Genomic DNA, 72,089 nt, shown 5'->3' with positions numbered 1-72,089 from the left:
CAATTTCCGTTTTTATGTTAATTGTTCTTTGAGGTTAGTTCAATGTTTTTGCATCAAGTTTTCGATTTTTCGTTAATTATTTTTTGAGATTAATTCAATGCAGTTACATCAAATTTATAATTTCCCGTTAATTATTCATTTAGGTTAGTTCAGTGCAGTTTCATCTATTTTTCAATATTTCGTTAGTTAGTCTTTGAGATTAGTTCATTGCATTTGCATCTAGTTTCTGATTTCCCGTTAATAACTCCTTAAGGTTAGTTCAATACATCTGCATCTAGTTTCTGATTATTTATGTTTTGAGGTTAATTCGCTGCAATTACATCCGGTTTCTGATTTCTTGTTAACTATTATTTGAGGTTATTTCAATGCATTTGCATTTAGTTTCTGATTTCCCACCAATTATTCTATGATGTTAGTTCAATGCAATTGCATTCGGTTTTTTATTTTTTGTTAATTATTTTTAAGTTTAGTTCAATGCATTTGCATCCAGCTTCTAGTTTCCCATTAGTTATTATTTGAGGTTTGTTTGATGTATTTGCATACTATTTCCAATTTTTCGTTAAATATTTTTCAAGTATTTGCATCCAATTTCTAATTTTCCGTTAGTTATTTCTTGACGTTAGTTTAATGCAATTGCATCTAGTTTCCGATTTCAAGTTAATTACTTTTTGAGTTTAGTTTATTGCATTTGCATAAAGTTTTCAATTTTCCATTAATTACTCTTTGAGCTCAGTTATGTATTTGAATCTAGTTTCCGATTTTCTTTTAATTATCTAATGTGGTGTGTAATACCAATTTCTACTGATCAATCTATAGTGTCCTTGCAAACATGACATAAAAAATAAATTATACTTGATTTACTATGTGGGATCATCGAAGATTATCCAGTTCCCGATTTATTTCATGTCAATTATTCTTTAAATTATATGTATTACTTACTATGTGGAATCTTCAAAGATTATCTACGAATGGGTGTTGTTATATTACTTATTCTGAAAAATATTTGCAAATATATAGAATTATTATATATTAATATTATATTGATCACTCATCCAAATTTCTTGTAATGTGAAAATCTCACTTTCCATTAAAAAAAAACTCACCTTTGATAAAACCTTTCAATTCAATTTCATTTTGTTGTTTAATAATAGAAGTTTGATTGAAGTTCTGTGAGATTGCCTAATAAGGTGAAGTTCATATATATTAAAGCTATTTGAATAGCAAGGAGTTCTCAATCATACGGAAAGAGATAAGATAAACACGTACCATTTTAAATGCAAAACTGTACTTATCGAGACATTCCCACAACATATAACCTAACTATGTTTTGAGGTTAGTTCAATGCATTTGCATCCAGTTTCTGATTTTACGTTATTTATATTTTGAGGTTAGTTCAATGTAGTTGCATCCGATTTTTTATTCCCATTATTTATTTTTTGAGGTTAGTTCAATGCAGTTGCATCCAGTTTCCGATTTCTCGTTAATTATTCTTTGCAGTTAGCTCAATACATTTGCATCTAATTTCTAATTTCCTGTTAATTATTTATTTGAGGTCAGTTCAATGTATTTGCATCCAGTTTCTGATTTTCCGTTAATTATTATGTGAGATTAGTTTGGTGCATTTGCATCTAGTTTCCAGTTTTCGATTTCTGATTTCTGATTTATTATTTGATAAGGTTGCATTTGCAGCTAGTTTCCAATTTCCCATTAACTATTGTTTGAGGTTAGTTCAATGAATTTGCATCTAGTTTCCGATTTTCCGTTAATTATTTATTAAGATTAGTTCATTGTATTTGCATCTGGTTTATTTTTTGAGATTAGTTTCGTGCAATTGCATCAAGTTTTTGATTTTCCGTTAATTATTATTTAAGATTAGTTCCACGCATTTGCATCATGTTTCTAATTTATAATTAATTTCTCTTTGAGGTTAGTTCAATGGAGTTGCATTCAATTTCCGATTTTCCATTAATTAAATCTTTGAGGTCAGTTCAATGCATTTGCATCCAGTTTCTGATTTCCCGTTAATTATTCCATGAGATTAGTTTAATGCATTTGTATCAAGTTTTCGATTTCTCATTTATTATTTGATAAGGTTGTATTTGCATATATAGTTTTTGATTTCCCGTTAATTATTGTTTAAGGTTAGTTCAATGAATTTGCATCCAGTTTCCAATTTCCCGTTAATTATTTCTTGATGTTAGTTCAATATATTTGCAACAAGTTTATTTTTTGAGATTAGTTCAGTGCAGTTGCATTCGGTTTTCGATTTCCTGTTAATTATTCTTTAAGATTAGTTCCACGCATTTGCATAATGTTTCCAATTTATAATTAATTTTTCTTTGAGGTTAGTTTAATGTAGTTGCAACCAGTTTCCGATTTCCCGTTAATTTAATCTTTGATAGTTAGTTCAATGCATTTGCATCCAGTTTCCGATTTTTCGACAATTATTTTTGATGTTAGTTTGATGTATTTGCATTCAAGTTTTGATTCCCATTAATTATTCTTTGATGTTAGTTTAATACAGTTGTATCCATATTCCGATTTTCTATTAATTACTTTTTAAGATTAATTTAATGCTTGTATTTGCATCCAGTTTCGATTTCTCGTTAAATATTATTTGAGGTTAATTCGATGCATTTGCATCCAGTTTTCGGTTCTCTATTAATCATTCAGTATTATATATATTTTAAAATATTTGTCATTATTGCTTTTCCGGTTATTTTATTTTATTTTATTTTTTTCTATTATATATTTTATAATGTTATTTTGTTAATTTTTTTATAATTTAATTTTTTGGTATATAATTTATTTTTTAACGTGTTGGTTTATATATATATATATTATATTATATATATATATATATATATATATATATATAACGAGTTGAATTTTGTAGAGATGTTATTTATGGCTATATATATATTATTTTAAATCATTTTGTATGTGAAGTTGTGGTTATAGTTAGCCTAGAGTGCCACTTATCTCACACTTTTATCTCACACCGGCCCTAAAAGGACCTTAAATAAGGACCAAATTTAAAATAACCACAATTCACTATATATAAATTTTTTTGAAATTTGTACAAAAGATTTTTTAAATCATTTTGTATGTGAAGTTGTGGTTATAAATCAAAAGGCTAGAGTGCCACTCTTATACGCCACTCTTATCTCACACTTTTTTCTCAACCGTCCGATCTCTTCTCTGATCTAATTCACTCAAAAATTCTGAAATTTCTTCTTCTCAAAATCCAAAATAAAAAAGCAAAAAACGAGAAATTGGAGAACTCTCTCTCTCTCTTCAATCGGACGATTATCAATTGTTTAATTAAGGTAGCAAGCACTTTCATTATTTAATTTTTTTAATTTGTTTGATTTTCGTTTAATTCGTTTGGGTTTTGTTTAATTCGTTTGAACAATTTATATTTTTAATGAAACTAAATATATCAACTTTAGTTTAGCTTTAAACATAGTGATTTGTTCTCACCCCTTGCACTGGCCTCTTGCACATCTTGAAGAGGTTTAGTGGCAATTTTGGCTGATCATAAAGCTCTTCATAACTTCAACTTCTTATTTTCAAAAAGATTTATAGAGTTTTGTTAGCTTATTTAAGAGTTAGTGAAAAAATTGACTATAAGTAGACAATTTTGTAGTAGGTTATATGATTGGGATTTGCTTACGGCAGATTCAACTTTCCCAACAATCAGCCCGTTCTAAATTTCTAATGTACCTAACTTCTTGAAAAGTTGTAAAGATTCTTACAATGCAGTTTATTCATTATTGTGCTCAATTTTTCTATATGGTCATCGATGCTGAAATGGAATCATTATTTGGTAACAATAATGAGTAAACTACTGGATTATCAGTTTGGAACTAGCATATTCAATGAACTCTGTCAGAGTTTTGAACTAGCATATTTGGTGAACTCTGTCAGAGTTTTGAACTAGCATATTCGGTGAACTCTGTCGAGTTCGATGAACTAGCATATTTGGTGAACTCTGTCAGAGTTTTGAACTCAGAGTTCGATGAACTAGCATATTCGGCGAACTCCGTCAGAGTTCGGTGAACTAGCATATTCGGTGAACTCTGTCAGAGTTTTGAACTAGAATATTCGGTGAACTATTGTATATGTCGAGTCGACTCCTTTTAACATCACATGACGTTGAGTCCTTTTTAAATGAGTAAAAGAAAACTAGATATTCAGTTCAGAGATATTGAGAACGTAAAAAAGATGTATTTTTGGATAATGTTGGGAAATTTAAGTGTTCTGTTTTATATATTGTTAGGGCATAGCGTCTGCTGCAACGTTCATGGGTTCGAGCCATATTTCTACGTTAGTTGTCCTCAAGGAATGGGCCCTGATGATGTCTCTCGTTTCCATCACATTGCCCAAGCTGGAGGCATTCGCTGTAGAGTGTTGGCATTCGCTGCAGAGTGTTGGCATTGAAGCTTTCTTAGACTGAAGAGGATGTCTGCTTAAGAGTGTTGTCAAGGTTGCTCCAAATCCAGTGGACTTGGTGTTAAGCTTTCTTTCCATTAACCTCATTTTTTTTCCAATTTTTATTGTGTTATTGTTGTTGGTATTAAGAAAAGTGTATTTTATGTGTTGCAGATCCAACTCGAGTTTTATAATCCTCAAAGCTCTGGATCAGCGTCATTAGTGTCTTGTGTGGGTGGATAGTCTATGTAATTCGGCTGTTCAAACTGCTGGAGCTGGATGCAGTTAAGGGAGCTGAATTGCTGAACTTGTAGCAGTTCTGACAAATATATTTCTTTGTTCCACGTAGCTAGGTTATAAATTTTTTTTTGGAGATAATGAAAAGTTGAAGACAAATATGTATAACCAAGAAAATGGTTAAACCAAGAATAAAATGGGATTTTCAGTTTCAATTGGATCACAACTCTATGTCTGTATGATGTATCAAATTGCTTTTAAATGAATTGTGTTGATTGTTCTTTGTTCAACATGACAAAATTTAAAAATCTTCCAACAATGTGTATTTAAAAAGGTAAATGTATGCTCTTGACTACAGAGACAACGAGACATATTGTCACACAGTCAAGTCAGCACTCAAGAAAGTTTACACAAAGTCTCGAGTTGGCTACCTGCTCAGAAGTTAGAAACTGTAGAGTTAGAACTACTATTTTTTCACAACATCAGCTTAAAAAACAAAAGGATGTTGCTGCTTAATGTCAATGAACCACCAGAAAAGCACTAATGAAGACCCAAGCAGGTGGGATTTCATTGTTTTTTTTTCAGGTACCTCGTCAAAGCATATTTTACCTAACTGCAGCAGAACCAACATCCTTTTTGGTTACAGAACCAACCAACTACAGCAGAACCCGCCAAGAAATAACTTGAAAAAAAGAACTTTAAAACAATATCCTAACCACAAAATTGATCAAAATCTCATACACTACCAACTCATTGTTGTTTAAGTCTACAGGAGAAACATGTCATTGAGTTTCGTTACATAATTATTGTCACAAAAAAAGGCAAAAAGGAAAAGTCTCTATAACATTCCAGAAGAGCAGATATTATACCATCTATTTTTTAGTGTACAAAAGCTCTTGCAAAGACCGAGGTGACATCAACACGTAAACAAATAACTCGGTCTCAAACTACAATCTTCAAAGCCGCAATCTTTCGAATTGCAATCTTCAAAACTAAAATCTTCAAAGCCGTCCGGAATCATTGAATCAAGCTATGTGCCTTGTGAATGTGCAGGAAAAAAAAACAGAACTGACCTTTGTCTTGACACTATCGGCAGTCCACTCTCCCCCTACCTCCACAGATCACACAATGTGGACATATACAATAATGTGGACATATACAATAATTCACAGATCACACAATGTGGACATATACTAAATACAATAATGGATGCAAACCACAATGAATATTCTAGTTCAAAACTCTGACAGAGTTCACCGAATATGCTAATTTACCGAACTCTGACAGAGTCACCAAATATGCTAGTTCAAAACTCTGATAGAGTTCACCGAACTCTGACAGAGTTCAAAACTCCGACAGAGTTTACCAAAGTATGACAAGAGGTGTTAACTATTCTTTGTTCACCTTGAAAAAAGTTTCAACTCTTTGCAGCTTATGCTTCACATTTACAGAGACTACCTAATGCAGAACCTCGACACCACCACAATGACGATAGCTGGGATTCGGGGATTTCTTCCCATCTTAATTCTTAAATCAATTAATTCAACCTGAGTATCCTAATTAATTCAACCAACCACAGTTAGAAACTCGAGTTGGAAGTGGCTTTGAGGAGTAACCAACTACGATGGGTTGGAACTAGAACTGGCTCAAGTTCAGGAGAGTTTGGGTTGAGTGCTAAGTCAAATTGATAATCGAAAATCAAACGAATTAAACAAAACCGAAATTGATAATCGATGTTCAAACGAATTAAACAAAACCCAAACAAATTAAACAAAAATCAAACGAATTAAAAAAATTAAATAATGAAAGTGCTTGCTACCTTAATTAAACAATTGATAATCGTTTGATTGAAGAGAGAGAGAGAGAGAGAGAGAGAGTTCTAGAAGCTTGGTTGCTGGAGTGGAGAAGAAGAAGACCGAGAGAGAGAGAGTTCTCCAATTTTGCATTTTTGGCTTATTTCGTTTTTTCGATTTTGAAATATTATGAAATTTTGAAATTTCAGAGTTTTTGAGTGAATTAGATCATCAGATCTTGAGAAGAGATCGGACGGTTGAAAATAAGTGTGAGATAAGAGTGGCACTCTAGCCTAACCGTATATATATTCGGAAATTACATTATAGTGTTGAAAAATTATAAATTCATAAATTTAATTGGAATATGTTGTAATTATTGTGGCCAGAATTGTGATTTTTGGAATCCTTAACTATAAATAAATATCTAAATCCCACAATGGATGGCGCATCAAATCGAAAGGGTTTTAGGAAAATTGTTTTCGGTTGAAACTATTGTTTTTAGTAATTTAGTTTTTTGTCTCCTATTTTTTTTCATCATTAGCTATATTGTTTAGGAAAAGTTGGAGACTCTGTGAAACTCTATATGAGATTATTTTTTCGTAATTAGCTATAGTGTTTAGAAAAAATTAGAGACTCTGTGAAACTCTAGATGAGATTGTTTCCTTATTTATATCATAATTTTTTTTATAATTAGTAATAAAATTTAGAAAAAATTGGAGTCTCTTTGTTTCAAAAAATAGATTGGTGAGGATATAGCTATAATATATACTAGCTTTCGAACCCGTCCTACGAACGGGTGTCGTTATATTAAATTATTTTAAAAAATATTAGCAACTATGCAGAGCTATGAGATAGAAAAATTATATTAATCACTTATTCAAATTTCTTGTGTCACTCCCTATAAAAAGAAAGCATCAAAACTTGATAAAATTCATCTACTTATTTTTGTTGTTAGGTTTAATAATAGAAGTTTGATTAAAATTTTGTAAGAATGCCCAATGTGGCGAAGATTATATTAAAGCTACTTGAATAGCAAGACATTCCCAATTATAATAAAATAATTATAATAAACACTACTTAAAATATAAAACTATACTTGTCGAGACATTACATTCTCCCTATATATAATATAACTATGTTTCGGGGTTAGTTCAATGCATTTGTATCAAGTTTCCGATTTTACGTTAATCATTATTTGAAGTTAGTTCAATGTAGTTGCATCTAGTTTTCGATTTCCTATTAATTATTCTTTGAGGTTAATTAAATGTAGTTGTATCAAGTTTATGATTTCTCGTTAATTATTCTTTAAGATTAATTCAGTGCAGTTGCATATAGTTTTCAATGTTTTGTTAATTACTCTTTGAGATTAGTTCATTGCATTTGCATCCAGGTTCCAATTTCCCGTTAATTACTCTTTGACGTTAGTTCAATATATCTGCATCCAGTTTCTGATTTCCCGTTAATTATTTTTCGAGATTAGTTCGCATCTAATTTCCAATTTTCGGTTATTTATGCTTTGAGGGTAGTTCGATGCAGTTACATCTGGTTTCCGATTTCCAGTTAACTATTCTTTGAGGTTATTTCAATGAATTTGAATTTAGTTTTCGATTTTCTATTAAATATTCATCAAGGAGATTACATCCAATTTCTGATTTCCCGGCCTATTAGTTAATCTATGATTTTAGTTTAATGCAGTTGCATCCAGTTTCCGATTTTCCATTAATTATTGTTTGAGGTTAGTTCAATGTAGTTGCATCCAATTTCTGATTTTCCGTTAATTGTTTTTTGAGGTTAGTTCAATGCATTTGCAGCAAGTTTTCAATTTCCTGTTAATTATTTTTTGAGGTTTGTTCAATGTAATTGTATCAAATTTATGATTTCCGGTTAATTATTTATTAAGGTTAGTTCAGTGAAGTTGCATCCATTTTTCGATGTTTTGTTAATTAGTCTTTAGATTAGTTCATTGCATTTGCATCCAGTTTTCGATTTCTCATTAATAACTCTTTGAGGTTAGTTCAATACATCTGCATCTAGTTTATGATTTATGATTATTTATGTTATAAGGTTAGTTCAATACAATTTCATCTAGTTTCTGATTATTCTAACTATTCTTTGAGGTTATTTCAATGCGTTTGCACCTAGTTTCTGATTTCCCGCTAATTATTCTATGAGGTTAGTTCAATAAAGTTACATTCGGTTTTTGATTATCTATTAATTATTTTTTTAGGTTAGTTCAATGCATTTGCATCCAGCTTCCAATTCTCCGTTAATTATTATTTGAGGTTTGTTTGATGCATTTTTGCATACCGTTTCTGATTTCCCGTTAAATATTTTTCAAGGATTGCATCCAATTTCTAATTTCCCGTTAGTTATTCTCTGACGTTAGTTTAATGCAGTTGCAGCAGTTTTCGATTTCTAGTTAATTACTTTTTGAGTTTAGTTTATCATATATGCATAAAGTTTTCGATTTCCGGTTAATTACTCTTTGAGCTTAATTAAATGTATTTGAATCCAGTTTTCGATTTTCTTTTAATTATCTAATGTGGTGTGTAATACCAACTTTCTACTAATCCATCTGTAGTGTCCTTAATTGCAAACATGACATAAAAATAAATTATGCTTGATTACTATATGGGATCATCAAAGATTATCCAGTTCTCAATTTCCTATTAATTATTCTTTAAATTGTACCTGACTCACTATGTGGGATCTTCAAAGATTATCTATGAATGGGTTCTATCATATTAATTATTCTGAAAAATATATGCAACTATATATGCAAAACTATTATATACAAATATTGTATTGATCACTCATCCAAATCTCTATTAAAAAAAATAACTCACCATTGATAAAATCCTTCAACTTCATTTTGTTATTTAATAATAGAAGTTTGATTGAAGTTTTGTGAGATTGTCTAATAAGACGAAGTTCATATTGAAGCTACTTGAATAGCAAGGTGTTACCAATCATAAGAAAAAAGATAAGATAAACACCATTTTAAATACAAAACTATACTTATCGAGACATTCCCACAACATATAACACAACTATATTTTGAGGTTAGTTCAATGCATTTGCATCAAGTTTATGATTTTCTGTTATTTATTTGTTGAGGTTAGTTCAATGCAGTTGCATTCAGTTTTTGATTTCTTGTTAATTATTCTTTGCAGTTAGTTCAATGAATTTGCATCCAATTTTCATTTTCTTGTTAATTGTTTTCGAGGTTAGTTCAATGCATTTGCATCCAATTTTCGATTTCCCGTTAATCATTCTTTGAGATTAGTTTATTATATTTGCATCCAGTTTTTGATTTCTCATTTATTATTCAATGAGGTTGCATTTGCATCTAGTTTTCGATTTCCCATTAATTATTATTTCAGGTTAGTTCAATGAATTTCATCCAGTTTTCGATTTTTTGTTAATTATTTCTTGAGGTTAGTTCAATACTTTGCATCCAATTTATTTTTGAAATTAGTTCAGTGTAGTTGCATCCAGTTTCCGATTTGTTGTTAATTATTTTTAAGATTAGTTTCACGCATTTGCATCCTGTTTCCAATATATAGTTAATTTTTTTTAGGTTTGCTCAATATAGTTGCATCAAGTTTCCGATTCCCTTTTAATTTAATCTCCGAGGGTTAGTTTAATGCATTTGCATCCAGTTTTTGATTTCATGACAATTATTTTTTGATGTTAGTTCGATGTATTTGCATCCAAATTTTGATTTTCCGTTAATTATCATTTGAGGTTAGTTTAATGCAGTTATATCCATATTCCGATTGTCTATTAATTACTTTTTAAGATTAGTTTAATGTTTGCATGTGCATCCAATTTTTTATTTTCTATTAAATATTATTTGAGATTAGTTCGATACATTTGCATCTAGTTTTCAATTTCCCGTTAATTGTTTTTTGACGTTAGTTTCATGCAATATTATATATATATATATATATATTATAATATTTGTCATTATTGGTTTGCCGTTATTTTTTTTTTATTTTCTATTATATATTTTGTGATGTTATTTTTTGTATAATTTAATTTTCCACATATAATTTGTTTTGATTTGGTATATAATTTATTTAAGCCCAACGTCCACTTTAACAAAATCAATAGTTATATAATTTATTTAAGTCAACGTCCGCTTTAATTGAATCTCGCTATTCCTCTAAAATTGGAAATTATAAAATTCAGAAATTTAATTTGAATATATCGTAATTATTGTGGGAAGAATTGTAGTTTTTGAAATCATTAACTATGACTAAATGTCTAAATCTCACAGTAGATGGCATATCAAATTGATCCAACTTTATTTGTTAGGCCCATATATATAGTGCACACAATACAATTTTATTTGTTTTGGGTGTACACCCGTATTGTTACTTATTTTATGATTAGTTTATTTTTTTTCCCCCCAGTCACATGTGTGGTTAACAAATGCATAAAGTAAATATTCAAGCAACTCAATTTATTTTTTCTTTTGTTTTTTCATAGTTTCATTATCATTTTCTAGAAAAAAAACTTTGTTATGTTGAACTTCACCTGAGATTAGTGTGAAAACTATTCTTTGTCGCGTAAGGGTATTAGGAAAATCGTTTTTGGTTGAAACTATTGTTTTTAGCAATTTAGTTTTTTGTATCTTTTTTTTTGCCGTAATTAGCTATATTGTTTAAGAAAAGTTGGAAACTTTGTGAAACTCTAGATGTGATTGGTTCTTTATTTATATCATACTTTTTCGTAATTAGTAAATAGTAATATAGTCTAGAAAAAACTGGAGTCTATGTGAGTATTCCAAAAAATAGATTGGTGAGAGGTATAACTATAATATATATCTAAGGATTTGGAATTTTTTTTTTTTTTCGTAATTAGTATTAGAGTTTACAAAAAATTGGAGACTCTGTGAAGCCTTGAAAAATAGAGCCAAGAGGGTATAACTATAATCTTTATATATATATATATATATATATATATATATATATATATATATATATATATATATATATATATATATATATATAGCTCTACCCTCTTCAATTGAGGAAGCGTTTCTAGAGTGTCCACGTGTCATGATTAATTAAGAAAATGTAGGAGATAAAATAGGAAACAAATATTTATTTTTATCCTTAGATATATATTATAGTTATATCCTTATAGAGATTCCAATTTTTTCTAAATTCTATTACTAAATATAAAAAAGTAAGATATAAATAAGGAAACAATTTCATCTATAGTTTCACAGACTCTCCAACTTTTTCTAAATACTATAGCTAATTATGAAAAAACTATCCCATTTAGAATTTCACCGAATCTCTAACTTTTCCTAAACAATATAGCTAATTACGGGGGAAAAAAAAAGGATACAAAAAACTAAATTGTTAAAAACAATAACTTCAACCGAAAACGATTTTTCTAAAACTCTTTCGATTTGATGCACCATCCACTGTGTGATTTAGACATTTATTCAGTTAATGATTCGAAAAATCACAATTACGGCCACAATAATTACGACGTATTCCAATTCCTTAGATCTATATTATAGTTATACCCTCACCAGTCTATTTTTTGGAACACTCGCTGGGACTCCAATTTTTTCTAAACTCTATTACTACTTATAAAAAAGTAGGATATAAATAAGAAAACAATCTCATCTAAAATTTTAGAGAGTCTATAACTTTTCCTAAATACTATAACTAATTACAGAAAAATAATCCCATATAGAGTTTCACAAAGTCTTTAACTTTTCCTAAACAATATAGCTAATTAAGAAAAAAAATATGAGACAAAAAACTAAATTGTTAAAAATAATAGTTTCCACCGAAAACGATTTTTCTAAAACCCTTTCAATTTGATGCATCATCCACAATGGGATTTAAACATTTATTCATAGTCAAGGATTCCAAAAATCACTATTCTGACCACAATAATTACGACATATTCTAATTAAATTGATAAATTTATAAATTTTCAACACTAATATATATATATATATATATATATATATATATATATATATATATATATATATATATATATATATATATATAATAACGAGATTGAGTTAAAGTAGACGTTGGGCTTAAATAAATTATATACCAAACCAAAACAAATTACATGTGGAGAATTAAATTACACAAAAAATAACTTCACAAAATATATAATATAAAATGAAAAAAAAAAAAAGAAAACTTAATGCAAATGCATCGAACTAACCTCAAATAATATTTAACGAGAAATCGAAAACTGGATGCAAATGCAAGCATTGAACTAATCTTAAAAAGTAATTAATAGAAAATTAGAATATAGATACAACTGCATTAAACTAACCTCAAAGAATAATTAATGGTAAACCAAAACTTGAATGCAAATACATCAAACTAATATCAAAAAATAATTGTCGAAATCGGAAACTGGATGCAAATGTATTGAACTAACCCTCAAAGATTAAATTAACAGGAAATAAAAAAATTAGATGCAATTGCATTGAACTAACCTCAAAGATAAATTAATTATAAATTAGAAACATGACGCAAATGCGTGTAACTAATATTAAAGAATAATTAACGGGAAATCGGAAATCGGATGCAATTGCACTGAACTAATCTTAAAAAATAAACTGGATGCAAATGTATTGAACTAACCTCAAGAAATAATTAATGGGAAATTGGAAACTGGATGCAAATTCATTGAATTAATCTCAAACAATAATTAACGGGAAATCGGAAACTATATGCAAATGCAACCTTATCAAATAATAAATGAGAAATTGAAAACTGTATGCAAATGCATTAAACTAATCTCACAAAATAATTAACGGAAAATCAGAAACTAGATGCAATTGCATTGAGCTGACCTCAAAGAACAATTAATAGGGAATTGGAAATTGGATGCAAATGTATTAAACTAACTGCAAAGAATAATTAACGAGAAATCGGAAACTAGATGCAACCGCATTGAACTAACCTAAAAAAAATAATGGGAATAAAAAATTGGATTCAACTGCATCGAACTAACCTCAAAATATAAATAATGGAAAATCAGAAACTGGATGCAAATGCATTGAACTAACCTCAAAACATAGTTGGATTATATGTTGTGAAAATGTTTCGATAAGTATAGTTTTGCATTTAGAATTGTGTTTATCTTATCTCTTTCCGTATGATTGGTAACTTCTTGCTATTCAAGTAGCATCAATATATATGAACTTCGCCTTATTAGGCAATCTCACAAAATTTCAATCAAACTTCTATTATTAAACAACAAAATAAAGTTTGAGGGTTTTATCAAATGTGAGTTTTTTTTTTTAATGGAGAATGAGGTTTTCACGTTATAAGAAATTTGGATGAGTGATCAATATGATATTAATATATAATAGTTATGCATATTTGCAAATATTTTTTAGAATAATTAATATAACAATACCCGTTCATAGATAATCTTTGCAGATTCCACATAGTGAGTAATGCATAATTTAAAGAATAATTAACCGGAAATTGGGAACTGGATAATCTTTGATGATCTAACATAGTAAATCAAATATAATTATTTTTTATGTCATGTTTGCAAGGACATTACAGATGGATTAGTAGAAGTTGGTATTACACACCACATTGGATAAGTAAAAGGAAATCGAAAACTGTATTCAAATACATAACTGAGCTCAAAGAGTAATTAACGGGAAATTGAAAACTTTATGCAAATGCAATAAACTAAACTCAAAAAATAATTAACTAGAAATCGGAAACTGGATGCAATTGCATTAAACTAACGTCATATAATAACTAACAGAAAATTAGAAATTGGATGCAAATTCTTGAAAAATATTTAATGGGAAATCGTAAATGGTATGCAAATACATCAAACAAACCTCAAATAATAATTAATGGGAATTGAAACCAGAAACTGGATGCAAATGCATTGAACTAAACTCAAAAAATAATTAACAGAAAATAAAAAACCGAATGCAACTGCATTGAACTAACCTTATAGAATAATTGGTGGGAAATCAGAAACTAAATGCAAATATGCATTGAAATATCCTCAAAGAATAGTTAACGGAAAATAAAAAACCGGATATAATTGCATTGAACTAACCTCAAAACATAAATAATAAATTGGATGCAAATACATTAAACTAACCTCAAGAAATAATTAACGGGAAATCGAAAACTGGATGCAAATTCATTGAAATAAGCTCAAATAATAATTAATTGGGAATCAGGAACTAAATGCAAATGCAATCTTATTAAATAATAAACGAGAAATCGGAAAATGGATGCAAATGCATTAAACTAATCTCACATAATAATTAACCAGAAATAAAAAAAAATTGGATGCAAATGTATTGAACTGACCTTAAAGAACAATTAACATGAAATTGAAAATTGGATGCAAATGTATTGAAATAACCACAAATAATAATTAACGAGAAATCGAAAACTGGATGCAACTTCATTGAACTAACCTAAAAAAAAAAAATAATGGGAATCGGAAATGGGATACAACTGCATTCAACTAACCTCAAATATAAATAACGGAAAATCAGAAACTGGATGCAGATGTATTGAACTAATCTCAAAGAGTAATTAACGGGAGATTGGAACCTGGATGCAAATGCATTGAACTAATCTCAAAGACTAATTAACAAAACATCGAAAACTGGATGCAACTGTACTGAATTAACCTTAATGAATAACTAACGGGAAATTATGAAGTGGATGCAATTTCACTGAACTAACTTCAAATAATAATTAATGGAAAATCAGAAACTTGATGCAACTGCATTGAATTAACATCAAAGAATAATTAATGAGAAATTGGAAACTGAATGCAATGTACTACATTAAACTAACCTCAAAGAATAATTAATGGAAAATCAGAAACTTGATGCAAATGTATTGAACTAATAACCCTAAAACATGTTTGTATTATATGTAGGGAGAATAAATGTCTCGACAAATATAGTTTTGCATTTTAAGAATTGTTTATCATAATTTTTTTTATTATGATTAAGAATATCATGCTATTCAAGTAGCTTCAATTTTATCTTCGTCACATTGAGCATTATCACAAAACTTCAATCAAACTTCTATTATTAAACCTAACAACAAAAAGAAGTCGATGAGTTTTATCAAGGTTTGATGCTTCTTTTTTAGAGAGTGATGCAAAAAATTTGAATGACTAATTAATATAATTTTCATATCTCATAGCTATGCATAGTTGCTAATATTTTTTACAATAATTTAATATAATGACACCCGTTCGTAGGACGGGGTCGAAAGCTAGTATATATCTAAGGATATCTAAGGATAAAGATAAATATTTGTTTCCTATTTTATCTTCTATTTTTTCTTAATTAGCTATGACAGGTAGACACTCTAGAAACGCTTCCTCAATTGAATTGAAGAGGGTAGAGCTATAATATATATATATATATATATAAATAAAGATGTATGCAAATTACAAAGCGAAGAATACTAGATTTGCTAAGTGTACTGTGCACTTCATTAGGTCCTCGCTCCTACCACGGATTTTTGTTCTACTTACGGACATATATATATATATATATATATATATATATATATTTTTTTTTTTTTTTTCTTTCCTTTGGATGCTATATATATATATTTTTTTTTATATTTTTTCTTTTTTTATTTTTTTTTATATATATATATTATATTATATATATTTTTTTTTTTTTTTTTTCCTTGGATAACTGTTGAATGATATTGATCAGTGGATTGGAACGGTACCATGCCAATTGATGTAACACAGGACTACTTATTAGTGTTATGCCAATTAAGTGCATAGCTCTTAAATTTGTATAGCCAAAGTAGTCTCTTTCATTAGTGTTATGTTAAGAAGAATAGCATCACTTTCAAATTTCCGGTCCATATGACAAGTTCAAGTTTTTTGATAGGTGAGTTGAAGTTAAATCCACAATTTCTCGACAATTTTAGCTACATAAACCGATCCACGATGTTGATACATGAATTCGTTGAATGAGGATGTAATCACATATCTGCGGCCAGCAGTCCCCCATGTGTCAAAATGAGGTATGGTCAGTCTAAATGTGGTGGACAATTGGACATTGCAATATATCTAGAAATATTGAGGCATTTTGTTCTAGGCTTAGACCAGTTATAATGAAGAAAGGTAGTGACTACACTGTTGTGTTGGATACTTGGATGCTAGAGAATGGGTTACAATGTGACTCATATGTAACAAAGTATACTCTTATCAACTTCTCCATCATAATAAAAAGTTTACTCTCTTATCAAGAAAATAGACTTTGTGAGGCCATAGTACTAGTGTAAATGGAAACATTTTCTTCTTGTCAGCAATGAGGTTGCCAATGTCTCCTTCACGAGAATTGCCATTTTCCAACCTCCTTGTTTTCTTCCTATTCTTTCTATTTGTCTTCTTTCTTCTTGGAATGTGTGCTTTGATACGCTCTTTTTAATTCTTTATAGGATAAGGTTGAATTTGCTCACTCTTTGGCCTACTTCATTATGTAAACTTTCTCACTATACTTGCAAACAACAGCATTTCGTGTTTTCTTTCTTTCTTTTGTTTATGTACAAAAGGACATAACCCAAAGCAAAACAACTAAAGTCTTAAGGAGAGAATCCATTTATTTCATGGCTCATGCTGTAGCTGAAAGCAGTCTCTAGCAGAGCTAATTAAACTTAGATTGCTTTAATTATACAACTTTGATAAACATTGGGAAATCAACATGGTTTTGTAAATTTCAAAAAACAGCCTTTTATTCTCCAAACTGATCGATCATTTTCTGCCTAACTGAATTTTAGGTGGATATGTTCTATTTCTATACATCAACCTAATTTGAATTCAAGCCAATGGGGGTAGCCTGATTTCCTCCTTAAGCACATTTTGTCCACCAATATGTGAATCGGTCATCTGAAACCGGCATGATATACACGGACTCATTTAATGGAATTGGCTCTGTTCGGGCCACGGCCAAAATCCTGGTTGATCGTCAATGCTGCAGAACATGTTGCAAAAACTTTCTTCTTGAGAGTTGTTGTGATCAATCTTTTGGAATTGGAGGTCTGATTTTGTGGTATTTTGAAGGAGTTGTACCATACTCGTAGACCTTATGGATGATGGAAAGAGAGGTCTACTTGGATTGGAAGAAAGAGGGCTGTCAATGGCTGGTGTTCTTGAAATGTCCAAGTTTATGTCAGAACTGTTTTCACTCCTATTGCTGCAAGAACCCTCTGTTTCTTTATTGAGGTTGATGCATTCTGTTGGTTCTCTATTTTTCAGAGCCAATATCTGCAACAAATGAATAGCCCGATCAAGGCATGAATACATAAAAAAGAGTAACTGAAACTGACCACATTAATAATGAAGAATACATTTACATTTATATGTGATATGTGATATATGATATGTGACATGCCCATTTGCAATTATCTTATTAAAAGTTTGAAATGGTATGTAATCATGTTCCCCTGGAATTTAATAATTTACCAAAATGTGGTGTGCTATTTCTGTTCTTTTAGAGCTATATATGATTGGTACTCAAGATATGAATAGGAATTTTTCTCTTTTAAAAGTGGTGATTGGTTCAAGAAATGATGTAAAGGTATCTTTTATGAATAATAATTCAATACCACCCACAAAATCAATAGAACAAACAATCTTTCTCAAAAGTACCAAAATCACATACAAAATCAACAATGTTACCATGCAGAATTTTGGAATTATTCCCACCTTCCAAATTCCAATGGACAAAAACTAGAAATGCAAATAAAGAAAAAGGACCAACACTCATATCTACTTCTCTAGGTTGAGCAAAGCCTTAAACACTAAATTTTTAGCATATGTTGAAATGTTAAATGCCCAGAAAACTAACAAACTAAAATTCTTTTCTAAGAAAACCCAGTAAGGAAGTAACCATTGAAGATTCAGCAGGGTTTCATATTGGAATTATCAAAATTATCACTTCTATTAAAAAGAAGAAAGGATTAGATATTGTTTACTCATATGCAAAATTCAAACTCTTACCTCTGCATGAAGTTTCTTGTTTTGAGCTTGGAGAGCATCATTATCTGCCTTGATTGCATCAAACTGCCTCTTTAGAAGGTCATAGTCTTTCTCCAATTGCTTTGTCTTCCACCTTGCTCTCCTGTTTTGAAACCAAATTGCTATCTGCCTTGGTTGCAATCCAAGTGCTCTTGCTAGCTGCATTTTCCTTTCAGGCTCAAGTTTGTTACCTAACTCAAAGTTCTTCTCTAATGTCCTCACTTGTTCCATATTAAGCCTCCTTTTCTTTTCTCCAACTTGTGAACCATCATCAGATAAGTCATCTTCACCATTTGCTTCTTCACACACGTCAATGCCTGAGAACGACATAGATCTCTTTCCTAGAAATGATGCAACACCTGCACCACAAGATAAAAAAAAAATGTAACACATAAACAGAGAAGCAACTTTTAGAATCATAAAATGAATGTAAAGTGAAAATATATGTAAGAATTGGAAGAAAAGGATTACCATGGAAGTCTTGAGGTGTACATGAAGGAAGAATTGGATTGAGTGAAGTTGGAGGGTGGCGATGATCTTGATCTTCATGATGTGAAGTTTGCAACATGAAATTCGAAGGGAAGAAGGCCATCTCATTGCAAGTCATGGCTTAGGCTTGTGTCTTGAATCTACAAAGATGTGACGGTGATTTGATTTTCATGGTGAAGATCGAAAGTTTATGGTATGATAAGCTATAGAGTGAGATATAGGATTGCTGAGAGAGAGAGAGAGTTTTTATATCAAAGGAATATGTACGCTAGAAAAATTGGAAGATATCATATAACAACTGTCTAAAAACAAGGTGTTGTGAGGAATAGCATATAAACAGTATAGGCTACTGTGGACATTTTATTTTTTATACATAATGTTCTAGACAGAAGAGTGAGAGTGTGAGAAATGAGCTGTTTCTTCAGTTTACATATCTTTTGAAATGAAGTGGAGAGTTCATACTTCACACCATATAACTATAATCATTTCCTTTAATTAAATGACAAACAATGTCAATTCTTGCAACAGGAATGATTATATCTTACCACAAAGTTGTATGTAAGGAGTTTTATATCACAAGACATTTCTCATGGTAGGGGTGTGAGCTCTCAGGGTTTTACGATTAGATTTGGAACCTTGCAACATGAATGCCGACAATACCATCTCAAAGAACCAAAGGCCCATGCCAATGGAAAACATCCTGATATGTCGTAAGTATCATCAATATATCGAAATTTGAACACTCAATACTGATATATACCCACCGATTTAGTCTCTTTTACATTTAACCTGCCGCCATGGTCCATGGGTATAACAACCGATATTTTATGACATACTGATTTTTATATATCGAATAATATGGATATTTTGGGCCCTGAAGTAATTCCTAATTTTTTTGTTACCATTTCAGACTTTATAGTTTATACACTCAAAACAAGTGTGGTGAAATAGTTTTTCTATAACCAAGAAGAAAATAAAATGGCAAAAAATTATGGGGTGGGTGCCTTGAAAAATATAGAACTATGGGTTGTCTCTTTTTTTTTTCTCTCGATAGGAGCTACCGAGCTACTATGGGTTGTCATGTAGAATAGTGGCAGAGGTGGCCTCAGGTGGGTGTTTCTTTTAGGGGACATAGAGAAAATGGAATTCTAAGAGAAAAACTAAAGAGCTTTTTGAGTGAAATGTTAAAGCGGTGTTAACTTGAGAAAAAAAGAAGAAAAGGCTGGCTCAATGTTAGAAAAAGAGGAATGGGGCAGGAATCTAGGGGATGGGTCCACTGAGGGAGCAGGGGTTGCTACCTAACCCACCTACATGTATCGTGCATCAGGGGGTCTCTTTGGAAACCATTATCCTCAAACACATCCCTCAGCATAATAAGGCATTGGAAGAAGGCAGTGAATAAGCCCAAATACTTAACCCTACCAAGCTGGTCTTTTTTGTTTTTGTGCCTAATGTGTCCATCACTGCCCTCTCTCTCTTTCTCTCTCTCTCTCTCACAATCCTGCCACACCTCAAATGGCCATCGTCACTCTATTTTCTCTCTTCTTTTGCATTTGCAGCCATACAACAATTTCCAAGTGAACCTCATTATTATATTGGCACAATTTTTTCAATAAATCCATTTGTTTCTGTTTCTATGTGCTAGCAATGTGTTTGTTTTTCATTTTGGTTTCTATTTATTTTGTATCTTGACCAACATCAAAATTTCAAAATCACTCTAGGTGCCCTTTTAGGCATAATCTCTTATTCCAAAATCCAAACTATGCCACCCTCTACTTGTGAAAAGTTTTCATACGATCACAGCTGTTGGTGGTGAAAAGTTCCTACAAAATCGAAACTTATTCTGTATTGACCTAGAAAAAAGTATGTCTGCCACGGAAATTTTTTGCCACAACTCACCCTCACACGTACTGTGAGCAATTCAATGTAGAAACCAGAAACTGTCCTGTTAATAAGTTCTTGAAAAAGTTTGGATACCAAGATTTGAAAAATTAAAGCCACTGCGTAATAGCCACTGCGTAATAATAGCATAAGATAATCTGTATGCCCATTTATGGTGTCATATTAAATTCATTACGAGCTATAAGATGACCACAGTCGTATCTTACACTAATGGGAAAGGATAAGCTGACTTGGTAGATTTTGTGGACTCCCTAAACTAAGGACCTATACCTAATTCCGATCTCTAGATTGTGGATGTGCTTTTGTTAATTAGCTTTCTGGAGTCCGGACTCTGGACGCTGTCAACAATATTCAGGCCCACAGGTTTTATATAACGATACTTGATTTCAGTTAACTAGTATCCAACTTACCAAAGTGTGATAACCCTTATATTATTAAATTAAGTAAGAATTTCATGTACACAAACAAAATAATGACAAAATGCTACAAGCTTACAAGGAATTCAATATACTGTAGCATGTTAACATTTCTTAAGGTTTATATTTCACTATGTTAAAAATTTTACCAAATTTTTTGATTCTCCATCCGTAATGTTTAAGTTACTACCATTTCTAATAAACCGATGAATTTCAGCTTTTGGATGATATTCAACAAACCCCTGAGCACTTCGAAACACCTTAATCTGTAACACATTACTTAGAGACAGGGTTTGGTGTAGGAGGTCGGTGATTGATCTGTGAGGTAATTAGCACCTTGATTAGACTACGAATAATACATAACGAATGGAATCCCACAAATCCCAACCACACAATATTATAACTAACTCAAGCTTAGGAATTAGGATACTTATTTTGAACCTTATTTAATCTGGTGATTTTAAAAGCTCATTACCACAATTATTAATAGCTAATTTTACATACATTATAAATTTAGCAAACAGGTGGTTTAACCATTCGAAGTAGGAACTAATATGAAATCAATGGAGGGTCATGTATCATATCTTTTGACTGAGAAATATCTTTTTATGTTGGTATTATAAATTGAACTATTGAAGGAGGTCAGGAGGTGTACTTAACATAAATTTTCTAAGAGAATAAGGACCCACAAATTTCTATTGGTGGTGGGGGATGTGGGTGGATGGGACCCTATTCTATGGTACTACTTTAGTCTGGCTGGCCAAAACAAGCTCTCACATGCCTTTATTAGTTGGAAAATTAAGGGGGTTTCTTCATTAGAATGTGGTGGACGTGGATCCATGTTCTTGTTGGTTCCTAATTTCAAAAAATAAAGTTAAAGCACTGAATCTTCTCCCTCCACATGCTTCATGCTTCTGTTGTGTTCAACTGATGTAGATCCTCCCATGTGCTTTTCTTCCATTGACGTCATTTTTTGCCAACTCTCTCTTTTTCCCTCTCTTCTAAAGCGCTTCCATTGGTCTGTAGAGGACGATAGCGATTCGGCAACCACTTGGTGTGTACTTATTTTCCCAATACAGATGGTGATGCCACATTTGGGCTAGGATCATAGACAGAATTTCGTGAGAACATATCAAAGTTTCGACCGAAATTTCAGGTTTAGGTAAATCGACCAGATATTTACAGGTGAATTTTTACCTTGTAAAAGTGGGCCTTGGCAGGGGATGAACCTGATTATAATTGAAATCTAAGCTAGACATTCAATTCATTTAACTTTTCTAGGATCTTCTTTGAAACATAAATACGCAATACATCACCCAAAGTACTACCGATTTACGCTCTTCTTGAAAACATATCATTGTTGTTGTTGTTGTTGTTGTTGTTGTTGTTGTTGTTGTTGTTGTTGTTAGTGGGCGGAGCAGGGGGGTCGTGGAAAAAAAGAATACTACTACTCGTAAATAACAAAAAAAAAAAAAAAAACCTTACCCAGTTATTATTATAAATAAGAAAAGGAGAAAATAAAAATAAAAAGAGAAGAAAACTCCCTCACCTCTTTTGTTCTGCACACACTTTTCGAATCATCTTATATATGACTTCACTAATTCTCTCTAGAGAAATTGAAAATCAACACTCAAGGTGAACACCTACCCCCTTTCTAAACTCTTAATTGAATGAATTCCCTATTTTCCTAATGCGTATGTTTATATTTACCTTTTTTTAATTTTATAGTTTTCATTCCATTGATTCATTGGTATAATTTAGGAGTTAGAAACAAATTTCTTATCTTTGTTTCTCAACCATCCTAGTAAGTTCTACTCCATATAACGTTGGCTAACCATCTCCACCTCTAAAACAACAAGCATCCATTTCTTAGCAATGCTTGATGAAGCAAATTTCCTTGGCATTGCTGCAGAAGCATTGTTTAGCTGCTGTTAGAAAATAATTAAGGGTTTTTTAGACTTTGGTCCTACGCATAGTTGGTTTATTAGACTTTGGTCAAGAAAAACTTGAATATTAGACTTTAGTCCTAGTTCTGTTTGTTCACCGTTAGTCAACTCAGTTGATTAACAGTCAACTCAGTCGTATGCAAGCAGATTGACCACGTTGACTAATGGTGAACAAACAGAACTAGGACTAAAGTCTAATATTCAAGCTTTTTTGGACCAAAGTCTAATAAACCAACTATGCGTAGGACCAAAGTCTAAAACCCAATAATTAATCATAGATCTTTAACATGTTAATATATTATTTATCAAAAAGAAATTAAAAGAAAAATACCGTCAAAGCCGAAATTGGAGATTAATAATAAAGAAAATCACTTTTGAGAATACGGATGTGTGTGTAGTAGGATCCACTTAGGATTCCAAGTCTTATCTAAAAAAGCAAAGTCATTATCATACAAGTACTTGTACTTGATATACTAAAATACTTTTAATATATATATCTTTAATATGGAAAATGCCCATTAGTAAATTCATATTTACAATAAGGTCCATAGAATTATAAGGAAAATCCTTTTATACCATTATTTAAATCTAAGTCCCTCCACCTCACTTGTATTCACAATTAGATAATTGGGAATTTGTTCTTCACTATCACACCCATGTCTAATTGACCCAATGTGACATTCAACATCAATTGAGCACTAAGAAACTAGTTCTTATACTGGCTCGACCAGGTTTGAGCTTAATTAGTTATGTTACAATTTCATAATACATAACTCTGTAAAGTGGTGGATCTTTTATTAGAATTTGTGATTCAAGACATCCTACATTCATTACCCAAAACATCAAGTTTAGTCTATGAATAGACTTTACTTTTTAACATCTCAAAGTAACAAATTTGAGACATAATGAATTTTCACAATTCCTTAAGTTTAGGGAATAATTGGTAAAGTGAGATATACACACTAATCTTAACAGTGAATTTATAGTGTGTTCTCACTTCGATCCCCTCAGTGTCAGTCATGTGACTACACCAATATATAAACTTAGAGTCATACTCAAATGATTAAGATATCATCATCCTATTACATAGCAGTTGTGTATATTACAGTCGTATAAGTGAAGCGTCCGACTTCACCCCTAAATGTGAGCATTCTAGGTAAATAGATACAATCAATTCTCCCTCACATGACTCTTCATATGCTTGATTGTTCTAATTCTATTACCTATGGAACTTATAGTTTTACCATATAATATTAATTCACCCATATGCATAATAATAAGATTTGTGTATTTAATTAAACATCATCATGTATAAATGTATAAACAATAAATGTTCATTGGCTTTGTAAAAGCCAAATATCCCAACAATCTCCCATTGGCCTTCAAAGGCATTTAGCAATCATTCTAAAACTCATATTATCTATATAAAGGTTTGCATAATCATATGCCAATATATAGTATTTGGTTCTCATAGACTATATCATTCCTAATGAATAGTGTATCATATACATATACATGAGACCAAAAACATAGCCGTCTTACCTTCAACTTTCTTGTAAAACACAAGGTTCTTTATCACATTAATCAAAACCAAACGATTTGATTGTTTGATCAAAGTATACATTCCAACTCTTTGAAGTTTGTTTTAAGTCCATAAATGGATTTTTTTTTCAGCTTGTAGGAACTGTAAAGCCTCCAGGTTTTAAAACACGGTCTTTACATCCATTTGCCAAATCACATAGTCATAATAAGCATCAATCACTAGAATGACTCTAATGGACTTTTCATGGCTACTGGCGAAAAAGTTTTCTCATAATCGATACCCTTTTTTTTTAGTAAACATTTTCTTTACCAGTCTTGCTTTGAAAGTCTATTCCTTTCTACTGGCTCCTCATTTCCTTTTGAATAACTACTTATTATTAATAGACTTAGTATTTGATAGTAAATCAACAAGTTCTCAGACATTGTTGGAATACAGGGACTTCATTTCTGATTTCATTGATTCAAATCAATGTCAAAAACTGCGTCTTCATAGTTTATAGGATCTACATCCTGGTCATCTGATATGACAGAGAAAGTTTCCCTCAATAGGGTTAACTTTTCTAGATGTCTAATTGTCCTTCCACTATGAAGAAGTATTAGAGTAGGTTTAGGTAAACACTGAACTTTACACATGGAAGTTTTTTTTAATCTAAACTAGGAGTTAATTCATATTGAACATTACCAGGAATATTTGACGTCATTTATTCAATGACCATTGTACTACAAGGTTTTTGTTTCATAATATAATTTTCCTCGAGATACTCACAAAGTGTCTTTTCTCTATCGGGTTACAAAATAAACCACCCCGAGTAACCTTTTTGTTATAGGTAGAGTTAAATAACTCATCATGGACAGAACCATATCCAATAAGGTTATATCCTTTCTTTTGCAATCTCATTATGTTGTGGAGTTCTTGGTGCACTTAATTGAGACAAAATCCTATTTTGCAATATGTACTCTTTGAACTGATCTGAGAAGTATTCACTACCTCGATCCAATCGAGGTGTCTTAATTGGTTTGTTTTTCAGCTTCTTCTTTGAATTCTTTGAACTTTTCAAAAGATTTAGACTTTTTGTGCATCATCAAATACACATAACCTTACCTTGAATAGTCATTAGCAATGATAAAATATTCAAAGTTACCTCTCTCTTACACATTAAGGGGCCCACATACATCAGTATGTACTAATTCCAATAATTCTGTGGCTCTTGACTCTTTACCTTTAAAAGATCTCTAGTCATCTATCATTCTAAATAAAACTCACTAGTTGGGAAAGATTCTAAAAAGAGTGAACTTAAAACTCCATCTTTTACCAACTTGTCAAAAATTTTGTTTAGATTGATATGACCAAGTCTTAAGTGCCACAAGAATACGGATTAATAGAAGGAGATTTTTCTCTTTTGAGGTAAAACATTTGATGAATTACTACTAATAATATCATTTTTTTATTAGCATAGGAGAAATTAAATAGAGACCATTTTCTGAAATTCCAGAGACAATAAACTTTCCATTAAATTTGATTACAACTATTAAATCAAATGAAATAGAATATCTTGACTTATAAAGTGCATAAATAGAAACCAAATTTCTCTTTATCTCTGGAACATAACAATAGTCTTCTAAAACCAACACTTTCTTCTCTAATACTAAATAATAAATTTTTATTGATACTGTGACAACCTTTGCCACTATACCTACTTTTTGTCTCCTGAAACCCATATAACATATTACAAATGTTGTCACACCCCAAATTTTCAGATAATTAAAACAAGAAATTATTCAAGATATAAATATCTCAATTGTCACCCAATTCAATTATCTAAAAAACCCAGGGTAAAATGAAAACCAAATACCCTATTATTAAACACAACATAAAAAAAAAAAAAAATTAAAACCAAAATGTACAATCCTTCAATCATATTATTAAATTAAAAAGAAGCTAACCAATTCTATTACATATGTCTCAAAACAAAATTGCACACTTCAGAAAAACTTAAAAGTTAAAACAGAAGACTCCAAGAGCAAATCCAAATTAAGCGTCCTCATCCACTACACTTCGCCATCTATGTTCCCAAGAACACACCCACGTTGCAAAATAAAGTAAACATGGGTAAACAAATTGAATTCGATGATATGAGTAATGCTAAAATAAAATATACAGTACTACATTCAATCTTTCAAATAAATAAATATAATGTCAACAACCATTTCAACTTGGAAGACAAGATAGTTCAATTTTCCAAAACGGCGTGTAATTTCTTCCAAGCAACCTCACTATACATAATTTCAAACTAGTAAACAACCAGATTATACTTTACCTTTAATCTATCACGTCATGTTAGGGGTAGGACAACATCTTTGCATAAAAGGTTAATAAGTCGTACACTCTTGCAAAATAAAATTAGATTTCCCAAACATAGTCTTTTAAAGTATATGCATATATTTCACTCTCACAACGCAACCACCATGGGCATATATAATCAGACTGAAGATATCACAACTATCAATGTTCATAACACCACCATATCCATCATATCCCACAAACTAGATACATATTTTTTACTTAAAAACCACTCGTCTACTTATGAGAACGAAGAAAATCATATCCAGGGAGTACATTCATCCCTCGTGACTATCAACTCACACAAACCACATACACATTCATTTATAAGAAAACATATACATCATAATACACAAATATTCATATGGATAATTCACTTATACGTAAAATCAATATTTTACTTTGCTTATTAATTATCTCGTTGTCTCATTTACTAATAGACACAACCCCAATCTTTAGTTCCTACTCCACGATTTGCACTTCACACATTTGATAAATCACACATACCCGTGTACTTCTCTTGATAGATCAAGAGAATAGATCGAGAAGGAAACAATATCAGATTATTGGTTAAGGATGAGCTAGTTTTGTATCACTAAAACGTATTGATAAGTACCTAAAACTGTAGTTTTAACCCCTTAATAGTATTATCTTTAGGCCAATTATATTTACAATAAATGAGAGTTAGTACTGTTTACGTGTTTTTATGTATTTCAGGTATTAAAACTGTTTATGTGCTTAAAGACGCCATTTTGCATGGAAAACGAGTCAAGATGATTGCTAGAAGAGTTATATATTTAAAGCCTAAAAGAGTTGCTAGAATAGTATTGCTAGAAGAGTTCTATATTTAAAGCCTAAGAATCAAGAAGAAAAAGTTTTACCCCAGTCAAAGTTGGGAAGTCAAAGTTAATTTGGGTAGAAAAATGATAAAAAACTATCAGAACTTCAAAATGGCATATCTTTGGACTCGGGTCTCAGAATCAAGCCTACTTTATGTCAAAACGACCGGCTCAGAACAAGCTTTCCAATGGACCTAGTCTTACCTAAATCAGAGGTATAAAAGTAGATGAAAAAGGCACTAAAGTTTTTCTAGCAACATTGGCTCTTTTAGACTTAACCTAATGGACTTTAGGCTCACATTAGATGCCCAAAGTCTAGCTTCCAGGTCTATGCACGAAAATGTAATCCTAATCCTCTCATATATAAAGAGGATTAAGAAAAAACTTAAGCTCTCTATCATTAGTTTAGGTTTAATTAGGGCGCTCCTTTCTCTCTCTCTTAACCCCCCCTTCTTTAGTTTAGAATAGTTTAGTTTAGATTTAGTTAAGTAATTAGGGTTTGTAGTATAGCTTTCATTAAAACCTCTCAATAAAAGCTTAGTTTTTCAATTCAATTCAATTCCTTTTATTATTATGTCTTTGTTTCATTATTTTAGTATAGAAAATCCGATGACACAAGGTTAAACCTCCCATTATAGGGGGTTTATAAAGCCACGTACGTGAGGATGATTGCTAGTTAGAATAGTTATTATTTTGTAATTAGGACTTTAAGTTCATCATTGTGAGATTCTAGAAATATAACTCATAACGGTGAACTAGAGATTATAAACCCCATCAAAGAGATTTGTGGGGTGCTAATTAATCTGTCATGCTAGTGAAGCCATGATTAGAGATAACTTGGTGTTCACTAGGATCAAGAAATCGATTTGATGACTAAGCTAATAGCCAATCGAAAATAAAGAAAGACTTTTTGTTCTAAAATAATATACTCAATGAACCTGGTTTTTCATGTTTTAACAAGGTCCAAAACTTCTAACATAACTAAATGCTACAAGTTAACTAGTAGAGTGTTGTTTACCAACAACTATTTAAAAATACTTATCAAGCATATATATCAAAACAATAATTTGGCAACCTTGTCTGCAAAGAATAAAGATACCAACCTTGCTTCAAGAATAAAACCTATATATATATATATATATATATATATATATATATATATATATATATATATATATATATATATATATATATATATATATATATTTATCATATTAAAGCCTTTTGATCCAAGTAAAAATAAAATAAAATACATAACCACTATAAATTATATGATAATCAATCAATTAAATTAGATTTTGACTACTCAATTTCACCAATGTATACATAGTCTCACCTTTCTGTGCTTGGATCTGTCTACCATTTTAATAAGTTATACCTCCATGTATGAAACACTCACTGATTAAATTTGAAGAAAATCCAATAATGAATCATTGGTCCAGTGTTCTGTCTCCAAATTGCCTTGAAAGTTATTACCACCTTGGTTGGGCCTCTGAAATGAGTTTATATTGTACTCTCCAACTGATGCATGTTGATAGTAACCAGGACATTCTAGAGTTGTATGAGAAGTGTCCGAACAGACTTCGCAGTATCGGCTGGCTTGCATGACTGGGAGAGATTTAGCATGAGACTTGTTGTTCTTTGAGGGATTCATGGAGAACTGATTGAATTTCTTACTTAGAGTTTCAATGTTGGTGGCCATGCTGGCCAATGTAAACTTGAGTTCTTGATCTGCTTGTTCATGTGCTCGGTAACCAAATTGCTTTGGCTCCCCCTCCATGCTAGCGACATCCTCGTTGCTAGTAGTCCATTGTTGTGTTTCTTCAGCTAAATTCTCGAGAAAGTTGTAAGCTTCCTCTCCATCCATCGATGTAAACTTGTCTTTGTGCATTGACTGTATCATCTGATTGTTCATCATCGAGAGTCCTCGATAGAAAAAATAAGCCAGTGTGCTCTTGTCATATCCATGATGTGGACACAAGACTAGCAGATTGTTGAATTTCTCCCAGCTTTGATGATATTCTTCAGTCACCTTTCCTTTGAAATGACATCGGCTTGCTGCATGACATCTGTCTTCTGGGGTGGGTAGAACTTGTTCATAAACTTCGTTCTCAACTTCTCCCAATTATCTATTGAATTGATTGGCTGTGCAGTTAACCATTCAGAGGCTTTACCTTCGAGTGAGAGCAGAAAAAGAATCAACTTGATACTCTCATCTTTGATATTCTAGTTCTTAAAAGTTATGAGGACTTATAGGAATTTGTTCATGTGAACATATTGCTGAACATTGTCTGAACCATTGAACTTTGGAAGCATAGAGATTACTGATGCTCTAAGTTCAAACTAGTTAGATTTTGTCTCTGGAAAAACAATACTGCTAGGTGGGTCTCCAATGATTGGTGAATAGAAATCACTTAGCTTCTTCCTTTGTTATGCTTGCATGGGTGAGATAGCTTCAGGATTATTCAGGTCCACAACACCTCCATCATTGCGTGCAGCCATTGTATCAATCTTGTTTAGTATTTTTGCTATGTGAAGATGATGAAATTAAAAACTATCCTACTATGCTTGAATGCAATTAAACTAATATGCAACTATTCTAAATTATACTAATATGCAAAACTACTTTCCTTCAACTAGGGTTGGGCTTTGCAGCTAGTATCTCGTCCATTGTTTAAAGCTATCTCTTCTAGGGTTATGGTGAATCACTTGGATTGCTTAAGTACCACGCCCATCAGACGATAGTCCGTTTGTCAAGATTTAGACAAGAAACACTAGAGTTTGATGTTTCGCTGTGTTAGCTTACAACTTCAATTGTTGAAAAGGTCCTAAATGCAATTATACTAGAAAGCAATAAAACTAAACTATGATGCAACTATACTAAGAAAGCAATAAAACTAAATTACGATGCAACTATACTAAGAATGAAATAAAAAGAATGAAGATTCGACTAACCTGGATGGTAGATCTTGTCTTCGAGATGTCCTTCAAGCTCCTCTCTTTCTCAAAAGGATGGATGATGCGGCTAAAATTACTTCAAGATCCAAAATTCTAATCTTGAAAGAAAACGTTAAACATAAACAACTTAAAACGGCAGAGGCGCCATTTGACCTTGCCTCTTTTTTGTGTGTGTAGATGAGATGTAGATGATGTAGATAGGTGATGATCGTTGAACAAAATAGAAGCGTATCAAAACCTAATTATCCCTTAATAAGTAAAGGATGAGTAGGGTATCGTTCCACTTTTAAGTGTATGTTTATATGAAGGACAAGACTGGAAAAGGGATTTGAAGGATTAAAAACTATGATTATAGATATTATAAATTCTAATGCTAAACTAAACTAAACTAAACTATTGAGAATTTATAAGAAAGGGAATTCAAGAGATTAGAATCCACCAATACTTTTGATTCAATGACCTTTTGCTTCATGGTTGTTCTCACAAGTAGACTACAATTAGGCAATCGAAAGTGATGCCGATGCCTCTTGATCTAAAACATCGTTAACGAATAACTCTACTTAAGGTTGTTCCTATATTCATGTTATTAGTATCTTCTTTCCTTTTATGTGAGCTTGGGTAGCTATTCAATGAATCACCATCTAAGGCAAACACAAGGAATACTTTCCTTACTCTAAAATAATACATAACTAGAAGAAAAGTAGAGAATAATAGTATAATATTCAATTACAATAAATAAAACCCTATTCTAGCATTGTATTCAATTGCAATAAATAAAATCATGTTACTAACAAATATTCAATTGCAATAAATACAACCCTAAACTAGCATGATATTCAATTGCAATAAATAAAAACCTTAATCTATACTTCCATCCCCTGGTCTGGATAATGGAACTAATAACTAAAACATAAAGAACTAACCTGATTGGAGAACACCATGGACTAGAAGAATCATTAAACCTTAAGTACCGGCTTCATCTTCTCCCTTGAAGGAGAAGATTAGCTTCCCATAAAGAAGGAAGAACACGAAGAACGAGAAGAAGAGTCGAAAAATATAAAACTAGAAAGACTAATTTATTAAGACTCAGCTAGTTAAAACCAATCTTTTATTATTAATCTCTCTCTACCTCAAGTTCTGGAGACAAGAATATAAGTGAATTGACAAATTACATGAGGCACTTAGGTCCTCTATTTATAGAGGTTACAATGAGCTCTAGAAGCATTCCAAACTGTCATTTGTTTCCTAATACAAATAGACTTCTTTTCAGAGTCCAACTTCGCCTCCAAAACCGAAAGAATTGGCTACAAGAATCGATTCATGCGTCCTGACGCGACTATTCATGCATCTAAGACGCAAAGCAATGCATCCGACGCCGATACATACATCGTCGGATCGCGAAATGTGTCCGACGCGACGATCCATGCGTCCCCGCATTACCACGAAAGTCTATTTTGTCTCTTCTGCTCTATCTTTCTATCCTCTTTTGCGGGCTTTGGTCCAAGCAACGAATCCTTTGGTCTTGCGATTCCAAATAGGCTTTAAAATAGGTCCAAGTCGCATATTTAATAGCTTCAATTCATTGGCCTTCTCCATGATTGTCCACGGGCTTCCCATGTGATCCTTAATGCTCCGAATTGATCCGTTTTACCCATTTTTCTCTAATATTGCACAAAACTCTCTCTTTCACCTGTAGAATCATAAAACATAACTTACAAACACTATTAGTCCACTAAAATGGCTAAACAATAGGCATAATCTAGGGTTAAATTGTACTTTTTGAGCACTTATCACCTCCCCCTCCTCCAGATGAGAAATTATGGTCTCCCCCCAAACACACGGTCAAACTTGGTTTGACTGTTAATTAATTTTTAGGTCAAACAACTGAAAATGACACAATTGCCCCCACCTAAGTAAAATTGAACATTTTCTTTTTTAAAACAATGAGGGCATTTGTGTTGTTTTCAGTTGCTTGACTTGAAAGTTAACGGTCAATCTAAGTTGACCGTGTGTTTAGGGGGGAGACCCTAATTTCCCATCTAGGTAATACTAGTTAACTTTATTTATTTATGAATGTTAGCTTCTTAATTAGTTAGACATTTAATTTGAGTATGATCTAATGATCGCATAATAATTTCCAGTAGAATAGTATTTTATGTGATATGCAAGTGATAAGTCTCATATTGGTTAGGTGGTTCATTTTGATCTAAACAGCTATGTTAAAGTATTTGATTAGAAATTGGATTCAAAATATTAGTTAAAACTTAAAACAAAATTGCGTCAGTTTTTATTTTTGTGTGTGTGTGTGTGTTTGTGTGTGATAGGTTGTCTTAATGGCTAACCCTCATTCAAAATCTTGGCTCCGCCATTGGTTGTTGTTATTCCAGATTTTGGGTTTAATCTCCTTCACCAAAAAATCGTTACACAAAAACCCCCTAGAAGCGAACAGATGCATAAAACCTCCCTATTATTTAAAACATAACATCAAAGCCAAAACAAACCAAAATACCCCTGTGAAAACCGGACTGACGTCATCAATCTTTACTTATAATTTCGGCTTAAGGACAAACCGGGTTGACGTCATCCTATGTAAATTTGTATTACATATGACAATATAAAATTACACAGTCTTCTTAACCTATTTAAATTTAAATTTTCATATGAATTTTTTTTCATAAGAAAATTTAAATTTACATATATAGTATTTTTTACATATGTAAATTTAAGTTTTCATATGAAAATGTAAATTTACATATAACAATATAAAATTATACAGTCTTCTTAACCTATTTAAATTTAAATTTACATATATTCTGTGAGGGAAATTTTCAAACCCAAAAGTTACTATGTAAATTTAAGTTTTTTATAACTCCAATGACTATGCAAATATAGTTTTACATATATGTATATATGACTATGTAAAAATACATTTACATATAGTCGGGAAAATTTCAATTCCAAAAGGGTAAAAAAAAAAAAAAAAAAAAAGATAAAATGATAAATAAAAACAGACCATATTTTATCTCTTTTTTGGAAAACAGAGAGGTTATTTAACGGGACCTAAATAATAGAGAAATTATATGTTATGGGCTGATGGGAGGAAATTTATACTCAACTGAGTTAGAACTAAGGGGCTGAGCCTCATTTCTTAGTTGTTATTCTTTTTTCATTTTTTTTTTATGGAAAGAATCACCAAGAGTGAAAAAAAATAGTAAGCATATAGAGTGTTGGGCCTACCTCTATGGCTTTATGTGGGTTGCATCAAAAGTTTTGTTTGATTAGAAAACAATGGACCCAAATGTCCAAATTTCACCAATTGTGGACTCGAGAGTGTAGCATGGAGTATTTTGTGAGAAACAGTTCAGATTAATTCACCTTTTCATTACTTCGACAACAAAAAGTTTGTTTAAAGAGGAAACTCACTTTTTCTAATTCCACGACCCTAAAATTGAGCCATGCAAAACAACTAGTGGCTAGTAATTCTTCACTCTTTAAATGTTAGGTAAAGAAATCAGAAAAAGATCATTTGGTGGGCCGTGGGCCATCATGCCACATCCTCCAGCAAAATAAATGAAAGCATCGTGGTGGAGCCCATTTTTGCTGCAATATTTGAATGCTGAAATTGTTTCTGGCCGTATGGAAACGCAACACGTGGACAGCCAAAACGGTACCCGTTGAAATTTCTTTAGTAAAATAAAATAAATATTGTAATAGTAAAATAAATATTATAAAAATGATAAATTACTTTAGTAACCTTGTTGTCATCTTCTACATTCGAACCCAATTTGCTCTTTAGACATACAATTCAAACAAAGGGAGAAAGCTAATATATAGCTTTGAAGTTTAGGAGTTTAGGATGAAACCAATGTTCCTTCTAATGTTTAGCAAAAAATCAGACTACACAATTTTTATTGAAGGTTTTATTTTGGGTTTTCAAATTTCAATAAGTTGATTGTAGAAGTTCCCATTAATAAAATGGGTTTATGATATTCGGTTAATTCTATTGATTTTTTTACACTAAGTAAACTGATAAACTATGAATCTCATTGATATTATGGAAAAGAATGATGTTTCTTTTCATTTTCTTCAACATGATTACATTTTCTCTTTTTTCTCTTGATCTGCATTTTTAGTTTGTTATTATTGAAGTGGGACCGCATTGATATAGTGACAACTGACAAGAGAAGATTTCACAGGGTTCATTTTGGCTGATGGGTGGTGCTGGATTGGTGGGTTTTGAGGAGTTGGTGGTGGTGGTGGAAGGAGAGAGGGGCAAAATAGGAAGATTAGTAATTCAAAACAACACCTAATTTTTTGACTTTTTGATTTGTTAGTTGTACACGTGTCGTTCACTGATTGGGCCAGAAGCAAACTAAGCTTTACAAAAATTGCACCAAAAATGAATCCATGGTGAGACACTGAGACTTGAGAGAGTAGTCAACATTTAAAGGTCTAGTGGAACCATAGTTCGTGATTCTGAACGAAATTTCAGAATTTCGTCTGAAATTTTGGTTTTTTTAAAAATTGGAATTCCAAATATAGAGTTGAAATATTTAAATTTTGAAATTATCCGAAATTCTAAATGTAATATGGGTCGAAATTTAATGAATTTCGGTTTTTGGATTTGTCAGAATTATGAGAATTCCGAAATTCCGAACTATGAGTGAAACATTAAAGAGGAAATTGTTTTCATGAAAAACGAAAGTTTTCATCATAAATTGTGCTAACTTCGTAGTTGGAATTTTATTCTCGAATCTATACTCCTCTAAAGATACATAAACCCAACATTTTTCTGTGAATATTTTTTTGCGTCTTGATAGTTGTTGTCTGTTGATGTTCTTTGACGGATTATGGCTGTAATATAGATTGAGGATGTATGATTATTACCAATAACGAAGTTTGTGGTTCGACACAAAGCGAATATGATAGTACAAAATATCGCGATTTGTATCGAGATCTTAGCAAAAGATATGAATATATCGAAGATATGAATTTGATATTTTCTAATGGCAAAATTGCAAATATTCTCAATATTTTCTTAAATATGGCAATATTTTAACAATAATTTGATATATTGAAAATATCGTGATATGTTTATCTTTACTTTCACTTTCTATCTTGTTTCAACTTTTCTTTATGATATAAATGGCTTGTCCTCTTCATATACTCCAAGAGTCAAAAATTTTGCTAATATTTTACAAAGAAAAAGGTAGATTGAAGTTTTTGTTTAGTGAATAAAGTAGATGATGTTGAACTCACTTTTCTCATTCTCTTCTCTCCTTTTGTCATTTTTTTTTAGATCTACTTTCGAGTTTTCGGATATAATTAAACTATTTTTTTCCTTTTATTTTTCAAATCAATCTTTCTATTTTGACTCCATCAAATATAATATTTATATTTATATTTATATTTTTTAATTTTTTTGTTTATAGAAAATATCAATTTTGTTTTCCCATAAATCCAATTATCAATTACGATTCCTTCTTCTTAGTTTTCTCATTTTCCTCAATTCACTTTCCTTTTACAAATCAATATAAAGAAAATTAAATAAGGAATCAAGAATATTTTGTTTCACCTTATAACATATCCAAATAAATCATGGGTACTGTATGGACCCAAAATCTCTCTCTTCACAATCTCCTCTTTTTCTATTTTTTTTTCTCTCTCATTGTTCTCCCATTTTTCTTTACCCTAGCGGCCTCCCTTTTTCTCCTCCTCTTCTCCTTTTTATATTTTCCCCCTCTCATCTGGACTGCCCATCTGTCTTGTTATCCTACGACCCTTCTGCTGACCGTACGCCTGCCACATCCGTGGACTAGGGTTCCGCGGTCTTGATTCGCTGCTCCTCCGTGTCCTTGCTTATGTTGCCTCCTATCCCCTGTAACGCGGACTTAGTCCACTCTTCCTACATTGTGCCACTACAAATGTCCCTTCTCGACTCCGCGGTCTCGTTAAGGGATCCGAGGTCGAGAACCCTCATTGTTTTTCTCTTTCCACCGCCCTACTCTTTTTTCTTGGTTTGCGTGCGAACTAGACTGCAATCATCACGTGCGTTTTCAGCCGTCCCTCGTTCCTTGTGCTTCCACGTGTCTCACGCTGGCTGGGCTACCCAACTGACTCCTTGAGCTCCATAAACCCCTAGTAATTACACTTTTACCCCTTCCTTATTTAAACCCCTTCCCTCTCCTTTCTCCTCATTTCATTTCCCCTTTCCTCATGCTTTTCACTGCTCTCCTCTTCACTCTCTTCCGATCAACCTCCGGTTTGCACGCGCTCCATTGGCTTCCTGGCGGTTCTTCCCTCCCTTTAGACCTCTACTCAAGCATAACCACTCTCCTTGCTTCCTTCGGTACGTTCTCTAGGCTTACTTTATTTTTGTTCACACTAAATAGTAGGTTCTTTCCATATTCTGCATTCGTCTCTCTGTTTTTCCAATGTCGGGCTCTGACTCTGGCGATTCTTCCACTTCCCGTTCACCCCAAGTAGTGTCTCCGCCTCCTATTGCCCCTACAGCGGCCCCCTCCACCTCTGCGCGCCCAATTTCTTTGCTACCTCCACCCTCATGATGCCGCCGCCCTAATTTGGACGCAATTAGGGCAGCTTATGGCATCCCAGCCAACATAACTTTAGAACACGTGCCATCCATCACACACTACCCTCACCTGTTTCCCCATCGTCCCAGGCTCCTTGTGATCACGGTGGGTTAAATTGTTGCTGGTCTACGGCTGCCCCTCACTCTCCTGGATGTCAAGGTGTGCAATCACTTCAACATCCCCCCCTGCCAAGGTATAGGAAACTTTTGGTGGACTATGTATGCCGCGAATGCATATAATAGAACCGGCGAACCCAAAATCACCAGCCGCGACATCTTTTCCCACTACTTCATCAAGAAAAGTACCAAAGACGTCGGTGTGGGATACCAGTCTTTTTGTGTACGCCCTCAAAAGCTTCCTCTTGCTTCGTACCACATCCTCAGACAAAGTGTGGCACCATTACCCTTTATATGTATCAGGACAATTTATGTCCACAGACCTTCCTTCAGATTTAAATCTTAACCATCTCGCCTTCATCACCCATGGTGAGTATCCTTGCCCTCCCCTTCTTTTTTATTGCATTGTTACCGTTATGCTCTAACTCGCTGTTCTTCTCTGTTCTGTAGGTTGGCGGCCAGACTCCAAATCCCAACTCTACACTGGCATATCTTGTCCCATTTTCCAAAAACTCCGCGATCTCGGACCCGCTACAAGCCAGTCACTTGGGGATCCACCCTACCACCGCCACCCCACTGCTGCAAATTCCCAGTCTACAAACTTTTCGTGGCTTCTCAGCTCCCTTTTACCGCCCTCCCCCTCCCCCTCCCAAAGAGCGGAAACCCATAGCCTCTCCGCCCACCAGAAAAAGATCCCACATTTCGTCCTCCCACCACCGTCGTCTTCGCACCTCCTCTCAATCCCTTGGATCCCCTGACTCCCCCACACCCTCCGCGCTCGAAGGCATCCCCTCCTACCGCTCCATTTCCAACTGGGACGACCAGTATACCTCGTCCAACTTCCCCACCGACGACATGGATGTTCGTAAACAGAAGCTTTTTGATAGCGATTCTGAGGATGATGATGTGACAGAGATTTCCCCAAACCGAAGAGGGGCTTACGCGAAAATGCCCCATCCAAGAGGCAAAGCAGGACCTCGACCTCTGAAGGTCGATCCCTCAGAGTTCAAGCACCTGCCCCCCTCACCTCGTCACTTCAACCCGCAGTCTCATCCCCATGTGTCCGCCGGCCTGGCAAAGAACCGATTCCACCGGCAGCTCCGGTTTCGAATCGGCCCTTGCAGAAGACTTCTGCCCCCATTTTCAATGTGCGAAACCGCCGAGTATCCACAGCTGACTCCGCCCTAGACAATGCGGCAGTGGCCTCCTCCCTATTCTACAATGCCCATATGCCCAGGGACATCGCCTATGCTGATGGGGGTTTATTTTATTCACACCGCACCTCTTTGTATACTAACTGGGAAAGGGTACAATCCTTATTATTATTATTTTTTTTTTGACCTCTCTATTTTTGTTTCTAGGTAAGCTTGGACATTTCATTCATGATCTGCGGTCTTCTCAGCGCCAAGAACAAGTTGACTGCCTTGGAGAAAGAAGTCAATGGCCTTTCTGGTCTAAAGGCTGCCTACGCCGGGCTTCAATCTGATCTAGCCACTGCTAACTTGGCTAAACTCAAGGCCCAGGATGAACTTCTGTATCCAGAATCATCTCATCAGAACTACATGGATACGGCCAACGATCGCCTCGAAGTCATCGCGGAAATGCTCCTTGAACAACATCAACTCAACTTATTTGCTTTAGTTCAACAACACTAGGCTACCATCGACACCCTTAATCAAGAGCAGAAAGATGCTACCACAGGCCTACTTCAGCAACATCAAGATGACATGGCTGTCCTTCACGAACGCTTCAAGCTTCTCGCTGAAAAAAGGGTAACCAAGAAGATACAGGAGGAGCTCGCCCGACTCATACAAGAAGGACTGACTTTTACCTGACATGCCTACCATCCCCGTGGTCACCTCCAGAGAAGATGCTAGGGAAGAGGCGGCGGTCGCCGAGACCCTTCCCCACTCACCGATGCGTGAAGAAATCCCCAACCCTGCCGTGGCTACGGAAGAGACGCGCAACCTTGGAGAGTGCTACTACCGCGACCACCACTGTACCCTCCGAAGAGATCCCTGATGCACTAGTTGCTACTGACACTCCCTCTGAGATGCCCTAGACCTACTCCTTTTGCACTTCTTTGTAATAAGTCACTTTTACCCCATCTTGGCCACTGATTGCAGTACACTTGTTTTGTTTATATGTTTATATTTGGATATTACTCTCTTGCATGTGATGTTTGCTTTTGTCTTGAATGTTACTTATCCCCTTGTCTCTTGACTTTGCTGCTTGTTTAAATCATACTGTATCTCTGTCTACACTCTTTCCCCCCTTCCTTTGTGATATAGTCTCTTGGTCTTAATCAAACGTGGCCCTTGTCCTGCCTTCTTCCCTTAGTTTGGGCCATTCAATCAACTATAAGTCGGCCCCTATGCCCCGCGTATTATTAGTATCTCTAATCCACGAAGGGCTCATCCCGCTCCACGGCTCCAAAGCTTCAGCGGGCCCCTTGAGACAACTCTGCTTGCCCACGACTCCCTCCAACCTCCCATCAGCGAAGCGCTCCTCACCTCCTCTGTCTCTCTTCCTACTTAGATTTCATGGGGGCTTTACATCTCTCCTCCGCGAAGGGCTCATCCCACTCCGCAGGCTCCACATTTCTTTCAGTTCCGTGGGGCAACTCATCTTGCCCCAGGCTCCTCTCTAGCCTTGTATAAGCAAAGGGCTCATCCCCTCCGCTGTCTCTCTCCATACTTGAAACCTATGCCCCATGTGTAATTTGCACCTCTCATCCGCGGAGGGCTCATCCCACTCCGCAGCTCTATAATTTCCGTAAAGTAGGGCAACTCGTCTTGCCACAGGTCCAGTTCTGACCTTGCATCAGCGGAGGGCGCATCCCCTCCGCAGCCTCTTTGGTATTCCATGTCCCATGTTTATTTTAGATTCCTGCCCTTACAAATTATAATCTCTTCTCAAAAGTGTTGTCATATTATATACTAGGGTATGCCCGTGCCTACGACTCGTGAGACCTCAACGTGCCTGCCGCGCTACCCTGACATCTCATTGTGCCTTCGGCGCAAGGCGTCTGTCGAACGCTGCGTGTCTTCGCACCTAAAAACAACGTCGCCTTCGGCGCAAGGCCAGCCGCGCCTTCGGCACGAAACAACTTGTCACGCCTTCAGCGCAAGGTGTATGTGCGTCTTCGGCGCGAAACAACTTGTCGCGGTGCAAGGCCAGCCCAATTGCCCATTATCCATAAGCCCAATAATATTAATTGGGTCAGCCAATTGTGCAGTATCATGTCAAATTTGGAGGCCCAACAGTTTATAAGCCCAGCCTTTTGGCTGATTTTTGGATGCCTACCCCCACTATTACAATTTTTTTTTAATTGAGCCCATGCTCATGGTTCCAAGCCCATAAAAGATTCAACCCATAAAAAATTTGTCCAATGTTGACTTTTTTGTGTGGGGGTGGGTGAGGTGAGAAAAACTGTTTAATTCACCCTATAAAAGCTTTTTAATTCACCCTCCATGAGTTTTGAGTGGCTATGGTTAGAGGGTGTGTCGACCACGTCTCACCTTATGACGTGGAATCTGTCCTCCCACTCCTCCCTGTTTTGTTAGATAGATTTACATACAGCTATAGATTCCAGTCTTAGCTTTTCATTATATTTAAGTGTGAAATTTTTTCAACATTCTCACGTTCCACGGTCTTTCTATCACTTTGCCTTCCTGCATCCGCAATTTGCATGTGCCAGCCCCTCCGACATCCACCACCGTATAAGGTCCCTCCCAGTTCGGACCCAGCTTTCTATCTTTCTCCTTCTTGGTACTAGGTGTCACTCAGCGGAGCACCAGGTCACCTATTCGGAACTGCCTTGGTTTGACCCTCCTATTGTACTGTCTTTGCAATCTCCGGTGATACTCTTCCATCTTTATACATGCAATGTCTCTTCTCTCCTCTGCTAAATTCAGATCCGCTGCTAGAATTCTCCAGTTTGAGCCCTCCTCCACGGCCTTTGTCCGCGTTGTAGCTTCCACCATCTCTGATGGGATCACGACCTCCACCCCGTAGGCCAACGAGAATGGGGTCTCTTGGGTGGACCCCTGAGGTGTGGTCCGGTAAGCTTATAATACATGATTCAGCTCGTCGGCCCACGCCCCTTTCTTATCTTCCAATTTCTTCTTAAGATTGTTCATGATAGTCTTGTTGGACGACTCTGCTTGTCCGTTGCCCTCGAGATTGTAAGGGGTCGAGAACCCCTGTCTCACTTTATATGCTTGTAAGAACCTGGCCACCTTCGCTCCCATAAACTGAGTCCCATTGTCTGCTATAATGGTGAATGAGAACCCAAACCTATAGATAATATTCTCCCATAAAAACTTGATGATTTGCGCTTCCTTCACCTGTTGTAGGGGCACGACTTCAATCCATTTTGTGAAATAATCTGTGGCCGCGAGCATGAACTTCCTTTTGCCACTGGCCATGGGAAGCGGTCCCACTATATCCATTGCCCACATAGCAAATGGCCATGGACTACGGGGGCGAATATCAATTGGGTAAATCTCTGACATTTGTCATATCTCTTAGCAAATTCCACGGCATCCCTTTTCATGTGGAGCCAGAAATACCCCTGTGTTAGTAGTCGATGCGCTGTTGTTATCCCCACTGAATGGCTCCCGCAATCCCCCTCATGTAATTCTGTCAACACCTCATAGGATAGTCGCGGACTCAAGCATTTTAACAGTGGTCCGTTAAAGTTTTTCCGGTACAGCTCTCCTTCCAGTATAACGTATCTCCGAGATGTTTGTTCCCATCTCCTTCTTTCCTTCTTATCCATCATTTCCTTTCCCGCCAAAAAGTCCTTAATTGGCTCCATCCAACCCTCCTTTTCCTCCGCGACCTGACAAATCTCTATCACATCATCGGTGCTCGGTTTCTCTAACCTTCCTACTTGTATCATTCTTTCTTTCGATCAGGGAATTGCGGCTGCTACATATGCCAGGGCATCGGCGTGTCTGTTCTCTCCACGGCCTAAATGAAGGAAACGGATTTTTGTGAACTTTGTAGATCGTTTACGCACCACATCCAAATATCTTGCCATCCTGGGGCATCGTGCGGCGAACCCTCCATTCGCTTGACACACCACTAAGTTTGAATAAGAATATACTGTCAACTCCTTCACTCCCAAATCTTCGGCCATTCTCAATCCTGCTATCACCGCTTCGTACTCTGCTTCATTATGTGGTCCCCGTGAACCCTAGTTTCATGGTTTGCTCTATTCTGCCATTATCATGTGTAACTAACACGACTCCTATGCCGCTACATGCATCGGTAGCCAATCCATCCGCGAATACCCTCCACCCATTCTTCTTATCCCACGGGCCTAGGAGGTCTGGTTCACCCTCCCTCTCTAGTTTCATAACCATTTCTTCTCCCCATGTGGGATCCTCTGTGGGAAACTCTGCCAGAAACTCAACCATCGCCTGCGCCTTTTTCGCTGTCCTTATCTAATATTATATCTTATAGGAACTCAGCATCACTGCCCACTTCAACATTTTACCAGATTTTTCTGTCTCCAGTGCTTGTCTCAGAGGCAAATTCGTCACCACTACCACCACATGCGCTTTAAAGTAGGGTTTCAGCTTCAAGGTTGAGAAAACTAATGCGAAGACATACCTCTCAATCCTACTGTATCGCATCTCTGCATCTAACAAAGTCTTGCTCTGAAAATATACCAGCTTCTCCATCTTGTCTACCACTACACCAAAACTGTCATTTTCTAACAGTGCCAATTTTAAGTTAGTAACGGTTATAATCATATTAATCAGATCCTGATATATCCGTTAGTGATGTGGACAATCGTTAGAAAATATCTATAATAATAGTTTTCATAATTTTTAATGAATTGGTCACGGTTATCTAACGTTTTTATCCGTTAGTAAACCACTAAAACAAAAAAAAAATATATAAACAAAAAAAAAATGAAAATATGAAACGGGGAATGGTCACGCACCCGACCTCCACTTTTTTCAGTTTTTCACATTTTCTCCTTTCTCTCTCTCTCTCTCTCTCCCATAAACCCTAGCCAGTTAATTCTCTATCTCTCTACCCGTAAACCCCTTTCAATTCTCTCCAACTTTGTCTTACTTTTAGATATGTCGCCGCTAAAAATTGCATTACAGTCATGTGTTGAGAGGGAAAGCGAAAAATTAAGCGAAGTATTGACCTTTATCAATCTGAGATTTGTGAAGAGTTCGAAGCTTCTCATTCTTGACTCTCTAAACGATTCAAGGTGAAATTTCTATTTCTCGGCATCAATTTGATATTTCATTTTGTCAATTAGTTTTTAGATCAGATATCTGAACTGTTTGGGGGCCGTTGGAATCGTTGATTTAATTTTCCTTCATTACATTTAAATGAATTCTTATGGAATCTTGTAACTCATATGAATTTGATTGGGGTTTGGTGTTGAGTTTTCAATGATAAACCGAACTGTTTGACAACATTTATGTTTGATTTGTTCACATTAAGTTTTTACCTGAAAATTATTATTAATTCACCAATCATAAGAAGTGAAGTGAGTTTTAGTGAAATTGTATTATCATGTAAGCGTGCTGAACTTCTTTGAGGTTATGTTTGTACATGAATTCTGAATATGGTTGATGGAATAAAGCTTTGATGTACACTTGTGAATTTTATTTATAATCATGTTGTTGTACAAACAGTTCACTCAATGAGCATGCCAAAGAAATGATGGATGACGCAGATAAAGATTACAAGAGGGCATCATATCTTATCATTGACAATGTTGAAGCCATGACAGTATTATTCTGTTTAGTGATAAGCTTATAATGTATGTCTGGGTGGTGCTTTCTTTTCAGAATTCCTATGCCGAGAACATTGCAAAAGCAAAGGGTTCAACAAATCGTTGTACATATTTGTCCCTGTCCCTATTTGTGTGAATGCCTGAGCTTTGAGCTCAATCCATGAAATTATATATTGCAATGTTGTTTTATTCTTTTGTAATGTAAAGAAAAATGTGTCTGGAAAACAATATGAGGGATGATCAGTTTGTTAACCTAGATTAAAAGGAATTAGTTGACTCTGGTTAAAATTTTCCATTTTTTTTGCAAATGAAGTTTTCTGAGCTCATGCCACATATGTGCACCAAACTGCCTCTAGTAACACATGTTTCCAGAGAACAAGTGGTTTTACAAGGTATGATATCTTTTTCTCGTATGACCTGGAGAGTTTCTTAATTTAAAGGTATGATATCTTTTTCTTTGTCTGGCTACATCGAATATTGTCTGGGGTTCTTTCTTTAATGTTACAGCCAAGTTGCATTCTGAAGGCATTTCATGCTGTTCTAGATGGCAAATGCAACATGTTGCTTCTTTTTTTACCTTTTGTCCCCCCCCCCAGGAACTTCATTATAATCATCATGGGTTGTTGCTTTTAGAGGGACAAGACATTTACTGTTTGGGAGATAACTGGTAAGAACCATGTCTTTTTGTTTCTTGCATTTAGTTGGATCGACTTTTGATGCAACGTTCTGTGTATGATATTCCTACTATTTGCATCTACATTGGGTGCTATACATTATATGGATCGCTCACTTTCCTGTGGAGCTTATGTTACTGCCATGAATATTATATTTCATAGTAATTCATTTATCGTGATATTTTAACCGTTGAAACTGTTCTCTTGAAACAGTATCCAAATTGAAGCTAGTGATGCTATCTGGATGGCACCATTTGTTCCCCAATGGTAAGTGGTTTCATTAGCTTGGATAGATTTCACCGCATTTTGCATATGGTGGCGGAGTTCGCTTTACAACAAGGTGTAGTTCAAGTCAATTGGCATTGAAGTTTTGTAATCAACCTTAACCTTCTTGTCAACTTTTTCTGGTATGTCGCACTTGGAAAAAACCGATCTTGCTATTTGCTTTACAAGGATGTAAACAGAACCCATTTTAATCGAAATTTACTTTGAAATATGCACTTGGGTTTCCAAGATAATTTCCAAAGGATGTAAGAGCTCGATAAATTTAGAGAAGTAGAAGGGACTGGCAGGATTAAAATTTATTTTTGTTGCTGAAGTTCTTAGTTTCCATATATCAAGCTCTATAACGTTTCTTATCGCCAAGATTTTTTACAGGTTTGTCCACAGGCTGCAGATGTGCTAGAAATTTTTATATATCTTGGTGAGCCATATGTCATGTTTGCCAGCTTCTTCTCACTGTTTCACAGGTGTAGACAATTCTACTTCTCCACCAGCAGTTGATGTAAGGGTGGGATGCAATTTGGACGGGCTTAAACTTGTCATAGTCTTGGACCTTGTTCTAATTGTCATAAGATCTTAAATCTTGCTATGATAAGTTTTCTTGGAGTGGGATTGGTATACTGAATATTGTAGCATTTGTTCTCATACTTTGTTATTAGGAACTGATTGAAGCTGACGATGGTTGGTCTTTTTTCAGTGCTTTTAATTTTGTTATGCAGGAGAAAGTCAAGTGTTTCGGGGCAGTTGTACCATCTTATCTGATGATGTTGGTTGGGGACTGCGTAGATTATCCTCAACTATTACGGGTATTCTTCATGATTCAAGGAAGCTATGAGGTACATTTTCTCTTTGCAAAAGTTATGCTCAATTTATTCCCGACCAATTTACCATGTTAGTAGGTCTTTCTTTTTGTTTCTTTTTGTTGTTTTAAAATGATATTAAAGTTATTATTTTCTATTAGTGGTTCACCAAGTTATGTCAAACAAAGAGGAAGTGGATGTCATTAAGGGGATAAAAGTTTTTTTTGAGTTGTAGGTAATCATATGGCTGAAGAAGCAATTTGTTGATGTGTACTTATGTTTTTTTTTCTCACTTCTATTTAGTAATATTTCAAGTTGTTCATCTGTTAAGGGACATGTTTATTATAAATTTAGTTTGTTCCTTATTCATGTCAACACAAGCATTAAGGCCCAACAGGGGATATATAAGTTCATATGAACTTATGAGTTATACACGAGGTGTAGTTATTTATTTGTGCTTTTCTATCTCAGTATTCTATCTTGTGTTCATCTTGTAAGTTGTTAAAGCGCTTGAATGAATGAGAAACAATACTTTTGTTAGTTGCAAATTTGTTAAATACTTAACACTTTCTAGTTATGTTATGATATGATGCCTTAATTTTTCTTTTGCACCATGCTATTAATTGTTAAATTGTGTTCGAAATTTAAGTTCATTGGAGAGAATTTTAAGGAAATATATGACAAAATGCTTAAGTTAGTTGAAGGGGAATATTCACCTCATAATAGTGAGGTCATGGTTGCTTGAAAAAGTATGCTAATTGAGATGGCATTGCTCTTTTTTTTTCAGATTTTATGGAAGACATGGAGATTTGTGAGCTAAATTTTTCTAATTGACTATGGTATACTTCTCAAGGTATATATCACTATCTTTTGTTTTATTTATGTAATAGTTAGATTATCACTTTTATTTTCTTAATAGTATCACGCACCAATTTCTGCTTAAACCTAGTACAACATTCATCATCTTTTAAGGTTGGCTTCATGTCTATATGTGATGTATTGTTATAAATGACAAATTATGTGAGAGCCACTTTCTATTAAATGACAAGTTAGACTGCTTGTTAAGTGCTTATACTATTGTGCGTATGTAGGTCTTGTGGAATCGGCTTCAAATGGAATTACATGCAACAATCGACATGAAATTTTGGTTTTGGGAATCTCTGAGTTTTATTCAAGCACTGTACTACTTACCATTTGCTAGTTGTTTTTGGTACAATTTGGTATAGCATGTGGATAAATAAAATGTTTTGGTTAAATATATGAGTTTTGGATGAATAAAATACACTAAAAGTATTGTTTGAAGTTCATCGTTGAGGTTGCAGTATATATATTTGTTGAATTATTTGAATGGTAGAGTTGGTGTAATTTGTGGATGAATATAAGTGGTTTTATATTGTTATTACTTGGGTTGATTTTTATTTATTTTTTATAAAAGTTGTATGTTTTATAAGATTTGGTAGTGTACAGTGGATGCCAACCTAAAGTCATGTGGAGTACTAACTTTTTCTTGTAGGGGGTGCAAGTATCCCCAAAATTAAAATTGATTTTTTTTAAAAATATATCGACCATTAGTAACGGATATTTCCGTTACAAATAATAGTTAAGTAAATAACACGTCCATTACTAACGGATATATCCGTTAGACATGACAAATTTAATCGGGCTACCAACAATTGCCTATCTGTTACAAAGAATTTTAGTAATGGATATAACCATTACTAAAATTATTATCAGTAATGGTTATATCCATTACTAAATTAGGCCTAAGTGAGAGTGACTGATGAGACTCAGTTCTTGAGTCTAAATATTAATTCGAATTGATCCTTTGATTAGTGATCAGCTACCAATAGTCTTTTGATTAGAGACTAAAACTACCTTTTTCTATAATATGAATTCAATTTCCCTTAAAGAACAATCCTATGACCTTTATATATTGGTCCAAACCCTAACAATTTCCTACTATAACTAGGAAACAATATTCAACAATATTCTATAAATAGTAAGTTACTTAAAATAAATTCTTAGGACACATAGGTGTGAGATGCGCGTAGTGCTCTAGCTGTTTGTCTGGTGAATGGTCTGGCAGCTGGAGTTGGTGTCTCAACATCCCCGCGCTCTACAAACAAGGCTTGACCGCAAGGCTTAAGCCGAGGAAAAATCGCCGCGCATCGGTTGGGAAGAATCTTCCCAAGTAGCCTCGTCGATGAAAATCCTTCCCATTGCACTAACCACTCCATTGTACCTTCATTAGTGAGCTGCGTCTCTAAAATTTGGTGTGGAATCCAAGTTGTACTTGTCGGGCCGAACTAGGTCATCTCAAACAGGTTGATTTGCCCCAAGGACCTCTTTTTAATAAAGAGACATGAAAAACTGGATGAATCTTGCAACCCGATGGTAATCGTAATTTGTATGCCATCGCTCCAATTTTCGGATAATTTTAAATGGTCCGTGAAACTTTGGAGATAGTTTAGTATAAGCTTGAGAGGCAGCAGTTGTTTGCCTATACTTCTGTAATCTTAAGTAGACCCAGTCATCTAAATCAAACTCGCGTTCTGTTCACTTGGTGTCTGCCAAAATCTTCATACGCTTTTGAGCTGCAATCATATTTTTCTTTAGAATCCTCAAGGTGTCATCTCTGCTATGTAGGTTTACGTCTACTGCATGAACATCGGTTGTGCCTGGTATGTGCTATAGAATCGAAGGCGGAGTTCTGTTATAAACTGCTTCAAACGGAGTCATCTTGATTGTAGCCTGATAGGTAGAATTATACCACCATTCTGCCCAGGGAAGAAATGTAACCCAAGTAGACGGTCACACACCGCGAAAACATCTTAGGTAGCATTCCAAAATCCTATTTGTTACCTCTGTTTGACCGGCCGATTGTGGGTGATATCTTTGAGAAATGCGACAATAACTTTGTGTTTTGTAACGAAAAAAGACTCCCCAAAAATTACCTATAAATATAGGGTCACAATCACTTACATTGACCTCGAGGTCCATGAAGCTTGACAATGTCTCGAACAAAAATCTCAAAGAATCTTGCTTGGCAGATAGGGATGTGCAATGGCTAAAATGAGCATATTTAGAGAGCCTGTCAACCACCACAAGAATGACTGTTTTGTTGTGCGAACGAGGTAGACCTTCAATGAAGTCCATAGATAGGTCGATCCAAACATCTTCAGGTACTGGTAGTGGGTTAAGTAATCCTGGAGGAGCCACAGATTCTGCCTTGTTTCTTTGACAAATATCACAACGAGCAATAAAAGCTTTAATTGAAGTCTTCATTCCATGCCAGAAAAAACTTGTTTGAAGTCGCTTGTAGGTCCTTAGAATTCCAGAGTGTCCTGCTGCAGGAGAGGCATGGAATTCTTCTAGCAATTTGTTACACCACTGAGAATGGGGGGCTACTACCAATCGTCGTTTATAGCGCAAGGTGTTAGCCTCATAAGTGAAGAACTTACGTGAAGATGGATCTCGCGTGATGGCGTCTATTAAGGCTTGCATGGCAGGGTGGGAAGAACATTATGTTGCTATTTCTGTCAAACTGTCCAGTATAGGGCGGAGAGTGCGAGTACTTCACTGACTTGAAGGAACCTTGACAAAGCATCGCCAGATTGATTGTGCTTGCCGCCGCGAAACATATCTCATAATCATATCCTAAAAGTTTGGATACCCACTTTTGCTGCTCTAACGAATTTAATCGTTGCTCGTTGAAGTATTTCAACGTTCTATGGTCTGTGAAGATCTTGAAATGGCGGCCCCCCCAGGTGGTCTCCACTTTTGTACCGCGGCAATGATCGCAAAGATTTCCTTTATCGTAGATAGGTAGAGACAGATTTCTTCCTGCTAATGCCTTACTGAAATAAGCAAGTGGCCTGCCCTTTTGCATTAAAGCTGCACCCAAACCATGTCCTGAAGCATCGCATTCAATATAGAATTCCATGGTAAAATCTGGTAAAGCCAACACTGGGGTTGTTGTCAGAGCAAGTTTGAGGTCGTTAAATGCAACAGTGGCTACAGGACTGCATTCATATGAATCCTTTTTAAGCAGCTGAGTGAGAGGGCCTCTAATCTTGCCATAGTCCTTTACGAATTTTCTATAGTACCCTGTCAACCCGAGGAACCCAAGTAATTCTTTGATGTTGGACGGAAGTGGCCATGAAGTCACTGCGTTAATCTTTTCATTGTCAACGGAAACACCAGTTGCATCTATAATGTGCCCAAGATAGGCAATAGAGGGTTTTCCGAACGAACACTTAGATGCGTTGACAAATAGTTTGTGTGTCTGCAATATTTCCAATACTTTCTTGGAGGTGTAGCACATGTGAGGACTCGTCCTTGCTATATACCAATATGTCATCAAAGAAAACCAATAATGAACCGTCGAAGATAGGGACGAAACAACTTCGCTCATCAAGCTTTGGAATGTTGCCTGGTGTGCATTAGAGAGGCCAAAGGGCATGACTAAGAATTCATAGTGTCCATCATGGGTCCTAAATGCTGTCTTAGGAATGTCACTGTCATGTACCGAATTAGATGATAGCCAACCCTTAAGTCGAAGTTTAGAAAATATTGTGGCATTGTGAAGTTCATCCAATAACTCGTCCACAACCGAATTGGAAAACAATCTTTGATTGTGATGGCATTAAGGGCTCTATAATCAACGATAAAAGCTTATGAACCGCCTTTTTCTTGACTAGTAAAACGGGTGAAGAGAATGGGCTGGAGCTAGGTCGAATAAAACCTGACAATTGGAGTTCTTTAACAATTTTTTCGATTTCAGCTTTTTGAAAGTGAGGATATCTGTATGGTCTGACACTGACAGGTGAGGAATTTGGTTGGAGGGGTATGCGGTGGTCATGTGTTCGAGGAGGTGGTAAGCTTTGTGGGACTCCAAATATATCAGCAAATTGAAGAAGTAAGCTTTGTAGGTATACTTGTTTCTCTTGCTGGATTGCCTTTGTCATTGTTGGAGAGTCGATGAGCTTGACCAATGGGGAACCATTACCCATTATTGTAAAGACTTGGTTATTAGCAGAGAATTTCATAACTAACTGCCCAAAGTCCCATTGTATACAGCCTAGTGTACGAAGCCATTTTGTGCCAAGCACAATGTCGCAACTTTTGATAGCAAGCACTGTGAAATTCGTGGTGAAACTAAATCCTTGCACTTCTACTTTAACGCACGAACACACGCCGTTACTTGGTAAATATCCACCATCTGCGATCATTACTTGGAGTGTGGCATAACTGGTGATAGACAGACCACAACGGCGAGCTGCTGTTGGATGGATGAAATTGTGAGTTGATCCTGACTCGACGAAAGCAATCGATAGAGGTGTATGCTTAATTATCGCTGAGGTGCGCATTGTGCTAGACCCAAATGATCCCTCGAAATGCATGTAGAGATACTTGAATGATGTCTTCTTGGTCTTTGGATCGCTGATCATCGTTGAAACCCTCTTGGTCTTGCTCGTGAGAATGCGATCTAGTAGCAGCAATTGAGTTGTCATACAACGATGGCCCGGCTTATAAATTTCATCACAGTTAAAACAAAGGCCTTTTTTCTCTCTCCGTGCTCTGCTCAACCCATGAAAGGCGTTTAACTCCGTTGGCGCCAAGGATTTGAGGAGTTAGGTTTAGGGGTATTGGTCGGGTTAGGGTGTTTGGTATATTGGCGATAGGGATTGGTTGTTGCATGGAACGACTTAGTAGCCACTATCGCGTCCCTCTTGACACAATGCTAACTCAAAAGCATGGGACAAACTTGTAGGTGTTAGAAGATCGGACACCGCCTATACATCGTTCTTAGTCCCGAAAAGGAACAGATCGACTTGGTGAGCCTCTTTATAAATCCGAACCAAGTTACCCATTGTTTCAAATTGTGAGATATAGGCAGAGATCTGTACGGTTTGCACCAATTTAGATATTGCACTCATAGGATCCAGATTTTTTCTCGAACCAAATCGTTTACAAAGGGCCCTAGAAAATTGATTCCACGCTAAATCTCCCATTGAATTATGGAGCCACCTGTACCATTCGCTTAACTCCCCACGGAGATGAATAGAGGCCATGATGACCTTGCCTTGCGCCAGAGCCATAGGATTCAAACTAAAAACTGTTCCACCTGAAAAATCCATCCTTCGTGTTCCTCTCCTTCAAAGCGGGGAAAATCCAAGCGAAGTGGTCGTCCCTGGATATTGTGCTGCTGTTGAAGTCGTTGATGAGGGTTTAGCGGAATAGGATTAGGATTATCAACCCTATCAAGCGGGAGCTACATGTTTGTGGTGAGATTGTTGAGGAGGGTGGTGTGATTGCCGGCGTGGTGGTGTGGGTGGCAAGGGTATCCGTGATGTCTTCCCTCAGAATCTCCTCAAGTTCTTTAACCATCATGGTGAATAATAAAAAAAAAATTTGAGAGAAATCGACTGGCTCTGTTACCAAGATGATGAGACTTCGGTTCTTGAGTCTAAATATTAATTCAATTGATCCTTTGATTAGTGATCGACTACCAATAGTCTTTTGATTAGAGACTAAAACTACCTTTTTCTATAATATGAATTCAATTTCCTTAAAGAACAATCCTACGACCTTTTATATATTGGTCCAAACCTAACAGTTCCTACTATAACTAGGAAACAATATTCAACAATATTCTATAAATAGTAAGTTACTTAAAATAAACTCTTAGGACACATAGGTGTGTGATGCGAGTAAAGCTCTAGCTGTCTGTCTAGTGAATGGTCTGGCAGCTAGAGTTGGTGTCTCAACAGTGACGCCCCAGAACTAACGGATATAACCGTTAGTAAAAATATAAGTAACGGATATAACCGTTAGTAAATGCCTTTTCTGGTGTAGTGTACCACCCAAACTAGAACTGAGCTGACTGCATACTCCGTGGCCCCCAAATACAAATACAACTTCTCCCCAGTCTCAGGCCGTGACAGCAAAGGCGCTTTGCCCAAATATTTTTTCAACTCCTGGAATGCCTCCTCGCACTCCGCGGTCCATATGAAATCCGGTGTGCTCCTTAACAGACGGTACAACGATCTACATTTATCGGATGACTTGGAAATGAATCTATTTAGTGTCGCGACCCTTCTTGCTAACCGTTGTACTTTCTTTACATTCTGCGGAGATGGCATCTCTACAAGGGACCTTATCTGCTCAGGATTAGCCTTGATCCCTTTATGCTTAACGATATAACCCAAAAACTTTCCCGTAGTCACCCCGAAAGTACATTTCTCAAGGTTCAGCTTCAAGTTGTATTTACGCAGTATCCCGAAAGTCTCTCTCAACCTGTGTATATGTTCCTCTTCTGACATACTTTTCTCCACCATGTCGTCTATATAAATCTCAATTCCCTTCCAAATCTTGATTTCGAACATTTTCTCCCCCAACCACTAGAATGTTGACCCTGTATTTTTCAAACCAAATGGCATCCTCGTATAGTAATAAGTACCGCTCTCCACCACAAATGATGTCTTCTCCTGATCTAGCCCATACATCGCGAACTGGTTATACCCCATCGATGCATCCATGAAAGAAAATATCTTGAATCCGCCGTCCAGTCCACCAACTCATCTACCCACAACATGGGATAACTATCCTTCGGGCACTCTAGATTTACATCAGTAAAGTCCACGCACATACGTACTTTTCCATTATTTTTTGGCACTGCGACTATGTTAGATAACTAGTTTGTGAACTCCACCTCTCGGATTATTCCCTCCCTTTCAATCTAGCGACCTCTTCCCGGATCCCCTCAACGTATTTTGGTCTAATGCTGCACATCTTTTGCCTCACAGGTTTGGCGTCCTCTTTCATATGTAAATGGTGACATGCGAACTCTGGGTCCAACCCAGTAACATCCTCTATTGTCCAAGCGAAGACATCTCTATTATCTAACAAGAACTGTATCAACTTATCCCTCCATTTCTTGGGCAAACTTGATCCTATCGACGTGAACTTCTCCTCCCCCCTATCCTAATATTCACCAATTCTATCTCATCGATCATCTTTGGCTCAGCCGATGTCCCCTCCTCTCTCTCCCTGGAGGCGCACTATAATTGCTATACCAGCCTATTCCTAGGGTTGGAAGTCTCTCCTTCCGATCTGCTGATCAACCACTTCACGGTTCCCCGATGACTGTTCTTAGTAGTCACCTGATTGCCTTAAACCTCGTACATACTGGTAGGGGTGGGGAACCATATTACCTGATAATACGTTGATGGGACCGCCTTCATCTCATGAATCCACCGCCTTCCCAAGATTGCATTATATTGCGAAGCCGAATCTACTACCATGAACCGAGCGAAGACTGTCACCGGCCCTGTTGTCACGGGAAATAAGAGTTCCCCCATGGGCTTTGTCATACTCCCGTTAAATCCATACAAATTAGTTCGTGAAGGACGCAACTTCTTAGGATCTACTCCTATTTCCTCCAAAGCACCTCTGAACAACAGATCTACTGCACTTCCATAATCAATCAACACCCTTTTAACCATGTAATTTCCCATTGCCACTGTAATGACCAACGCGTCTTCATGTGGTGAGTCCACTACCCATAGGTCCGCGCTGCTAAACACGATTCTATCCCTTTCTGCTGCTGCCACCTCTCTCTACCGTGGCCTATCCATTCTCTCATTAATTTGTTGGATGCTCGCGGTCCGCCGTATCTTGTCTCTATGAGCGTTATGACTCAGAACCTCCCCGCTGTAAATAACATTGATGGTTTCCAGTATTCTTTCCTGCGGCGGCATGCGTTCCTCATTCCGGGCATCTCTCACAATTCTCCCATCCTCCCTTTCTCCACCATTCTCTGAACCAACCATTTTAGGGCGTAACAGTCATTCGTCTCATGATTCCTTATCTGATGATATGCGCAGAAGGGCTTCTCAGGTATCTCTATTGGCATGTTTCGCGGTCCTTCATACCTTGGCAGATTCTTTATTAAGGACAAGATCTCACTGAGCGGTTTGTTCAGCGGAGTCTGTTCCATCTCGCGGTATGGCTTCCTCTCCCTGTACTCCCTTCGGATGCCTTCCCGACTTCCCTCTGCTCGCGCCCCATACCCGCGGTATCCCCCACTTTCTTTTTTCGATGCCCCCATTTTCCGGTGTTCCCGTTCCTTCTCCAAAGACAACACGGCCTTCCCTAACTTCTTGGAATCCTTCTACATAGAGTCTTCATATCTTATATACTTTTCCACTCGCGGATACAGCTCATGTAGCGTCGCGATCTCATTCTTGGCTACGGATTGGTGCACTCCTGTCCCCGGGCGCAAGCCTCTCTCAAAGGCTATCACCGCTGTCCTCTCATCCAGATTTTCAACTTTCAGCGTCTCTTCTTTGAACCAACACAGAAACTCCCTAACTGATTCCACGGACCTTTGTCACACATTGAAGAGGGCCGCGATGTCCACCACCCTTTTTTCTGATGTATGAAGTAATCTATGAATGCCTGCTCCAACTCTTGGAAATTCTTGATGCTCACTGCTGGCAATCTATAGTACCAATCCGACGCCCCTCCTTTAAGGCTAGCCGGGAACATCATACATCGCAGACCATCATACCGAGACTCCTGCCAGAGCGACATATGTTGTCTAAAATGATGGATGTGATCGGATGGATCTCCTTTGCCGTCGTATCTCTCGAACCTCGGCTGGGCGAACCGCTTCAAAACCTCTGATTGGCCGCTCCCCCGTGCTCCTTCGTCTGTTGCCGGTTTGCCTCCCTATCATTGTCTATCATTTCTTGGACTTGTTCCATTGTCAATCCCGCCACCGGGTTTTCCACCAGATTCGATCCGGGCTCCTCCTCGCCTTTAGATCCCTCATTTTTGGACCCCTCGCTTAGCTCTTCCTCAGCCTTTTCCTCCGTCTTCTCTCTCTCCCTTCTCAGCTCATCGTTTTCCTCTCTCAGCCTCTCAATCTCTTCTCGCATAAGGCGTGTTTCTTCCGCCGCTCGCCCTTCTCCCATTTCTTCCCTTTCCTCAATCACCGCTTCCGGCGTCGGCTCCTGAACCCTAGCCTTCTTTGGCCTATCCACTGTTATCTTCGGTGCCATTTCTAAGTTGCTTTTCTCTAGTTCCCCACAGATGACGCCAAATGTATGGACCCAAAATCTCTCCCTTCACAATCTCCTCTTTTTCTCTTTTTTTTTCTCTCTCTCTCACTGTTCTCCCCTTTTTCTTTACCCTAGCGGCCTCCCTTTTTCTCTTCCTCTTCTCCTTTTTATATTCTCCCCCTCTCATCTGGACCGCCCATCTGTCTTGTTATCCTACGACCCTTCTACTGACCGTACGCCTGCCACATCCGTGGACTAGGGTTCTGCAGTCTTGATTCGCTGCTCCTTCGTGTCCTTTCTTATGTTGCCTCCTATCCCCTGTAACGCGGACTTAGTCCACTCTTCCTACATTGTGCCACTACAGGTACTCATAAATCATTCCAAAGAAAATTATGAATAATTGGGTGTTGATATGAAATTATGAAAGTTTCTATTAATTGGTTATATTGTTTCACATATTTCTTTTCCTTTTATTTATTGTTGGTTATTATGTAATAAAAGTAACTGGAATATTTTGGTTATTGTCGGTATATAAAAAAATATCGAGATATATTGTGGATTTTAACAGAAGCCTCCATGTATAATGTCGACACATCGAGTGATATTTTGACGATATATATAAAGTATTTGGAGGTCAATATATTCGCCTATCGCGATACTTTGTTCTATGATGACGATTGCTAGAGATTTACGGGCATGCATGTCACGAAAGTATGAAGAAAATACATGACACTCCTCATCCAGTAACTGAGTATTGGTCAGCATGTTGGTTCACCTAAGTATTTAACATTTACCCACCCCTACATTGCCTATGTAGTTCATCACGTGGGCCAATTTATGAGTGCTCCAATCCATGTACCACCACTTACTTGCGGCCAAACATATTCTCCGTTATATTAAGGGCTCTCTAGAGGTTGGGTTATTAACTCGTCGCTCTCCTAATCCACTTGCCATTCGGGCTTACTCTGATTTTAACTGGGCAAGTTGTCTCGATTCTCGTCGTAGTACCACTAGTTTTTGTGTGTTCTTAGGATCCACTTTGGTTTCTTGAACTGCCAAGAAGCAACCTATTGGCTTGCGGTCAAGTGTGCTGAGGTTGAGTTTCGATCACTTGTTCATGTGTCTCACGGTCAAGTGTTGAGGTTGAGTATCAATGACTCCTAGTTTCGGGTCTTACTACTCTTCTCTATGATATATAACTTGAGTGCAACTTACATGACATCCAACCCAGTGTCTTATGGTCGCACTAAGCACATTGAGTTGGACTATCACTTTGTTCACGAGCAGCTCATTGTTGGGACTTATCGAGTTCAGTTTGTTCCCTCTCCAGACTAGCTTGCTCATATCTTCATCAAAGGGTCACACAAGCATCATTTTCAACTTTTGCGCTCCAATCTTGTCTTTCCAAGACTGTCGAGTTTGGGGGTTGTTGGGATTCATCGAGTTCAGTTTGTTCTCTCTCCAGACCAACTTGCTGATATCTTCATCAAAGGGTCACACAAGCATCGTTTTCAACTTTTGCACTCCAATCTCGTCTTTCCAAGACTGTCAAGTTTGCAGGGGAGTGTTAAGGAAACAAATATGTAGACATATATTTCTTGATTTGTTTCCATATATTATGTGTAACCTAATGAATTATATATATATATATATATATATATATATATATATATATATATATATATATATATATATATATATATATATATCTGGCTACGCTACATAATGGAATTGACATACACAATCCAAAAGCGGACTTGTACATTGCTCTAAGGCCAGGCTGATTTTTGGTAGATATTATCTCCTTACCATGGATAGTATCTCCACAAAAAAGCAGCTCAATCGGATGTGTCTAGTCTTGCAAAAGAGTGTCAAAAGAGTGTTAAAATTTTGAACCGTCAGATAAATTTCTAATTTGAACTCAATTTTTGGTAGGGTTAGATATGTTCAAAGGAGCTGATTTTTTGTAGAGATGATCTCCATGTTGAGGAGATCACATCCCCCATAAAATCAGCTTTTAGTTCATTATGTAGGTAGGTAGGATTGTGTATGTCATTTCTATATGTCGACGTAGCCAACCCTATATATATATATATATATAAAATCTGCCCTATATATATAAAATCAGCTCAGGCTACGTTGACACCTTATTTTGACATCCACTACTTGCACAATGAACTAAGGGCTGATTTTTGGTAGAGAAGATTTTCCTACCATAGATTGAATCTCCACAAAATATCAAGACATTTGAACATGTCTAACCTTGTCAAAAGTTGTGTTTATGTTCAATATTTATCTAACGATCCACAATTTTAACACTATTTTAAATAAGCTAGACATATCCAAATGAGACGAATTTTGGTAGAGATTCAATCCATAGTAGGAAGATATTCTCTACCAAAAATCAGCCTTTAGTTCATTGTGTAAGTTGTGGATGTCAAAATAAGGTATCAAAATAAGATGTCAACGTGTATATATATATACAAGGGAGGGATAGAGGCACATTCTTATGCGCACATTATAGCCACATTGTAATTGATTCCAAGCAAAATCATGGACTTAAAAGTTGAATTAAGGGCTGCTTTTTTGTAGATATGAACACTAATTTTTAGATGAAAAGTTCAAAAATGAACACTAATTTTTACGTGGTTGAATTAAAGTTGAATTAAACTCATTCAAAGAAGTCTAACATTAGAACATACTCACAAAACTTTGTTAACTTAAGTATTTATAGGTGAAATTTTATTTACGTATTTATTTTAAGTTAACTTAAGTAGTTACTTTTTAGAGAAGGACATTATCCAATTGAGACGAGTGTTGGTGGAGATTCTATCCATGGTAAGAAGATTTTCTCTACCAAAAATCAGCCCTTAGTTCATTGTGTAAGTTGTGGATGTCAAATAAGATGTCAACGTAGCCTGACCCATACCTAGTAATTACTTAAATTACTTTATCTACAAAAGTAATTAAAACTTCAGGGAGGGCGCACACGAACCATTTATGTAGCCGCCTACTCTGTCAGTACTTTGCAAAGTTCTCTCCAACGAGAAATACAAGGTTGTCTGCAACTAAATGATATGCAAGGATACACTTGTCATTAGCTCATAAGTCTACTAATATGTAATTGTCTATTTTTATCCTAGTGGATCAACAAGACATTATACCAAATGTTTATGACTTAGTTCTAATCTAGAAAGGGGAGTGTTTTGGTAGATGGTAATAGTTGTTTTTCGTGAGTAAGAAGATGTCTACATATCCAGCACCTTAGGGTGAGATTGAAATCAAGTCAACGTAGTTTTGGGGTTGGCTTTTATAGGTGCTGGGAGTATGTAGTTAGTATGACATATATGGTGGTATGGACAGGTGTGCTAGCTGTTAGGATGAGCGACACGTTCTCATAAGTTGCACGTGTGTGGTGGTTCTATATATTATGTTGTTTGAGCTGGTATAAAAAGAGCATAGTTAAGGATGTGATGATAGTAATTATTTGAGTGTTGCAGTGGGTAAAAGTATGATACTAATGATAGTAATGACGAGAGTAGCAGATGATGATATCATGAGATGAAATCGAGTGACGAGTCATTGATACTAAACTGATCTTGACTATTGGGCGAGTGTTCATATGTTTGGAATCGAGTTGAGTTGGCAGAATCATTGTATGTGGACTGTGTGCACGTCACATGTCACGTGCTTGGGAGGTAGGATGTCACTTACATCTCTACTACTTATAAGTGGCCCGGGCGAGTCAGCTGCTTAAGCTGTAACTCTGTTTTGCCAACTGTTGTTTTATGGACACATGTCACAGCCCGAATTTCTAAACAATTAAAAAAAATGAATATTTGAAATATAAATATCTCAAACATCACTCGGTTCAATTGACTAAAAACCCAGGCTATGACGGGGTGGATACAACACATGTCAAAACCTAAAACCCACATCATAAAGAATCTTAACAACAAAAATAATCTCCAAAATTCTCTTTATTACTTTATAAAAAAATCTATCTTCCGTCCCAATAAAACATCAAACCACTCTAAGAATAACAGGTCTTCAACATCGTATTTTCGTGTCATATGAAAAGAAAACTACGTTATTACATACTTCCAAAAGATCAGACCTAATAAAATAACCTCCCGGACTGCTCCAGGCAAGAATCCAAATCACACGCCGCGGTTCTATTGCCTTCCACCTATGTTTCTAAGAACACACCCACGTTGCCAAAACAAATCAAACATGGGTCAGCAAAATGGAATTTGCTGGTATGAGTAGACTAACCACATATAAACATTATCATACTTTAATTATCCAAACAATCACGTTATATTTTTTCATAACTTAATCATTCTCAGCTTGGAAGACAGATAGTTCCGTCATTTCAACCGGCATATTTTCTCCCCAAGCAAAACTTCTATTATATTAACTCATTTTAATATCTAAATCATTGAATTAAAACTTACCGATATCCATCATTCAGATAAGGGGTAGGACCAATGCCCTACACAAAATGTTATTAAGTCCTACCCTCCCTGCAAAAGAAAGTTAGAACTTCTATATAACATATGTAGATATTATATTAGGTATTCAAAAGTAAACCCAAACACTCGTGATAATCAAAGAATACAACTAACCCGCAAGCGATATACCTTAGTTCCTCTAGGGCAGTCCAAAACAATCACGGGTCATTCATGACACATTCAATGAATACCCGGGTCATTAATGACACATTCAATGAATACCCATATATAACGCTAATGGGCCATTTATGGCACATTCAATAAATGCCCACCTAACATATGACATCAACAGTCATAAAACTCAATTCCAAAACTTGAGGCGTGGAGAGTTCTAAAAGAGTGCGGTAAATTTGTTTACGCATTATTGAACTTTATTGCATATATTATTTCAGAGAACGAAAGAGTATCTTGATTCATATATTTTTTGTTACGCGTTATTAATATACCGATGTCTAAGTGTCATAACGTTGTGTATAAAACTGAAATATCACACAGTTGTTAACACACGTATATATAAAAAGGTCTTAGCTTAAAGCCAAGCATGCAAATAGTCCTAGGCCTATCTTAATGGACCGAATCATAATCCGAGATAAAAGTCAACTTTTGGGTCAACTGGTCAAAGTCAACCCTGGTCAAAGGTTTGACTGATCAGCAGTCAACTGGTCAAAGGTTTGACTAGTCAGCAGTCAACCAGTCAAAGGTCAACAGCAGTCAAACAGTATAAACTTATCTAACTCCAAAAACCCAATGACTAAGGCCCATAGTCTAACACTTAAATCCAAATGAAATTTCAAAAAAAACTTTAAAACATTCAAGCCCACGTTTTTAGTTTGGCCCAAGCCCAAACCAAAACAAAAAAATGCACTGTTCATCTTCCTCACTCTCCCATTCTCCAGCCACCACCGACCACCACAACAGCCACCACCGGCCATCCATCTCCACAATGAACCCAGCGGTTTTCATCCCCACGAAAAACCCAACCTACCTATACCATCAAATCTAAATTCTCTTATACTGTGACAAATCTCGATTTGACGCCATTAAGGCTCTGCAAAAGCTTCACCGCGCTCATACCTCGATTACACCACTACTAATCATTCCCCGACAACAACAACTCATCTATTCTTCACCAGACAACAACCAACAACCAAGGAAAATACCACCCTTCAAAATCGCGGTATTGACGCCATTAATGGTGGTTCAAAGTTTCACAGCTCTTATATAACAATTCGACCACCACCAATCAGTAATCAACCAACACAATCAACATAATAACAGTTCACAATATTTTTCAGGATGATGTTTGTGCGAGCCGCCACCATTAGTACTTGTTCAAGCTTTTTTCCAGCTTCAACAGCCCAACCCAATCACCGATTCTAAACCCCCGACATCAACCAAATCAACACAAACAACCCACAGGACAACACACAGCACAACAATACAACAACAATATAACAATCCCTGAAAATTTTGGTCCTTTGGCGAAAATGCGAAAGCGCGTAGCCAATACATAAGTCCACTACTACAGAATAACACTTATACCACTGTTTTTAAGTGTGGTATAAATATATTTACCACTGTTATACAACCGTGACAATAGGTGGTGTGGTATATAATAATAGCAAAACTGTGGTATATATATTTAACGGATACCACGGGTTTTCAAAGAACCGTGGGTTTGTATGCCCATTATATACCACGGTTGTCAATAGAACCGGGCATATAAGCTATTGAAACCGTGGTTTATATTAAAACTGTGGTATATATATTTAACGGATACCACGGTTTTCAAAGAACCGTGGGTTTGTATGCCCATTATATACCACGGTTGTCAATAGAACCGTGGCATATAAGCTATTGAAACCGGGTTTATATTAGTGTATGTGTAATAACACCGGTATATAGTTATACTAAATACTACGGTTTATGCCAAACCGTGGTATATATATATATATTATTTTTTTTAATAATAATACTAATAACAATAAAAACTGAACCTCGCATAACAAAATTTACACACCGCCTACATACAACATTTCCATCTTCCCAACAAATTCCAAAATATACAATAAACTATCAAACATTGCAAAAAAAAAAGATAATAATAAAAACTTCCATTAATTTTTTTCCATCTTCCCAACAAATTCCAAAATGTACAATAAACTATCAAACATAAATTAAAAAGGTAAGACTCATAAATTAAACCGGAAGGGTCCGAACATAGCTAAAACTCATCCTCATTCGCCTAAACACCAAACACCCCATTTTCCGATGAACCCGAATAATATCGTTCAACACCGCCAAGTTCATCTTGGCGTGTATGTCTCCTTCAGTTCTAAATTTGTTATCCGATGAGTCAAAGCACAACATGTAGAGTTACTATATAAGAATAAGGCAAAGTCGTTGTATTGAGCCAAATAAAGTGTTTGTCAAAACTTTCAATACCTTTTATTTTCAAATGATCCAGTTGAACAAGCTTCTACTATTTCCCTCATAAACTTCATTGTATAATACCCACACTGCGTACACCCGGTTGATATGGGCCCTAACATATAGACTCACAACATATATGTAAACATATACTTTTCAAAGAAAAAAGACAATAATGTGTAGGATTTGTTTACCTTGATCTTGTCCCACTTCAAATTTAACTCGTTTCCCATCAACCCTTTGCAATGTGAGGACCGCACTTCACAAAGATAAATGCAAAACATTTAATTCACAATCGCTAGTGGGAAGTCTAATTGGAGACGTTTTTAGTACTTCATTTTATTCAATCCTTTATGTACTTTCACTATGGTAGTACCTCAAAATGTTAAGATATGTCAAAAAATATAGCTATGCTCACCTCCTAAAATATATTGCTATATCTGAGCTTGGTTCACCATGCATCGAATCCAACCAAATGAAAGACATACGTGATAGATCAATGACAATTAAAACCCAATGGCCGCTATGAAAGAAAAGGGGGAAAAAAATGGAAAACAATCAAGAAATTGATAGTTTTATCAATTTAAACAATACACCGTGATAGGATCGCTTTATGTCCTTACCCCGGATTGTAAGGAATGAGAACAATTTTTTCTTTCCACTTGCATTCCGCAATGTTTCTACAATGATTTCAGTTTTAGCAGTTCCATCTGCTCTTGTAAAAGATAAAGGATTAACAAATCCAACGATGTCACGGCCGAAACTCACAAATTCAATCAGAAAAGGATTCTAAAAGGAAAAAAATCAATCATCATAAATAAATTTAAATAACTAATATTTGATTAAAATCACCAATAATAAAACCTTCAAGATATGCTTACCTCATGTATGCAATTAAACAAACAGCTTCTAAACTATCCATATTACACACATCCAACAAATCACATTTCGATAACAAATTTTTCTCAGATCTTCTCCAAACAACTCTTTTCCAATCCTGAAAAATACCACACCATGGGTTCCCGGAAGCATGATATTGAGCAGTCCCTTGAAAGAATCAATTGGACCTTGATGACCCACTAGCACTACTTTTACTTGTCTCTTCCTAAATTATTGAAAATTCAAACCAACCAAAGGTTAAAATCATAGCGAATCGGAAATTAAAAAATTGCATATAAAAGGCTCTTTTACCTCAATGTCGTCCTTAAAAAGAACAAGGTCTTTTGGCCATGGAACTTGTGTGCCAACTGCATCTTCCACATGCACGAACTCGTAATTCACTTGTATAGGAAGATAGTAACGACCAGCATCCTTAGAAACAAGTGACTTAACCGCCACACGAAAATTCCCAGATCCCAAAAGATGACCAGAACTTTATCGTTTGGTCCACACTCCTCGTGTACCAATCCTTTAGCAACAATATTTGTTCTAGAATTCACAGCTAAACTACACTCTTGCTCCTGAAACCGCCAAGCAAATCATATTGGAACCAAAGCAAATTATTTCTATATTGCAAAAGGTTAATTAAAATTTACCTTCCCCAATTGATTTGGGACCCAAAGAAGGTGATTGACCTGTTCCTTTCTTATTTACTCTCTTTACATGATCAGATTTCAACTTTGATGATGGTTGTGTTGTTTTGGCCTTGCCTTTGGACTACATGTAAAAAAAAATTATTATGCATGGAAAAATGAATAATTGCATATAAAAGGCTCTCTTAATTTACCTCAATGTCGCCCTTAAGAGGAACAAAGTCTTTTGGCACGGAACTTGTGTGCCAACCCATCTTCCACATACATGATCTCATCATTCACTTGTATAGGAAGATGGTAACGACCAAAGATCCTTATAAACAAGTGACTTAACCGCCACACCTAAAAATTCCCAGATCCCAAAAAGATGACCGTGAATTTTATCGTTTTGGTCCACACTCCTCATAGACCAATCCTTTAGCAACAATATTTGTTCTAGAATTCACAGCTAAACTACACTCTTGCTCCTGTAACCAGCCAAGCAAATCATATTGGAACCAAAGCAAATTATTTCTATATTGCAAAAGTTAATTAAAATTTACCTTCCCCTAAACCAGATTTGGGACCCAAAGAAGGTGATTGACTGTTCCTTTTTATCTACTCTCTTTACATGACTAGGTTTCAACTTTTGATGACGGTTGGGTTGTTTTGGCCTTGTCTTTGGACTACATGTCAAAAACAAATTATTACGATGGAACAAAAAGAAAGTCGTGGATCATGATAAACAAAAATACTTACTTGCTGAAATTTTTCTCACTACTTTATGCCCTTGATGTTCAAGAGAAGAAGAGTACCATATGATCTCTATCGACACTAGTAACGCTGTTTGAAGAGATCTTTTCGAGCCTCCATTCTCCAACCTTTTTGACTCTTTCTAACACCATCCTTAATTCTTTTGAAGTCCCGAAGTTCGGGTTTTGTTCGAACAAATTTTGGGTCTGAATTTTGTATTCTTTCTTGGTCCTCTTGAATTGTTGACTCAAGGTTAGCGATGTGTTTCCGCGAGCCACGCTTCATGAGGCCGGGCATGGGTGGGTATAACCCCTTCCCCGCAGATCTCACCACCGACCGTAATGTTCCTCGGTGTGCCTAATGCTAAAGTTAAGACGCCTTTGCTTCCTTGAGTAGATACCTTCCCTCTGCGAACTTGCTTTTTTTCAGCACATCCTTAATATATATTTTTTCAAATAAAAAGGAATTGGAATATATTAGAACATAAGCATTGATAAGGACCATAAAAGTATTGACAAAAGTTGATCTTACGATTTTTCATCTACTTCTTTAGCAAAGATCGCCTTTTTGTATGTTCCTTTTTTCATTTGGTGCGATCTTTTCCATATTATAGTCTTATCGATGGATCAAAAAGTGGTCCCAACTCTTTTTTCTATGGTTAAACAATAATCATGCAAACAACTTAGTCAAACATATTTGCATGGTGTATAATGTCCGTGGAATCTAGACAAATGTTAACAATGCACGTACTAAATTTTCACCAAGATTAGCCAAACTCATCTTTCCCGTCCGGTGGTTATATTTTTTTGTCTTTGCCACCGGAATTGAGCTTGCTAATTTCCTGCAAAACAATTCTACACTTATCATCTCATTTGGGTGAGGACAAGCCCCGCTAAAACCTGACAATACAATCCCCACACGAACTAGACTTTCTAATCATCTATCGCCAGTATCATCTAGATGGAAAAATAAAAAAGCGAGAAATAAAGAGTGCTGAAATTATGCTACTCTAAATGTGGCTGAAAAACAAGTTGCTCTTATGCTACTCTTAGCACTCTTATGTTACTCTAATGTGCTAACCGACTAAAATTATGCTAACTCTAATGTCCTCAAGTTCTTTTAATTCTTTCATTATAAAAAGAAAACATCAATCGGTTAGAGGCTTAGAGCTATTGATTTCATAGTATTCAAAGGGGGTTATATGATGAGAATGATAACAAAATTTCATTCTAAGCTACTTGATGTTAGTTTTATGGACTGGTAATAGTCTAGCCAAACCCACCTTTATTCTCGCGGTGCCTACTGGTGGTTTCTTTAGAAAGGCCCTCAAGAAAGAGAGCGGTAAACATCCCATTGTCCAAGTGAATCGTTGATGTATTTAGAAAGGAAAAGGGACACATATAGTCGCACAAGATACCCATGGTTATACCTATTTCTATGTAATATACCTATTTCATCTATCACCACTAGAATTAGAGTGAAATGAAAATCAGAAGACAGATTACAATAAAACAGTTCATAAGTCGTAGTATGTACATCTTGGGGAGACAAAATTTCATGTTGGGCAGGTGATATTGATCAGCCAATGAATTCAATTTCGTATAACTATAAACCATACCTAAAGGTTAAACTCCATTATGTTAGCTAGCATTCTAGCAAGTTGTTGAATGGAAATAATTGTGACCGGACTAGTAAGTTTGAAAATCTATTCTAAATTTCCTAATATAGAAATCTATAGTTTTAGTGATGCCGGGACCGGTTACCACACATTCCAATTAACAATTAAAACACACTCAAGCAACACTTTAGAGTTGCACCGAGCTACCCCAACATAAATCACAACAGACATCCCTAGATGGACCTTCAAAAACAAAGGTTCGTGTTGTTCTTACCGTAAAATCAAGTCGTGAACGGAAAAGGGAATATAGTAAATCCTTACCCATGGCGCAAGTGTGTCTATCAAAAGATGGTTCAAATTACCTTTATCTACTACCAAGCACTAACCGGTACACCGCGCCTAGTTAAAGGTAATCCTAAAGGCTCGGTTTGAACAAGAATATAGACTAAGAAACCCACTGAGCAATTATGAGCTCCCCGGTCGGCGGCTCGTCGCTCAGCTTATACAACCCAGAGTCCTTATATAGCCCATGAGTACACGATGTTAATCTCGATATTTCACTAAGCACGCATGTTCTATCACCAACCATACACATAATCCTTGGAGCCTATTGTCAACCATATCTAACACAACTTCTATGTTTTAATGAACTATGTACATTAGATAAATACTATTAGATAAATTTTTTTCTATATAAGGACATATAATGCGTTTATCTAAGATGCATGCTCATCGCTCTAAAAAAATACACTTCCTCATAAGAATTTCCCTGGGCCGGACAGAACTTGTTCTCATTTCATGAGATCGTAGAATTGTACTACGTGTTAGATAAATAGATAACACAATGCACCTAAGATACCTAACTCCTCGACTTCTCTACACTTGTAAGATACCTAACTCCTCGACTCTCCTACACTTGTACTTATGAGATATTGGCACGTATCCTTGATCAATAAGAAGTTCCCCACGGATGTGAACTTTTCTCGCTTCATGAGACTGTAGAATTGTACTTGCGGTTAGATAAATAGATAACACAATGCACCTAAGATACGAACTCCTCGACTCTCCTACACTTGCACTTATGAGATATTGGCACGTATCCTTGATCAATAAGAAGTTCCTGATGGACAGGAACTTTTTCTGTTTCATGAGACTGTAGAATTGTACTGTGGAAGCATAGATTATTTATTTGATTGGTGGCAGAGAATTCATTTGTTCTTCACTTGTTGTTTTCGTTGTTTAGATGTAAAGAGTCATCCTATTTCAATCGAGTGTGAGTTAGAATACTTGTTAGCCACCTTTTTTCATTCGATGAGATTGTTGTAACCCGACATTTGGATGGTTGGGGTCGTGGATTGTACACGAGATAGCCACACAAAACTCAAACTTGTCAACATAACAGAGGCATGTTTAAGTTGGATGATGAGCCACTTCATGCTAAATCAAAAACACAAGTGGACCGGGTCGCTGCTTTAACCATTTCATCGGTCCTCAAAAATAAAATGAAAAGAACATTGTTGAATACAATGAGGTATTGAGCCAACTATGACAGCCTCCCGAGAAAAGAAATTACAGACCTATTCTAGATGCTCTATCCATCGCCATTAGTCATGAGCACTAAATAAATCGGACAACGAAAGTGATTCATTATCATCCTTTCTACTAATTTTCACGGGTATTGTTAGCAACCTTCTCTTCAAATAATATATTTCCGCCATAATCTGCTCAAAAGATCACCCCTAACCGTCTTCTAGAATCGAATTCGGACTCCTCCCTTAATAGCAACAACAGAGATTTAGCTAAACCTTTAGCCCCTCCATGTCCCATTAACGTGTAAATGAAGCAATCCCCGTATTGCTCCCTCCCCTTAATATCAATTCTGGTACTTTTCTCTACAACTATTACACATAGAAAAAAGCACTCCGGATTCTTCGATCCGTAAACCTACTAGAAAAAAGTAAAATCTCAGTTTGCCCCAATACTTCAGCAGAGGCATCTTCCCGCTTAGAAAAGATCCGGCTAGAGATTCCCTCTCACCCCTAGTCGATCTTCTTTCTCCAATCCCGTAGATCGGCGAAGCATCTCCTAACCTTAAGAAGTGAGTTTTCAAGAGAAGGAGTACCGCTTCTTCAACTCCCCGCTCCAAGTTCGATTTTTAGTCACGATAGATAATGTGAGCTTCGGGGCCTTCTTGCAGGTCTTATCGTATTTGCTTGCTCTCAATCTCGTAATGCCCTTGTTATAGAGCCCGGCACATTTCAAGTCGCGACCTAGCCAGACTTTCAAGCCTTTTATTTTAGTACCCCTAACGATAAGCTAAGACCAAACTAAACCGATGTGACCCACGACGCCCGCTTCCGCCTCCTTTCATTAAAGAAAGCCCGAAGGTAAAGGTCAAATTTGAACGAAGCCGACTAATTAAGGAATAAAGAGTCGGGAAGAGGAGAGCAAGACCCTCCGACACAACTACCAACCGCCGGGGAACATTGTAGATCTTCTATGGGAATGCCGACTACGTAAACTAAAAGACTACGACTACAAGCCCGGCCAGAAGCGAAGTCGCCTTCTATTCTCGTTAAGGCTGATCCTTCCCCGCTTAGACTTCCTAAGTGTGGATTTGAGGAGCAAAGATCATCGATGTGGTCTATATTGACTCAACAAAATTATAGCTATCTGTTCTCTCTCAAGGGGCGGAAGCCTGAAGAACTCAACCTTGAGTTGTCAAGTACCTCTAAGTTGCACAATTTCGCTAATATGGAACACTAAATGATGTAATTTTCAGGATTGGAAATGCATCCATACTCCCGAAAAGAAATTGGTTACGTGGAAGAACATCAAATACTAACTGCAGGTAGGCTTTGAGAGAGCATATGCATATAACACTCTGTTTCCTTTTTTTTTTTTTTTTTTTGTTTTATAGGAATAAAGAGAACGCTTTCCAAATTAGAAAATACTCCCCCAAAATGTAGTAGTCTACTAACACTCAAAGTTCGTAGATGGAAGCTCCCCGCGGTGGGTGGTTAGCTAGGACAATGAGCTAATTCGTCGGGTGAAGGAGCTAATAGCATTAAGACTACTTACTACAATGCAATACCAGCAGAACAAAATGAAAATGTAAAACCAAAGCGAACAAAAGCAAAACAAAATAAAAAGGTAACACCATACCAATAGGAAAACCAAAAAAGAGCTCAAGTTAATCACCATTAAATTAAAAAATACCGCTATAACATGAAATGTACAAGAAGGTGAAGTTGATTACATCTTTGAAAGTTTAATTTTCTTCCAAGAATCACGATTCACGCATTAAGTAATCGGTTGAAATAACGGGATCCCCATTGACTAACTAACAATTTTCTCGCCATTGGTAAACATTGATCATATATACATGCATTTAGCATATTTTTTCAACAATTTCATTAAACAGGACTTTGCTTTCAATCACATTGATTTTCTAACGTTTAGTTTCCATACAAACTTCATATACAGTTTGGGACATCTCAAACATACATATAATACCCTTGCTCACATGACAAGCACATGTTCCTTTCTTATGAACGCCAAGCGCCATTGTTAATCCAAATGATCACATCTCTTGTCAATTGAAACAGAAATGATGCTCGCCAAAAACTTCCACGACGAGGAACACAACGTGATTATGTTGCAACTTGGGTTGAAAGCCTAACGGATGGTACTTTCGGCATTTGTGGGGAGCAATGCACACATATTCCAATTAACAAAACACTCAAGAAGCAACACTTGTTGCACCGAAGCTACCCCAACATAAATCACAACAGGATATCCCTAGATGAACCTTCAAAAACAAAGGTTCGAGTTGTTCTTACTCGAAATCAAGTCGTGAATGGGAAAAGGGAATATAGTAAAATCCTTACCCATTAGTGCGTGTCTATCAAAAGATGGTTCAAATTACCTCAGATCTACTACCCGGTTTTCAACCGGGTACACCGCCTAGTTAAAGGTAATCCTAAAGGCTCGGTTTGAACAAGAATATAGGCTAAGAAACCCACCGAGCAATTATGAGCTCCCCTCGGTCGCCGCTCGGTCGCTCAGTTATACAACCCGGTAGAGCCTTATATAGCCCATGAGTACACGATGTTAATCTCGATATTTCACTAAGCACCGCCAACCATACACATAATCCTTGGAGCCTATTGTCAACCATATCTAACACAACTTCTATGTTTTTTAATGAACCACGTCTGATAATAATTTACATGGGCGGGCTAGTCACTATGCAATTTCAGTCTTCTTCCACTATTCTACTTTTCTGTGTGCAAATTTTTCATTATGCTAAATGTTTCAACAGTTCTAATCTTCTTGTACATGCACAAATATATAATAGTTTAGTCTCACCTAGTAGATAACTATGACCTATTGTTGTTACGTTCGTTCTCTGATTTAATTTGATTGAATGGCATTAAATTTTTTCTATATAAGGACATATAATGCGTTTATCTAAGATGCATGCTCATCAGGCTCTAAAAAAAACATACACTTCCTCAAAAACCCTAGCAATTATATATATACAAAAAAGTCCGTGAGAAAAACCGTATAGTTCAACTCTTTTAACCGAATACTATTAGATAAATAGATAACACAACAATGGAAATGTCACAAATCGTTTTCAAATATCAATATTTGTAGATTCTACCCATTAAACATGCGATTCGAGTAATACCACTACAAACTCGTCATAATCGTCATAATTATGCGATCCGGTCAACAATTAACATACACAAATCCAAGATAAGGACTTAAATGGTATTCATGCAAGTAGAGAAAGAAAGAAAAAAAAAAAAAACTATAAGCGAAATTCAGTTGTTAAAATAGTATACGAAATTCATCACTAATCTCGATTTAACAAACTTGTCCCAATCTTCTTGGCGATATATTTTTCAGATATTCGGGAGGTTTTCTAAGCAATTCGAAGTTGGTCTTTAAATGGTGTGATGTAGAACCCGTCACCGCTCTTGAATTCTCTCCATTTCTCACCGAT

At 35.8% G+C, this 72,089-nt stretch overlaps 3 protein-coding genes across 3 annotated transcripts; all 3 read right to left on the bottom strand.

Annotated features, from left to right (window-relative positions):
• Positions 1 to 17,077: 17,077 nt before the first annotated feature.
• ATHB13 (Homeobox-leucine zipper protein family) lies at positions 17,078 to 19,468 on the bottom strand. Its single transcript, XM_086594583.1, has 3 exons — positions 18,984 to 19,468; positions 18,495 to 18,871; positions 17,078 to 17,759 (listed from the first exon to the last, which is right to left on the bottom strand). The coding sequence occupies exons 1-3, from the start codon at positions 19,117 to 19,119 to the stop codon at positions 17,412 to 17,414; spliced, it is 861 nt and encodes a 286-aa protein (XP_086450709.1). The 5' UTR covers positions 19,120 to 19,468; the 3' UTR covers positions 17,078 to 17,411.
• A 31,303-nt stretch (positions 19,469 to 50,771) lies between these two features.
• LOC147522648 (uncharacterized) lies at positions 50,772 to 51,632 on the bottom strand. The gene has a single exon (XM_086568202.1). It carries the CDS (start codon positions 51,630 to 51,632, stop codon positions 50,772 to 50,774), a length of 861 nt encoding a protein of 286 aa, XP_086424328.1.
• A 1,895-nt stretch (positions 51,633 to 53,527) lies between these two features.
• On the bottom strand, positions 53,528 to 54,701 carry LOC147522647 (uncharacterized). Its single transcript, XM_086568189.1, has 2 exons — positions 54,399 to 54,701; positions 53,528 to 53,599 (listed from the first exon to the last, which is right to left on the bottom strand). Exons 1-2 carry the CDS (start codon positions 54,699 to 54,701, stop codon positions 53,528 to 53,530), a joined length of 375 nt encoding a protein of 124 aa, XP_086424315.1.
• Positions 54,702 to 72,089: the final 17,388 nt, after the last annotated feature.

This window comes from Coptis chinensis, chromosome 1 (assembly GCF_015680905.1).
Source record: "Coptis chinensis isolate HL-2020 chromosome 1, ASM1568090v1, whole genome shotgun sequence".
Taxonomy (NCBI): Eukaryota; Viridiplantae; Streptophyta; class Magnoliopsida; order Ranunculales; family Ranunculaceae; genus Coptis; species Coptis chinensis.
The sequence above is the reverse complement of the archived record's forward strand: the minus strand, read 5'-3'. Positions and strand labels throughout refer to the sequence as shown.

Coding starts and splice junctions, on each gene's coding strand:
- LOC147522647 (XM_086568189.1), bottom strand. CDS start 54,701: ATGGGAAATTACATGGTTAAAAGGGTGTTGATTGATTATGGAAGTGCA. Junction 53,600..54,398: donor TCCCATCAACGTATTATCAG/GTAATATGGTTC, acceptor TGAAAAATACAG/GGTCAACATTCTAGTGGTTG.
- ATHB13 (XM_086594583.1), bottom strand. CDS start 19,119: ATGACTTGCAATGAGATGGCCTTCTTCCCTTCGAATTTCATGTTGCAA. Junction 18,872..18,983: donor TACACCTCAAGACTTCCATG/GTAATCCTTTTC, acceptor CTTGTGGTGCAG/GTGTTGCATCATTTCTAGGA. Junction 17,760..18,494: donor ACAAGAAACTTCATGCAGAG/GTAAGAGTTTGA, acceptor CATTTGTTGCAG/ATATTGGCTCTGAAAAATAG.
- LOC147522648 (XM_086568202.1), bottom strand. CDS start 51,632: ATGATCAGCGATCCAAAGACCAAGAAGACATCATTCAAGTATCTCTAC.